The sequence below is a fragment of the Pinus tabuliformis genome, chromosome 4_2 (assembly GCF_031772625.1).
Source record: "Pinus tabuliformis cultivar Carrire ecotype Pingquan chromosome 4_2, CPIR1, whole genome shotgun sequence".
NCBI lineage: Eukaryota > Viridiplantae > Streptophyta > Pinopsida > Pinales > Pinaceae > Pinus > Pinus tabuliformis.
Genome location: NC_142304.1, coordinates 799,888,678 through 799,960,766, shown reverse-complemented (window position 1 = coordinate 799,960,766; position 72,089 = coordinate 799,888,678).

Below are 72,089 nucleotides of genomic sequence, written 5' to 3'. Positions count from 1 at the left end.
CCTTTTCATATTTGTACAGATGCTTCAAATACTGCAATGGGAGCGGTCTTGGGACAAAGGGAGGATAACTTTCCCTATGCTATTTATTTTGTTAGCAAAAATCTTTCTCCTGCTGAATTAAATTATACAGTGACTGAAAAAGAGCTGTTAGCAGTTGTGCGTGCTATAGGAAAGTTTAGGCATTATATCACCGGTTATGAGACATTTGTCCATACTGATCATTTTACTATTAGATTTTTAATGAATAAACCTATTACTAATGACAGGATAACAAGATGGTTGTTACTTTTACAAGAATTCAATATAACTGTAATTGATAGGTCTGGAAGGGATAACTTGGCAACAAACTCCTTATCTCGTTTGAACATTGCGTAGGGAAGCATGCCAACACCAGTGCCTGATGAATTTCTAGTTGAAGCATTGTTTTCCATTTCTACTGTTACTCCTTGGTTCACTGATGTCACCAATTATCTGGTATATAGTGCGGCGTAGTGCTAATTTCTCTTGGATCGAAGGGGATCTATTTTATACTGGGCTAGACTTGATTATGAGGCGGTGTGTGTGGGAAGATGAAATGTATGATGTGCTGAGAGCCTGTCACAACGAGCCTTGTGGTGGCAATTCTTCCGATAAAAGGATTGCATACAAAGTTCCCCGTACTGGATACTATTGGCCTACACTTTTTAAAGACGCCAAGAATTTTGTTTTGAGTTGTGACCCTTGCCAACGGATGGGGAGACCAGTTGCCTCTGATGAAATGCCTCTTCAACAACAAATCACCATTGAACCTTTTGAGAAGTCGGCATTGGACTTTGCAGGGCCCATCTCCCCAATGTAAAAAAAGAAAAAGTACATCTTTGTATGCACTGACTACGTCACCAAGTGGGTGGAGGCTAAAGCATTGTATGCTGCCACTGAAAAGGTAGTAGTAGAGTTTTTGTTCGAGGACATCTTTACGAGATTTGGTGTGCCTCGTGAAATTGTCACTAACCAGGGTACACAATTTACATCAAACCTGGTCAAGGCACTCACGAAGCAGTATCAAATTAAGTATCAAAAATTGACTCCTTACCACCCCCAGGCTAACGGGCAAGTGGAGTCCACGAACAAAGTTTTGGAATCCATCCTCACAAAAACTATTCAATTGCATCATATGGATTGGGTGAATAAGTTACTGGAGGCACTATGGGCTTATCGGATCACTTGGAGAAATGTGACAGGACACACACCTTATGAGTTAGTCTATGGTAAACAAGTGCTCTTGCCCATTGAGTTCCAAGTAAAAACATTCAGGATTTCCACCCAGATGGGCATGAATCTAAATGAAGCTCAAGAGTAGAGGCTGACGCAATTGAATGAACTTGACGAAATCCGACAAGATGCCTACCATAGAATCGTGTTGGTGTAGAGCCAAAGAGCTCGATGGCACGACAAATTGATCATGAAGAAATTCTTTCATCCAGGTGACTGAGCCTTATTATATGATAGTAAGTTTAATCATTTTAAAGGTAAGTTTTCTATTAGATGGTTAGGACCATATGGAGTAAATGAAATTTTTGATAACGGTTCAGTTTGTATTTGTACTATCGATGATGATAAGATTTCTTTTGTAGTAAATGGTCATTGGCTTAAAGTTTACCACAAACCACTTTCACATGATCAGTTTTTGCGGGAAGTACGAAAGGATCCAGGGTTGGATCTGGTTCATGCAAATGACTAGCCCCTTGCTGGTTCAATTGATTAATTTCTTTATATATATATATATATAAACCAGTGGGCTGTTATTTCTCATATTTACAGGTGTTTCTCCCCACAACCCACGTAGAATAAAGGAGGAATTCACCAGGAGAAAGTTTATTCCTTTATCCAGGCCTGTTGGATTACTTATGGAAAAGGAACATTTGGAGTCTTCTTTGGAGGCCTTTAGAATCTCTAAACATGAAGTTCCTGAGCATTGACTAGTCTAGGCTCGCAAAATGATATGGACCGGTATTAGTCTAGGGATTCCTTGAGTATAGAGTTGTTCTTTTCCGGGCTCAAGGAAATGTTTACGGAAAGGAAACTCCCTGGAGTCTACTATGGGAAATTCAGACTCTCTAAACATGAATGCCTCGAGCACAAACTACTTTAGGCTCGATAAAATGGTAAAGTAGTGGTAGTTTAGGGATCCTTTGGGCATTGAATTATTCTTTTACGGGCCCAAGGGAATAATTACGGAAAAGAAGCCCCCCTTGGAGCTCTCCTTCCGGACGTTTCCAACTACTTAAATAAGTAATGCCCCAGGAAATATTCATCTTAGGCTTGGTAAAAAACCATGAGATGATAGACATGGTTCTAGTGCTATCCCACAACAGATTTGATGCCAATTTGTCAAAAGAATTGCAAATCTATGTTCTATTTCCTATGTTTAACTAGTTTTGTTCTCAAGTACTTAATCCTGGGCTAGAGTTTTTCTAAGAATCAGTTTGTTTCAAGATTCCAAAATATTTGTAATGATATGAATGTTCAAGTGCTAATCTTGACAACAGCACCATCAGTCTCTTAAAAACATATCAGTCTCTAAAAAATATGTAAACTCTGCTGCTAAAAGCACGAAGAAGTCTTCTCAGATGTTAGGCCTCTCAGCTCATTGCAAAATCACTGTTGTTTGCACAATGAGGAAATATGTTTCAACCAATGGACCTGAAATTCACAATATCTTCTATACCCAAGATCACTATAGTGACACAGTTATTGCACTTAACTTACCTAATTTGGTCTCAGATAGTTCTAATGCTCACCAAATGTAATTGTATTTTACCTAATTTCCTAAAAATCTGGTCTCTATTCCTATTTCCACCCCCACTTCCTAACATATTCCTGGATTTGATTAAACCACTTCCCATTTCGACTTCCTCATGATTATGACTCGTATCCTTTCCTCACGTATGTTCATAATTCAGGCATGATTTCCCTTGATGGGCATGACATACACCGATCCATGGGCTAGATGTAGGGTATTATTCCTTAGAGTATGCATAGGTGTTAGTATGATGTGACGAGCAATATTTGGTTGAGGTTGACGCTAAGTCTATTCCATATTAGCGGTCTTTTGTTCACATGTATGATGCCGTAATGATGAACAATTGTCACCTCTCGCTCCAGAAGGCGGCCAGAGTATTATTGCTCTCGATGACCATGACTCCGGCATGAAATACACATTCCTTTCTAAGTGCATTACCTTAAGTTCCATTCCCAAATTTTTAGTTGCTGCATCGTTTCTATTTATTCACAATCACTGCATACAAATTTTTCTCACCACAGAGGTGTCTCGTAATTTCAATTGGGTGCTAATTGTGGAGTGACATTTGCTATAAGAGAGTCGGTTCGTTGGTGCAATTGGTCACTTGTCTGTGCCAACGAATTCCACAGGTGCACTCATAATTTAACCATGGGGGCGGATAAGCACGAGCCAACACTTGGCCAGTTTTCGCGGACCCTTGAGTATCAGTCTTGTAAGGTTGTCATCGAAGAGAAAGGATGGACAATTTTTCTCCAAAAGTTTCAGGGGTACAACGATGCAGTTGCTTTGGCCTTTGCCCAAACATTTGACAGGAAGAGAGCCAAAGTTGGAAACTTGCAACTCAAGATCACATAGCAGTCTCTCAGCGAAGCAATAGGGCTACCTTCAAGTGGGGAGCATTTCTTCAAGGGCAACCAATTACACATTCCCAATTGTGCAGCGTTTCTAAAACCGACTTATCAATCACTAAGTTGGGCCAAAGGAGTCTTGCGTACCTACATTTAGGATCAATGACATCCCTTGTTAACTATGATCCAACATTTCTTAACCTGCGAAGGAAGGTATGACATCATTTTTCTATATCATATCAGGCTCTTGATGCATTTTACAGAGGACTGCTCCATAAATATTCCCCATTTCTTGAAATTAAGCCTCCACAAGATGGCCAGGGGAGTGCAATCTGAGGGTAAGAAACCAAAGACTTCCCTCTACCACCATAGCTTGATTAAAATTTTGATTGTGGCTAAACTGAGTAAGAGAAAGAAGTCTTGGGAAGACTTTCTCATAGAAAACTTTCCAGGAGAAGAGACACAGGTCAAGTGGAGATAGAGGCCTATTGGTAGAACCTTGAAGTCTAGGAGGGAAACCCCTACACCTACCTCACAAAGTACCCCTACTTCCCCCACTTCTCTTGCCCATTTTGTGTCATGTCCTCCCAAGAATTCAAAAATTCTCGATCCCTCTTCTAGCTAAGCAGCTCAGCCTTCAAAAATACAGTTAGAAAAGAAGTAAAAGGAGAAAAGGGGAAGGGAGACCTTAACCTCCATAGATGAGCCAGCTGAAATTCCCTCAACAGGTCAACAAAGTCATCAACCCAAGAACAAGGTTAGGAGAACCTTGTTTATTGCTTACAAAACTTTGACTTCTACTATAGAAACCTCCATACAAGGTAGAAGAAGGACTCGAAGCATGAACAAACCTCCTCACACCCCATTTGCATTTCGAGCTGCCAGTCCTCAACAAGTGTTTGTAACTTCATCTCCAGAGTTCATTGGTCAATCTCCATTATCTCTACCTCAGTCTACTTCACCTCCATTGCAGTCCCAAATTCTCGATGACATTGTCCAAGATTTACATAATTCCACTTAGCCTTCAACCACTTAAAAACAACAATTCTCTTCACCTAAACAAAGTGCAAGCCAGATTCTTGGAGGAAGTCCTTCCCAACAATCCACAACTCCAGAAGCTCTAGAAAGGACACCTGTTTTTGAAGAAGAAGAGAGCCTAAGAATTAAGTTCATCAGACTCCAGAAAAGGATTGGTAAACTCAAAGATGAGGCTCATAAATTTAAGGTACTATTTCACTATGTTAGAGGAGTGAATAATCAACTGCATGATAGTAAATTGAGACTCTTCGTTCAAAATGATGCTTTGAAGAGAAATAATAGACAAATTTTGATATGGAAAGCAGCTAGGACTCGTCCTGCAAAAAGGATCAATGCTCAAAAGTTAGCCAGGCAGTTCACCAAATGTTCAGTGCCAGTGAAAAGAGGACTTGAAGTCTTGGTCAAGGCAGTTGGCCTTTGACCAGACACTTAGGTGATTCAATCTCTTTTTGGTTTGAGATGCATGAGGACATGCATCACCTCAAGCGTGGGGGAGATGTTGGACTCCGTTTTTGTCTTTGATCATATACTTTTCATACTACTTTTTGCCCTATTTTAACCTATAGTTGAACTCTTTTCATGTCATTTTGACCTCCTTGTGCCTGGACTATACCAAATTCCCATCCAAGGTAAAAGCATTACAAATGGTGTTGTTTTAGCTATTTTGATGATCAATATTAGGTAGTTGAATGTGTGCTTGTTTGTTTACTAATCATTATGTGTGATAGATGTGAAGATTTCTCTCATGGGGACCCAAGACTTCTGCATCAAAAGAGAATTTTGCACTCAAAGAAGGAACTGTACTTAAGGCAACAATCTAGAATTGCACTCTAGGAAATTACACTTGAAGATTTGCACTTAAGGATGAGCAAGATGGTCAACGTGACCTCATCGAATTAAATGAGGAAGATCGATGCTTATTATGCATAGCCAGCCTTCAACCTCCAAAACATAATTCTGTCTTATCATTTAGATCTTGTATAGCAAACTGTGGGTTGCTAAGCCTTGATTAGAATGGAAATTAGATTGACATCTCCATGATTTGTTTTTTACTAATTGTAATATGTAAAATGGATTATAAATCCTATAGAAAACAATGTGGAGAAGAGATACATGCATACATACTCAAGAATCTAAACTTTTTTGTTTTATTATTGTTCTACTGAGATTTATCAGTGGAAATGATCTTTGCCTTGGTTTTGCATTGAAGAATAAGTTGTGATTGAAGAGCTTGTAAATGGTTGATATAGTTATCTGATCCTATTCATCTTAATGTAAGTTTCATACCCAGTAGTGGCAAGGGCCCAGCACCACTGGGAAATTTAATCCTGTAGCTAGTAGTTGATTTGTTGCTTTAAGTTTTAATTCATTTCTCTGAATTGTTTTGAAAAGAATTTAAATCTAGTTTTCAGCATTTGATTGATTGTGTTAATTTGTTTCCAGAGCATCTGAATCAGTTTTGTTTATATGACAGTGTTATGGCATTTTGGCATATCTTGATTTGGTCTCTGAATGAGCTAGTTTTCATAAGGTTGGATTTGGTTATATGGCAAATGAGTAGATTAATTAGAATTTACAGTTGATTGGATTGAGCATTCACTACAGGTTGATCTCAGTAAAAACACATTCCTTTGATTTCCCTTTTCACTTACCAAGAAATAGGCACTCTTTATTTTCAAAACGAATTAATGGTGAATGTAATGACCTCTGTTCACTTTGTCTTCGATCCAGCATGTTGATAGCCTCGGTTCTCTGCTTCTGATCTAAAACAAATTTCATAACCTCTGCGTGATTGTTCCATCCCTTGTTTTATTACCCTGTCGCAACCTTGTTGGCATAATCCACCATTGTGAGTGGGCCGATTCCGTGAGTGGTTGACATCTCCACAGGAGTTCTGTTACACAGCAACGTTGCCCAATCATGGGCATAACCCAAGTCACAAGCTTGTACGCATGCCTTTCTAAGTGAATTACGCATGATCATATAAATTCCTCCATAAAAGCTTGATTACACATACTTATCTGAGCTTGAAGGACACTGAATGAATGTGTGTGTAAGGTTTATGCAACAAGAGAATTATAATTCATAGTGTAGAGTATCGATTCTTCCCAATCTTTTGAAGTCTAATTCAATGGGACATAATCCCAATCTTTTGAAGTCCATCAATCTTGCAATTTGTGGAATGTTGAAAAGGATCAAGGTCTACATTCCTTATGGAGAAGCAATCTATATCGATGTGAGGAGAATTCTATTTGAAGACTTGTAGCAGCTCATTCTTGAAAGCCTCTATAGTGAAGAGAAAACATCTAGCATTTTGGGACCAACTTGAAGTCCTCATCTAACTCAAGTAAGTATTGATATTACTCTTTATGTTTTAGTCATCTAACAATATGACTTCAATGTGTAAGAAAAAGCAACAAGATCAATGGAACATCAATCTTTCAAAAAGACAAAGGTATGTAATCTTGAGGTATTTATAGCATGTTCATTTGTTAAAAGTCTAGTATGAAATGTTTTAGAGTTTAGGGTTTGAAAGTTTTCATTGTGATGAAGTTTGTTAATACCTAGTGATTGTAAATCCTAGATAGAACATATGGAAACCCTTATCCTAATTCTCTTGTTTCTAACTCATGATATCTAGGGTTTGTAGGTATATGCCAATCCTTTACAAAAATAGAATTGAATGATGTCTAGATTTTTACATAATGCCCCTAGAGCTAGTTAGGGTTTTTACTCAAAATCCATTGGAATTCATTCTCTAAGAAGTAATAGAAACCCTAAATAATCATTACACTATTGTACTTGTATATTTTGGTTGTGCTTGACAATGAATATTGTAGGTATATATTGAAGGAAGCAAAGATAAGGTAGACATTCTAATCTTAGGAATGGTGGCTTGGTAAATCGAGTTAGATCCTTAGGTACAAGTTGACTTATATGGAAATGGACCATGAAGACACTGTCATGATAAGGAAACCCTACAAGGTTTGTAAAAGGAGAAACTCAAGGTATGTTTAAAGACCAAATGATTTTAACTAGTCTTCTTCATATAAAAAGGTACGATCATTTTGAAATTTGATTTATATTACTAATTTTCTCATGTCTAGGGCTTTGAATCATTAAGATTCTTATTTAGGGTGATTAATCCTTAGATTAAATCAACCCTTTTCATACTCTCTATCTTTTGTTCATTTTGGTAAAACCCTAACCCTTTAGGATTCAATATAAAACCCTACCCTTTTAATGTTATGATGAAACACAATGGTTGAAGTATTGATAGTTGTGATTCAGTATGAAGATGAAACATATATATGCCTTTGTATATAGTGACATAAATGACTTGTATTATGATTATGTGAATGAGTTGATGAAGCTTTGGATTGATATTTCTTGATAGATGACAAACTTGTTGGTATGATAATAAATGAGGTCAAGACTTGATATGAACTCTACCTGTCACTCGGTTGAAAGAACTGCTAATGTGACATTGATGACTTTGATAATAGTTTTGATCTGAATTCTAAACTTTGATGAGATGAATTTGTTGATACAACATTAATTTACATAAGGATGATTATGTTGGCTTAGTAAGGCATTATGCTTGTAGAGAGAGTTGCATGAAGCAAGCTACCCAATCCTGCTATGTCCATAATTGACAGTGATATGATGAAGTCAGGATTATGAGTACCAAGGTATGGCTTTGATTTTGATTATGGTGTTGGTTTTACATATTGATGGTATACTCTTGACAGGGGACATGGCTTCTAAATCTCAAAATGATGTACCATGGCATGATGAATCGATTTATGGAATTTGAGAAATAATTCTATATTGCAAAGCTGTTGAAAAATGTTTTTGAATAATGGAAATGAAAATCCTTGGCTTCTCCGATTTGAATTTCAAGATGTTGTTGAACTTGACATGGCATCTGATAGTTGATTGAAGCAATGATGTTCCAGTTTGAACGTATATTGAGCTGCTTCATTCACATAGAGATTCCATCGAACATCCTTTGAAATGTTTGCAAGAGGATTTCTATTTTTGAGGCTGATATATTTCTCCTATGATATGTGATTGCAATTGATATATTGTTGTTAATAGAGATTATTGTTGATGAGCACATAAGAGTGCTGGATTAATGTGAGATATGCCCTGATATTATTGACAAGTCCATAGTTTTACTCTCAACCGAGATTGAGCATGAAGTTTCTAGCATGACTAACTGCGAGGCAGGATGTAGAAGCTCCTTAGAGTTCCATCTAATCAGGATCTGAATATGACATGGATACATTGTGATGACATAGAATCTATATATATATATAGTTGGGACTGAGATACTACCATATTTTGAGACAATGCAATTGTTCGAGACAAGCTTAGGCTTGTGATTGACGCCTCCTTGAGAGGGAGAATGATTGTGGTATTCTTTTGTGATTTATATGATTATTTATGGTCTAACATGATATTTGATTTGATGCCATGTATGAATAGGAAACAACTACTATTTAGACAAGCATATACCATATTTGAGTATGATGAGAGCAGTGATGATCAAGGACAATGAACCAACTCTTCCTCCCTGTTTGAGCTTCCAGGGTGAGGAATTGAGATAGAGGGCTCCTGGGGTTGAGGGAAATCTGGACATTAAGGTATGAACCCTATCTATTACCCATAGGGATGGAGATGTTGCTAGCCTATCTTCATAGGGTCAGAGAATGTTGCTCCCCTGTCTAGTCTTGTTACCCATAGGGATGGAGATGTTGCTAGCCTATCTTCATAGGGCCGGAGAATGTTGCTCCACTGTCTGGTCTTTGTAGAGTATACCCTAGTTGGCATCATACCCACAAGCAGGGCTTGTCAGGAATATTGGTCCTCGTTTGACCAATGAGTTGAAAATGTACTTTGGGTGTACCACGCAAGTCGATTACGATGCATGATTTCTACCACATGAGTATTTAGGGTCATCGATGGGAAGATCAATAGGCAATATGATGGGTTGAGATAACCAGATGCGGTTCCAGGTTGAGATTGAGATCCTTGGTGTAATCCCAGGGTCACAATGTGCTACCCTGTGTGTTTTGATATCCTATTGCTCGATATGGGTTTGTCAATGTATATCTCCCCCATGAGATTCCGAGTTGATATTTTCTCCTCGATGTGGTTACAGGTTGAGATGTGATCCTTGATGATATGCTCTCTAATGATGAAATTCTGGGTAGTAGCTTGATGGATAGAGGGTGGTAGCTTAATCTCACCTCCAGTAACAAATGCTTCTTCTTCTAGATTCTAGAATGTTCAGCATATGAGCAAAAACAATCAAGAGATAAACATGAATAAGCAAGGGATAGATCGAGATGTACATTAATGATTTATGATAATGAGAAACTTGATATGGTCACGGCATGAAAATTACATGACAAAGATGATCAGTGATGATACATGTTGACACTTAAAGATACCAGAAAGGCTTATTGATCGATGGACAAATATTGGCAGGTGGAATTCTCCCTAGTTGAGAGGTAGTGTTAAAATTATGCAACTACGTTCAAATTCCAGTTTGGATAGCTCATATGATGAAGATAATAATTGCAATAGATTCCTCTTTTTTAGAGGACCAAAATCAACCTAAATATCACCTTATTTGAACAAGTAGAAGTTGGTTTTTGAATTTATTTATTTACTCATGTACAATTGGCAAGTCGGCCTCATCATCAAGTAGACCCTCATGAAAGCCTATAAATAGAAGAGACCTCAAGCTCATTTGGACACAACCTTGAATCACTCTCTTCTCTCGTCTATTGTTTGGTTTGCACAGGTCTGAGGAAGGTAAGCTGGTGGAAAGAATCCAAAACTACAGGGTCGAAGCTCGCACGTGTCTAGGGTTTCTGAGTTACATATGCTCACACATAACTAAAGATTTTCGTTCGTGGAAGCTAGCAAAATATGATCATGAGAGCTTCGGGAAGTCTTAGATGCTTGCTCTCAGTGTCTAAGGGAGCGTTCGAGAGGCTAAGGATTATGTAGTTCTGGTTGTTCCCTAGACGCTCACATCCATTTCTCTAGAGAGCATCCAAATTAGTCTCGAACGATTGTAAATGGTGTTTAAGGGAGAATATGGGAGGCTAGGGTTTCTATAGTGCAGTTGGAAGCTGTATGCTCGCACACAGTTCACCTGGGATCTTCCAGATCAGTCCCAAATGCACTTATCCATTTTTCCAGAGAGCGTCCAGATCAACCTTAAGTGCTCACACACAATATCTTTGCATGCTTTTGGGACTGAAATATGAGTTATCCGTATGAAACAATGTTCAACATAGTGACACTTGCATGGGGTAGTTTAAGTGGTAGTGGCCATGGAAATGAAGTCTCACCGAACAAGAAGTCTTGGGTTGAAATATTGTGCTACCCTCCCCCCGTAGCGGGGTGGATAATGGACATGTAAAAAACATGAAAATCAGAGAGTCCTACCAAGCTTACAACAAAAACAAATTGTTCAACATAGTGACAATAGTATCCAACAGTTAACTACAGTTGGTGACAGTGCATTACAATCCTCAAAATCATGATCTTTGAGTATAAGTATGTTTAAGACCATGCTATGGATGTTCTAGTTGATTTGTTGCATTGATGAAGATATGGATCATTATACTCCCTTTTGCTGTATCATTTGATGACATTATAAGAAGAAGAAGATTTTCCAAGTGTTTTCCCCGTAGTGGGTTTGGCCTTGATCTCTGACCAATCCTGGTGTCTCTATGTTTGCATTCTTTTCTTCTATTGTTCCTTTATGTTCTGCCGCATAAATGATGTTGATATTTTTCTTTCTATATAGTTGGATATGACGATGAATAATAATGTAAATATGAATAATGTTATAATGTTACGTGGTGAAATTAATGCGTTAATGAAGAAATGCAATTATCAAAGCAAAGAACAATGTAGCCCTATGAAAAATTAACATGGTATCAGAGCTGGGCTGAAGAAAATCCATGAAGATCACCCTGATGAAGACACTATTGATGGAAGCATGAAGAAGATAGTAATTCTAGGGTTTGAAGAAAACCATAGGCAAATTTATTATCAGGTTTTGATAGATGCTATGATGTTAGGGTTGGAAAGAAAACACTATTTTATGGAAAAAACATGAGATATAGCATGGTCAATGTGAGGAGGCTCAAGAACTTGAGAAAGATTTGATGAAGACCTAGATGGGATAATCCTTAGTAAGCCTGGTTGGTTGATTAAAGGTAACATTGGTATGCAGATTATGGATGGTGATGGCTGGTTCAAGAGGGAGAGGATCACCTTCCATTGAAGATAAGTATTTATTGACTTATGATGCCTCTTAATTTTTTTTAGACTTATGGATTTGATTATTATGTTTATTGTTTATACTCCCTGCATATGTATTTGAATATATAGATGTTTCTAACCTCCTTGATGAGATGTGACGTGTGGATCCTTCTTGAGGATCATTTGAAATGTAGGAAGGATGGCTAGAAATGGAAAGGTTAAGAGGCACTATATGAAAGGATGGAAAAGTGCTTGAAGCTGCCCATGTCTAATTAAAATGTGCACATGTATTTGAGTACCATAAGGTATGCATGGTATGTTGTATTGCAACTGTAACATTGATGGCTAGGTAAACCCTAAGGTATGATGACAATGTCTCTTTCTTTAATGGACCATGCATGCATATGAAAGTGACTTGGATCTATGTTTCGCATGATGAAATGATGCATATGGTGTTGAACATTTTGATCTTCTTGAATTCTATAAATCTATCTAACGTTGATACATTGATATACTTGATGTTTGGCTAACATCTATTTGTTGGATATTTTGATCCTATAAATAGGGCTAGCACCTTGACACTAGTAGATGATACTCTTGATACTTAATGATGGATTTCACATAGAAGTTTAACTCATTAATTATTATACATGATGATGAGCCCCAGAAATGGGTAATTATATGGGCTCATTTAGCCTCCTAATTCGACTTAATCCACCATTCTCATTAGTTTATTGCATGTTTTTGATTATATTTATGCTAATAGAGTGAATTGGGTTAGTCATTATGCCAAAAAGTCTAATGTGAGTTTTATGCAGATTTTTGGTGAATTTTGAGAAAAAATCAAAGGTTTAATGAGCACTTGGCAGCCAAATTCGTGGAAGAACAAGGGAGAGGATTTGTAGGAGGGTGTCCCCTTCATTTATGAGCCCTTAACTCGAATTCTCCGCCAGCAGCTCGGAGTTCAAGGGCCACCACATCAATGATCACAAGGGCAGCCGAGCAGGGCTAGTGAAGCTACTGTTAACTGCAAGTTTTGGCAGCCAAGTTCCTAAAGTTTAGGAGGACTATTGGGGTCCTCAATTTGTATAAATAAGAAGGATTAGGGCCTTAGTTTTGTTAGTCAGATGTTAGTCAGATTTTAGTCAGATTGTAGTTAGATTTTAGTCAGTAGGTTAGTCATTTTGTTAGTCTATTTTCGCACTTTAGTGCATCTCTGTATTAGCACATTTTTGAGCTTTTTCTTGTAGATAGTTTTTAGGATGTAACTATTATTTTTTGATCAATAAATATGAATCCAGCTTTGCACCAGCTCTAATCTTTCTTAGGAGGCTGTAGCTCTTGGGGTTGGGCCCAATCCAAGTGCCAGTACCTCCTTTGTGTACTTTTATGTGTTTTTGCTGCATTCATAGAATAATTTCTGTTATTTAGGTTAAAATCTTGCTTTGTTACTTAGGTTGTTTTTGATGATTAAGATAGATTTTCATACTTCAGGTTGATTTGATAGTTTGGTAAAGGAAAATATCTGCAAAAAGGCCATCAATCAATCCTTGATCCCATCTCTCCCTCCTTGGGACCATGAGCTGGGACCAAGGCATACATGCTGCCACAAAAACACTGTTTTTGCTTTTCCATGCAATTGCTAATGTTAGATTTTTAGTTGGAAAAGTTGATACCAGTTGTACTTGCATGTTTAGATCTGTTCTTGCTTAGTTTCCATAGTTATCTTGCATGATTCCTTGTCTATAAACTTCTGTTCATCATGTTTCTGGTTTTTAGGTCAGATTATGTCAAAATAGCTAGATCTTTGGTTTTCCTAGTCTTTGTTCGATCAGTTTTGGAAAATAGTGTGCAGAACACTTGTAATATCTCCATGCCTAGCCTTCCTCCATCATACAACCTGCTCCAACCCCTAATCCAAGATTCTTTCCCTTCATTTGCCACACTTTTTCAATTTGTCATAATTCCTACATTCTTGTGCAACATCGCTTCTTCCATCCTTGAACGAATCCAACCACCTCAATCACTCCTTATCATCATTTACCAGGTCCTAGACCCATTTTCATCCTCATCCATCCTCCATTTCCACTTTTCCACCGTTTTTCCACCATCAACCCTCCAAAATCCTCTTTCGGATCTTCCTGTAAAACATCTTGTAGAACCCTTGCAAACTTCCTATAGAAATTCACGTGAGCGGTTTTTTGAGATTTGATCAATGTGAAACTCTCTAGAAGGGTGTTAGGGACCCATTTGGCCCTCTTCTCATCTTCCCAACCTCCTGCAAGTACCCACTCCATTTCCTTTCGCCAATCAACCTCTGCACAGTAAACAATAGTCAAAGCACATGCATAATAATTCTGCGAAATTACTCAAAAATGCAAAAATATGTTTTTTTCATATTTTTCTTCAGAAGTAGCTTAGTCACATGCATTTTACCTTTCCAATAGTCAATGGCATCCAGTTCCACTGCTTTCATCTCTTTTCTTGCACTAGTAGGGCTAGTCGGTAAAACTAGGGTTTGCGTTTTTTCAGCTTCCAGCTTCTTTCTGCAAGTAGACTAGCCTCCTTTGAGTTAGCTTTCATACATCACAATTAAAAGCTTCTTCTAAGAGCTAATAGAAGTTGGCTTAAGCTCCTAGTGGACTTGTGCTAGCTGGTGACAGCCTGCGGCAAGAGCTAGTACTTGTGCATACATCACCGTCGCTTCCAAGTTTGTTACTAATAACCAAGTTGATAAAAGTAAAGAAGGGAGTCCCAGGAGTTGTAGCATCATTGCTGCAATACTGGAGCCCACCATCTTTTTGGCGCCGTTGCCAGGGAAGTGTTAGAGTATTTGTGATTGCTGCTTTTCTTCTATTTTCTACTGCAACCTTCTGCTAAGTAGTTTATTTCAGCAAGAGTAGAGTAGTTGTTTCATTTCCATTCTGCAATTTCATTTCCGCAAAAGTAGATTAGACATTTCCTACTTTCCTAGACTAGAATTTCAATTCTGCAAGCGTAGATTAGCATTTCAATTCCACAATTTCAATTCTGCAAGCGTAGATTAGCATTTCAATTCCGCAATTTCAATTCTGCAAGCGTAGATTAACATTTCAATTCTGCAATTTCATTTCAGCAACATAGATTAGTCATTTCCTGCTTTCATTTCAATTCTGCAATTTTTGATTTCAGCAAGGTTTATTTTAGTTAGTTGCAATTTGTTGTTCAATCAATTTCAGTTTTGCAGGTACAAGCAGAAAAAAACAAAAATCAACCAAAAATATTTCCTTTCATGCCTCATAGGAGTAGAGATAATTCAGAAAAATGTTTGCACAACACCCCCACTACTTCACACAACCAACCTTCTCTCTTCTTCGGTGGCTGCAATCAAGAAACACCCTTAGGTAACAGCTAGACATATTTGAAGAACCTATAGGGGAAGAAGAAGAAGAAAACATTCCTTTGGAGCCCATGGCTGAAAACAGAAATGTTGGGAGCAGTACCTTTTCTTCCAACTCATCCCTTTATGTTGGAAAAGGTGAATGTGAAAATATGCTGGAAGATTTCAAGAGCGAGATGAGGTAGTTTCTTGCCATGCAAATGGATACCTTGCGGATCCAAAGGAAGCAGGAGGAAGCTGAGAGGGCTTTGGCCATATTTTGTCCCAGGTGCACTAGAAAGCATCCTAGAAACGAATGTCCATTGCACTCCATAGAAGTGTGTTTTGTCTGTGAAAGTGACTGTCGTACGGACTAGTGCCCTTCCTTGCCCGGAATTAAAGCTGCATATCAAAGGGCCAAAGGAGCCACTGAACCACTCTATTTTATAAACCAAAGGAGGCCACATGGACCCAGAACTTACCAGGAGGGAATACAAGGGACACCCCAAAGCTATTACAACCCCTATCAAGCCACTTCCATTCCTTCTTGGGGTCCCCTTGCTCATCCTTCTTGGTTCACACCTCCTCCTTGGTCCTTTACATCTCCATATTATGCCCAATTAGTTGCTCATCCATTTCACCCCTACGCTCAACCACAACCTCAGTGGAATGCACCTCATCAGGGGTGGAGGCCCCAGTACAACACTCCTCCCGCTCCTTTTCCTCTACCACCTGCTCAACCGCAACCATCGCCTCCTGCTCCACCAAGGCAGCCCCAAATTCCTGCCCAATTGAACCCGAACCCAAATAACAGACAAGCTCAGCAATTATATTGTGGGAAACCACCTGCCCAACCACAACCCCATCCACATCCATCTCAAATATACACCCCCACTCAACTACCCGTACCACCATTTCCAAAACGCACATTGGAGTAGCTCAACCCAATTACAATGCTGAGGCACAACATTTCCAAACAACTCCTTTTGAGCTCAATGATATTCACCATAGCTTAGGAAGAGTATTGCAAGAAAGATATTATATTGATATCATTGAAGGACCACATCTAGCAGAAGAAGATGTAGAAGAGAAGAGCAAAGAACCATGGGCTGCACTTGATAAAGAGAACACAACAGAATCAGAGATCGAGAGAGCTCCCTCATGGTTACCATCAAATCCTCCATGTATTCAAGAGAAAAATCAACAAAAAGAGGAAGATGAGAAGGTCATGGTAGAAGGTGACATGAAGAATGATCCAGATCAGCAAAAGGACCAAGGATATCAGAGCTATATTGAGATATGGTTCCAGACGGTCACTAAGTTGCAGCAGTAATCTCTTCCTCAACTATGTTTGATCTCTTCAAAGTCAAATCATTTGGTCTCTGAAATCCGAATACCTATCAAAGCATGCATTTCAAGCCTCCACATCATTTTGTCTCTAATCTCGATGTGCACATGGCTCCATTGGAAGTATTCTTATACTTGAAAATTATTTTGTTTTTCAAGTAGGGTAGGGTAGGAAAAAAGAAAAAAGAAAAAATGAAAATAAGAGGAAAATAAAAATCTAAGGTGAAAACCTCCTCGGAGGCGCCTCAGATTGGCTCATTGATTGAAAACCTCCATGAGGCAGTCAATGGGTTGGAAAGAAGAGAAAAGAAAACGAGAATAAGATCCCTGGGTGAAAACCTCTCATGGAGGCGCTTAGGGCAGGCAGTTAGGGTGAAAACTTCCTTGAGGCGCCCTAGTTGTTTTCCAAAAAAAAAGAGAAAAAATAAAAAATGAATTTCCAGTTGTATTGCAGGTTTGCAGAACTTCAGGAAGCAACAACAGGTGCCAAGAATGCTCCGAAACCAATAACGGCACCTATCCTACCATCCCTCACCCTTCTCCATCATTTTTGACATTCTTTCCACCTCATTGTGCTTCTTTTCTGGAAACTGTGTTTTCTACAGGAGGATCCTGTAGAAATTACAGAAAGCTAGAAATGGAATTCAAAATCAGTTTGAGGAACATTCTTGTGTAGCATCGCTCCTTCCATCCTTGAAGGAATCCAACCACCTTAATCACTCCTTAGCCTCATTTACCAGGTCCTAGACCCCTTTTCATCCTCATCCATCCTCCACTTCCACTTTCCCACCGTTTTTCCACCATCAACCCTCCAAAATCCTCTTTCGGATCTTCCTGTAGAACACCCTGTAGAACATCCTGTAGAACCCCTGTAGACTTCCTGTAGAATTTCACGTGAGCGGTTTTTTGAGATCTGATCACTGTGAAACTCTCTGGAAGGGTGTTAGGGACCCCTTAGGCCCTCTTCTCACCTTCCTAACCTCCTGCTAGCGCCCACTCCATTTCCTTTTGCCAATCAACCTCTGCACAATAAAAAATAGTCAAAGCACATGCATAATAATTCTGCGAAATTACTCAAAAATGAAAAAACATGTTTTTTTCATATTTCTCTTCGGAAGTAGCTTAGTCACATGAATTTTACCTTTCCAATAGTCAATGGCATCTAGTTCCACCGTTTTCATCTCTTTTCTTGCACCAGTAGGGCTAGTCGGTAAAAATAGGGTTTGCTAGGGTTTGTGTTTCTTTTTAGCTTTCAGCTTCTTTCTGCAAGTAGACTAGCATCCTTTGAGTTAGCTTTCATCCATCACAGTTAAAAGCTTCTTCTAAGAGCTCATAGAAGTTGGCTAAGATCCTAGCGGACTTGTGCCAGCTGATCAAGTGACAGCCTGCGGCAAGAGCTAGTACTTGTGCATACAACACCGTCGCTTCCAAGTTTGTTACGAACAACTAGGTTGATAAAAGTAAAGAGTCTCAGGAGTTGCAGCATCATTGCTACAATACTGGGGCCCACCACATGATACTATTGATAATTCTTGTGATAAGCATGATAATGGAAAGAGAGATTGTCACTCTTGTTGTTTGGGTAAAAGTTTTATTATATGACCTAACTCGATCTTATTGATCATGATAAGCATGGTAATATTGATGTTAGAGGTATAACTATGAGATTGAATTCTAGATCTCTTACTACCTGTGGTCATGTCTTGATGGCATATAATAAGACTGAATTCCCTAACTTGATGGATTGTCCTGATCAAAAGCGTTATTGTGCTCATATGATGTCACATCTATCTGCTGCCCTAATCTTTCTAGTCTAACCCTTGATGAAGGATTGATGACATGATGTTGATGAATATGATAGATATATGGTTATGATCTAAAAAATCTACTGTGGCATGACTCTAGTAGAGACAGGTTGGTGACATGAATGAAGAAGAATGAAGTAGATTCGCAGTCAGAGGGAGAATCTCTTCTCAATATTCTTACTCATATTACTATTTACATTTTGTACCATTCAATTATGATTGATGTGCATCTGAACTGCAACAAGGGACAAATTTGAAGCCCGTAAAAAAATTAGGGTTTCTAAGGTAGTTCAGACAATATTGGTCCCCATATGCTCGCATAAAGCGGTCAAGGGAGCGTCCGGACAGTCCCAGACATAGGCACAATAACTGGAAGAGAGCGTCTAGGGGTTTGGGGCAGTTCTGGGTAAGTTTTACCCCCAAAAGTTAGCATATAGTCTTCCTGGGAGCATCTGGGTCAGTTACGGATGCCCTCACACAATGGCTTAGAAAGCATCCAAGATGCTAAAGAAGTCCCCATGATAACCTGAAGGGAGCGTCTAGGGGTTTGACTATAGTTGACCGTCATCTGAATTTTTCTCAAGGTGTTTGAAATTTGAATCTAGGTGTCTATGACATATTCTGCCACTGTAAACTGATTTCTGAAGCTATTGGGTTAAATTGCTGATCACAATGAAGTATTGTGCATGAAATCAAATGTTCACCGAGAAGATGTCTGTATTACAAATGTGTTGCAGATAACTGTAAGAGCTAAAAGCAGGAAAATCTTGAATGTTTTCCATGAAGACTAAACTTGTGTTTGCAAGTGACCGAGACATACATATAGATATGTCATTATGTTTGAGGTTTTTTCTACAAGGGTTTGGTATGATTTGGTTGATTGATATAGATGAGTTGTGTTTGGATCTTTGACATGATGCTTGAAAATGACTTAGAACTCTGAATTGATATTGATATATGTTTTGGACTATAGATCTCTCTACAATAGTAAATTTTGTTTTGTCCTAATGTCTATTGATTTGGTTTGACGATTGTTGATTTTCCTTGATACGAATGCTATGTGGGAATAGTGACCTTCAATGACTTATGTGGGTATTAGGAAAAATGGTTTCTTATTGGCCTCCATGTTCCTAGCACAATGGTTGAAGTATTGATAGTTGTGATTCAATATGAAGATGAAACTTACGTATGCCTTTGTATCCAATGACATAAATGACTTGTATTATGATTATGAGAATGAGTTAATGAAGCTTTGGGTTGATATTGCTTGATAGATGACAAACTTGTTGGTATGTAATAAATGGTGTCAAGACTTGATATGAGCTCTGCCTGTCTCCAAGTTTAAAGAATTGATACTGTGATATTGATGACTTTGATAATAGTTTTGATCTGACTTCTAAACTCGAATGAGCTAACTTTGTCAATACAACATTAATTTACGTAAGGCTGATTATGTTGGATTTGTAAGGCATTATGCTTGCAGAGAGAATCGCATGAAGCAAGCTCCCCGATCGAGATATGTCCATAATTGATAGTTATATGATGAATTCAGGATGATGAGTTCCAAGGTATGGCTTTGGTTTTGATTATGGTTTTGGTTTTACATACTGATGGTATACTCTTGACAAGTGATGAGCCTCTGATGAACTAAGTAAGAGGGAGATGGCTTTTGAAGCTCGAAATGATGTATCATGGCATGATGAATCCATTTTTGGAATTTGAGAAAGAAATTCTATATTACAAGGTTGTTGATTTTTTCTTTTGGAATAATGGAAATGCAAATTCTTGGATACTCCGATTTGAAGTTCAAGATGTTGTTGAACTTGACATGGCATTCGATAGTTGATTGAAGCATATATATATATATATATATATATATATACACACACACACACACACACACACACACTTGATGTGCATAGAACCTGAATAAATTTATGATTGAGCCGCTACATTCACATAGAGTTGCCATCGAACATAGTTTGAAATGTTTGCATGAGATGTTCAATTCTTAAGGCTGAGATATTTATCCTATATGTGACTGCATGGATGTCTTGTTGTTAATAGAGATTATTTTTGATGAGCACATAAGAGTGATGGATTAATGTGAGATATGCCATGATAATATTGACAGGTCCATAGTTTTATACTCAACTGAGATTGAGAATGAAGTTGCTAGCATGGCTCGCTACCAGGCAAGATGTAGAAGCTCCTTAGATATCCATATGATTAGGATCTGCATATGACGTGGATACATTGCGATGAAAAAGAATCTCATATATATAGTTTTGACTAAGATACTTCCATATATTGAGACAATGCAACTGTTCGGTACAAGCTTAGGCTTGTGATTGACACCTCCTTGAGAGGGAGGATGATTGTGGTATCCTTTTGTGATTTATATGATTATTTATGATCTAACATGATATTTTATTTGATGTCCCGTATGAATAGGAAACAACTGCTATTGAGACAAACATATACTAGATTGGAGTATGATGAGAGCAATGCTAATTGAGGACAATGAGCCAACTCTTCCTCCCTGTATGATCTCCTAGGGTGAGGTATTGAGATAGAGGGCTCCTGGGGTTGAGGGAACTCTATACAATAGGGTATGATCCCTATTTGTTACCCATAGAGTTGGAGATTATCCTCCCCTATATTCATAGGGTTAGAGAATGCTGATCCCCTGTTTGGTCTTTGTAGAGTATACCCTAGTTGGCATCATACCCACAAGCAGGTCATGTCGGGAATACCACTCCTTGTTTGGCCAACAAGTTGAGAGTGTACTTGGGGTGTACAACCCAAGTCGATTATGATGCAAGTGTTCTGCCACATGACTCTTCAGGGTCATCGACGGGAAGATCGGTAGGCAATAGGATGGGTTGAGATAACGCTGCAGTTCTAGGTTGAGATTGAGCTCCCTGATGTGATCCCAAGGTTGAGATGTGCTCCACTGTGTGTTTGGATAAAATATTTTTCGATATGGGATTGTTGATTATAGCTCCCCCATGATATTCTGGGTAGAGATGTGCTCCCCGATGTGGTTACAGGTTGAGATGTGCTCCTTGATGATATGCTCTCCGATGATGATTGACGACAAAATTATAGGTAGTAGGCTGATGGATAGAGAGTGGTAGCTTAAGCTCCCCCCGGTAACAAATTCTTCTTCTTCTATATTCGAGAATGTTCAGGATACTAACAGAAACAATCAAGATATAAGAAGGAATAAGCAAGGGATAGATCGAGATGTAAATTAATGATTTGTGATAATGAGACACTTAAGATGGTCATGGCATGACAATTACATGACAATGATGATATGTGATGACACTTGAAGATACCAGAATGGCATATTGATCGATGGACAAATATTGGTAGGTTGAATTCTCCCTAGTTGAGAGGGAGTGTTAAAATTATGAAACTGTGGTGAAATTCCACTTTGTTAAGCTCATATGATGAAGATAATAATTTTAATAGATTTCTCTTTTCGAGAGGACCGAAATCGACCTAAAGATCACCTTATTTGGATAAGAAGAAGTTAGTTTTTGAACTTATTTATTTACTCATATACAATTGGATAGGTCGACCTTAATATCAACTGGACCCTCATGAAAGCCTATAAATAGAAGATACCTCAAGCTCATTTGGACACAACCTTAAACCAATCTCTTCTCTTGTCTATTTTTTGTTTTGCACAGGTCTGACGGAGGAAATCTCACGCAAAGAGTCTGAAACTATAGGGTTGAAGCTCACATGTGTCTAGGGTTTCTGAGTCACAAACGCTTGCACGTAAATAAAAATTTTCATCGCTAGATGTTGGAACAACATGTTCCTAAGAGCGTCTGAGAATTCTTTGACGCTTTCTCTTAGTGTTTAAGGGAATGTCTGGGAGGCTAGGACTTCCGCAATTCTGTTTGGTCCCCAGAAGCTCGCATGTAGTTCTCTAGAGAACGTCCAGATCAATCTCAGATGCGCAGATATGGTGTATAAGGGAACATCTGTGAGGCTAGGGTTTTCAAAGTGCAGTTGGACCCCAAAGTACCGCGCACAGTTCACCTTGGAGCATCCAAATCAATCCCAAATGCACTCATCCAATTCTGCAGAGAGCATTGAAATCAACCTTAGACGTTCGCACACAGTATCTATACATGCATTTGGGACCAAAAGATGCATTATCGGTATGCAACAGTGTTCAACACAGTGACAACAATATCCAACAGTTAACTACAGTTAGTGACAATGCATTACAATCCTCAGAATCAGGATCTTTGAGTATAAGTATGTTTAAGGTCATGTTATGGATGTTCTAGTTGTTTTGTTTCATTGATGAATATATGGATCATTATACTCTCTTTTGCTGAATCATTTGATGACGATCTAAGAAGAAGAATTTCCAAGAGTTTTCTCCATAGTGGGTTTTGCCTTGGTCTTCGAGCAATCATGGTGTCTCTATGTGTGCATGATTTTCTTTTATTGTTCCTTTATGTTTCACTCCATAAATGATGTTGATATTTTTCTTTCTATATAGTTGCATATGATGATGAATAATAATGTAAATCTGAATAATGTTATAATGTTATGGGGTGAACTTAATGTGTTAATGAATAAATGCAATTATCAAAGCAAAGAATAATGTATCCCTATGAAAAATTAACAAAAGTGACACAAATGAGCTTATGTTGTATGGTGGGATGATAGGTCCAATGTAGAACGCAAAAAAGCATTCGTCTTTATCTATCGCAAATGAATAAGGTGGCCTGGGAGTAGGGTTGGTTAGCAATAAGTGAAGAAGAGAAGAATGAGGCTAATCTTCAAGGTGCAAGTGAGATGGCTCCCAGGCTAGAGTAGATGGTCATGGATTCGAAATAAAATGTGGGGGTCTATAACATGAGGTGATCCATGAGTGGGGAGGCTCTATTGACTGGCATGGATGTTTACCCCAACGAGATATGTTTAACTATGCCAGGTTTGTTTGAAATATTGAACTTAATGGTAGGTGAAATATTTTCCATGTCCCCTTGAATGCATCTGGTTCTAGGATGGGATTATTAAACCAATATACCTGTCCTAGAGGCACAAAATATTTTGATTCTATGGCGCAAATATCAAGGCTAGGTGCGTCAGTAGGTACAAATGATTTTTCAGGTATAAATTATGAGTGATGGTGCATGACATCCCATGGAAATTTGAGTTCTATCATGGATTCTAGAATATCTTCGCCTGAGTGAAAAATATTATCTAGTATTGAATTGGGTTATGCAGGGACTTGAGGTTGGTGTTCAGGCCTAGTTGTGCTGGTCAACAAGAAAGAATATGATTCAATGGTTGATGCCGCAGAACTTAGTGAAGTTGGAAATGTGCAGATAGGATGGGTCTGCACCGTCGGTGATGGTACCACTGGTGTGGTGGGTTTGGCAGTATCGACACAAAAAATGATTAGAAAACAACACGAATCATGGTTACTACAAACGAGGAAATGAATCGTATGTGATGCTACTTGTTATTAGCATTAGGTTGTGGTATAATTTCCATAATGGTGGGTTGATAATGAGTGGGAGGAAGTTGTTGAAACCTAGGTGGTGTCTAATGGGAATTTTTTTCCTCCTCGTAATGAGGTTGATGCTGAATCAGAAGCTGTCTAAATGTTTGCAACATATGGCATGTCTCAGAGTTATGATAATCACTGGTGCAAACACTGCACACATAACTATATCTAACACTATAAATGGTGTGGGTGTCAATATCATCCATAGCGTGAGATGATGATGCTTGGTTGGTTTCATGAGGTGGGGAAATCGTGGATTCCGACAACCTCTGGATCTTAGTATCAACATGAGGTGTGTTCCAAATGTGAGGTTGTCTCAATTTTTCTCTTGTTGCTCGAAAACGTGGAAGGTACTGATAGTTCCAAGTATGGTGTGCTTGAGAGAAAATGTGACACTCATGGTGCGAATGTCTAACGTGGTTAAGTCGCAAAGTATGGACCAACAATGAAAGATGGTTGTAATCTTGCCCAATTCTCGACATTGATTTTCCAAGTGGTTTGGTCTATTGCATAGGGTGCATGTGTGGGTTGATTTTGATGAAGTGGCTTGAGGCCGTTTTGTCTTCCTTCTAGATCTAGACCGATGGTGGTGGTGGTTGACATGTTGATGGGTTCCTGACTTTGGCTAGTTGGGGTTTTGTCTTCGAATGACCTAGATCCATCATGCTCCACTGATGTGTTTTTATTCAGGGATTAGGTATTTGGCTTGACTAGATCGAAGTTCTCAGCGATGAACCCCCGCATGAATCCCAAAAGTTCATGGAATTGGTAAAGGTGTGGGAAACATTGAGTATGATGGTTTCTTAAACAAATTTGGCAGCTATGACGCCTGCATCTGCGCCTTTTGCTTAGGTTGGGTTGTAGGTTAGGGTAATACCTCCTAAATACCGTAACTTGAGACATTGGTTTATGAAATGGTCAGATTCATCTGATAAAGCACATGTGGAGGTATGTTTGGGTGTGACTCATTCTGGTTGTCTCTGCGCATGGTGGGAGGTTAAGGGACTAGAAGAGGGATATGAGCAAGAAGCTTCTTCCCTTGTGAGCATTCAAAATCTTCATGATCGAAGTTGTTACAAATAGAGCATTCTATTTCGTTTTCAAGAAGCGAAAAGCTATTGTAGGTCCTCTTCATGATCCCTATCACATTCCTTTGATTTCGTGCTTCCCTAGTCATGATGGTTTTGTAGGCAACACATTGAGTAGCTTTGTGTCCAAAGTTGTGACATGAAAAACATTTTCCATTAAAGAAGTTTATGTGACTATCGAATCTACTGACCTGGTGATTATAGTTTCCATTAACATTCATTCTTGATGCAAATTGAGTATGATTTACCTAAGGTTGGTTGTAACTTCTGTTCATCCTTGAAGTAGATTGAACTCGATTTACTTGGTGAACTGTTTTATGCCTTTGCTGACGATTGTCAAATTTTTCACTGCTCTTTGCTGCATCAAGATAGCTTTTAGTGGAGGTTGACAGCTTCTGTGCTTGAGATGCTTCTTCAGTATATCCAAGACTTGTCTTTATAAGAGGAGAATGCTGCACTTTGATATTTTCATCTAAAGTTTCTGTTCCTTTAGCAAATCTGAGATTGAGAGCTCTTGTTTTCTCAATATCTTTCCTTAGAACCACAATTTCACATTCTAATTTTTCATTGTGTTTTTATCTTTCAGCAAGTTGGAATGTCAGAGTATTTATAGTCATATTCTTTTCTTCTAAACAGATTTTGAGTTTAGAGATTTCTTCATAAAGATTATCTTCATTTAAAGCATCCAAGAAATCATCATCTTCAAAAGCCATCATAAGTCTATAGTCATTATTATCTTCATCACTATTTGATAAACCATCACTATCTTCATGCGTATAGTAGCTCTTCTTACTTACACTTTGTTTCCTATTCCATTTTGCTGATTCCTTACCTTTATCAAGCTTATCTTTATGAGGACATTTGGCAGCATAGTGATCGACTCTTCCACAAGCAAAACATTTGAAAGGTAGTTTACCTCTGAATCTTCCAGAACCCCGTTGAAGGTTGTTGACAAAGTTTTCTTCTTCCTCTTCTTTTGAAACATGTCCTAATTCATTGAGTTCTTCCCTTCCTGAAGCTTTGAATGCACCTTCTCTCATGTCTGATGGACCTCCTTTTCTCATTTCGAAAGAAGTTAAGATTCTGTGCAGCAGTGTCATAGTGATATTCTGAGATCCTGCTTTTATTTCATGGCAAAAACTTTTGGTTCAAACTTAGTAGACAAGGATCTTAAAACCTTTTCAACTAAAGTAACTTCTTTTATCTCTTCACCCAAGTTCTTCGTGTAATTAACAATCTCATCTATACATAAGAAGTAATTAGCTATACTTTCATCATTGTGCATTTTGAAAGTTTCATATTGAATTATGAGAGATTGTAGTTTTGCACGTTTTACCTGATTGTCTCCTTCATAGCTTAGGATGATCTTGTCCCATATTTCTTCGGTGGTCTTGAGCTGCATAATTTTGGAAAATTCTGATTGTGATAGACTCCCCAATAATGTATTGACAACCTTGGCATTGGTTTCATATTGCTTTTTACCTGCCGTATGTTACGAAACCAGCTCAAGAAAAGATAGAAAAGATAGATTAACACCTTAGAATTCAGCCTCTTCGAGGGGGCAACCTCCTTTACATTACATAAATGAACAATTCTTGGATGATATAAATGAAAAGACCTCCTTTCTATATATAGGAGTCTAAGGGGTCATAACATAATCAAAGCCGACATAACAATAATAATGTAAGGGCACAATAATAACAATAGTGGGCTTCTATGGGGCACAATAGTAACAATATGGGTACTACATGGGTACATCAATATAATAAGTAGGTTGTACTAATAACAATAAGGGGTTACACTAGTAGTATAGGGGCCTAACATGCCCCTTTCCTTCAAAAAGTGTTGTCCTCAACGCTTCAGTAGTTCTTGATGCTTCAGTATAAAATTCTTGTCCTCCCATGTGGAATCTTCAGTGGGTAAGTTCTTCCGCTTGATGAGATACTCTGAAATTGATCGATTTCGTAGTTGTCGGGTTTTTGTTTCTGTGACTGCTCCAGGTTCCAATATGATTTTTCCTTCCTCTTCAATTTCTGGCAATATTGTTTGAATTGGGATCTTTTGCAACTTTTGAATAAGTGGCCATACTTCTTCGTCCTTCTTCCATTCATCCCTTGCTTCATTTATCCAATCTGGTTGGATAATAGAAATAGCACAAAACAATGCTTCCACATCCTCATCCTTTCTTGAGAGTGCATCTGCAACAAAATTTTTCTTCCATTTTCTATAGATGATGTCAAATTCATAACCCAACATATTTGTGACACATTTTTTCTGTTCTTCCAAAGATAATAGTTGCTCTAAAAAGTATTTAGGACTATCATGATCCATTTTTACCTTGAAGATTCTTCCCATTCAGTAAGGTCTCAATTTCTTAAGTGCATGTAGTATTGCCAACATTTCCTTCTCATAAATAGCTTGCTTGAAATGTAGCAGTAAAAATACCCAATCACCTACATCAAAACATTTTTCACTACGATGTTGATCTACCTGTTGTTTCATTTGATTTTGCACCGAAGTGGTGTTATCCTTTAAAAGTTGGAGAACTTGTTGTTGATGTTCGATGTGATCTTTCACTGCTTGAACCTTTTTCTTCTTGATATGTCCTTCTATCTCTAGAGTTTGAGGAGTGGTAATTTCTTCCAATATTTTACAAGATATGGTTGGATTCATTTCTTGATGCTTGATGTGATCTTTCACTTCTTGAACATTTTTCTTCTTGATATGTCCTTCTATCTTGATAGTTTGAGGAGTGGTAATTTCGACCAATGAATTACAAGATACGGTTGGATTCATTTCTTCTTTCTCGATGTGGTCTTTCACTTCTTGCACCTTTTTCTTCTTGATATGTCCTTCTATCTTGAGAGTTTGAGGAGTGGTAATTCTTGCCAATGCTTTACAAGATACGGTCTGATTCATTTCTTCTTTCTCTGGGGTGGGGTCCTGGCATATATCCTCTTCTTTCGATGTTTCTTGACCCTTTTCTTCCTCCTCTTCATATTCTATATAAAATAATTTCTTCTCAGCACACTTAGGACCTTTATTGAATTTGCTATCACAATTGTAACAAAGCCCTTTTTCTCTTTTTTCTTCCAATTGTTGTGGTGTAACCCTTGTTGGTTGTGGAAGGCTAGGAGAAACAACACTTCCATCTTTATAGTTGTGAAGGGTATGCTTCCTGGTTTCCATAATTTTTCTTTCCACTATGTCACAAAGCCCTTTTACTCTTTCCAATTGTTGTGGTGTTGCTCTTTGTATCCTCATAATGTGCTATCATTTCCTCCGTGAAAATTGACCATGTAACAAGTTGTTTACGAGAACAAAGCCCTTCATACCATAAAAATTGATCCGATTCTAAATATGAAGATGCAATACATACCTTTTGTAATAGTGGTACACCATGTAGATCAAAATATTGCTCCATCTGAAGTATCCAATTTATCGGATCCTTGCCATCAAACTTCCTCATCTTGCTTTTTCTTGATTTTAGGAGCTCGATATTGAAACGACTGTAACTCTGTACTTTCGGATTTTTAAGTTCTGAAATTGTGACCTAGAGTAGCCCTCTGTGTCCTCTTTCCAATGCCACCAGTCTAATCCACATTGGATTCTCGAAGAAAGAGTTATGCACAATCTCCCAAGATGACCTGATTATAGACCTTTCCAGAAGAGCGAACTTGTATGAAGTGCCACGTGTCACTGTTTCAACCTTTGGCACTAAAAAATATATAGAAGAAACTATATTCCGTCCTCTTTCTGTACCTTCTTACAAAATTTCAGTCCGATGCTCAGAGAGAAAGTTATGATGATTTTCCCTAGATCACATGTTTGGAATGTAATTCAGGAGTCTGCAAAAAGACCAACTTCCTCAGATCATATCTCCGCAAATATAGCGCGAAAAGCTCTGAAATTTGGACCCGAGATTCAGCGCGATTTCTTCTAAAATGGGTTTTTTTTAAGCTTCTGAAACGTCGCAGAAAAAAAAGTTATAGCGAAAATGCCACGATGACCTGTTTGGAGCTGCGAAACCCTAGAATCAAAAGCTATGATACCAAATGTTATGAAACCAGCTCAAGAAAAGATAGAAAAGATAGATCAACGCCTTATAATTCAACCTCTTCAAGGGGACAACCTCCTTTACATTACATAAATGAACAATTATTGGATGATACAAATGAAAAGACCTCCATTCTATATATAGGAGTGTAAGGGGTCATAACATAATCAGAGCCGACATAAAAATAATAATGTAAGGGCACAATAATAACAATAGTGGGCTTCTATGGGGCAAAATAGTAACAATATGGGTACTACATGGGTGCATCAATATAATAAGTGGGTTGTACTAATAACAATAAGGGGTTACACTAGTAGTATAGGGGCCTACCACCGTATATGTAGAAATTGCTTATGGAAATGTATATCCTCCTTCTACGATTTCCCAGACATCTATTCCAAGAGATTGAAGATAGGCTGTGGTTCTTACCTTCCAATAGACGAAGTTTCTCCCATCAAAGATTGGTGGTCTAATGGATCCCTCTCTTTCTTAGTTACTCATGATGACATATCTTCCTTCAAGCTATCAAGCTTCTTCTGAAGGACTTGGCTCTGATACCAATTGTTGGAAATAATACTGAGAGGGTGGGCGGGGGGGGGGGGGGGGGCAGGATGGGGTGAGTCAGTATTAACAAGTCAATAATATTTCATTTCCATATTTAGATTCATATACGCTACTTCAGTTAATGAAACTTGTGTGTATACGCAACTGTATGTAAGGCAACTAGCGTATACCCTGTAAACTTATAATTTAGTTAATTCTTCATATGTTGATCCTTAATCTGTGCATCAGAAACATATAAACAATAACCAGGACCAGTAAAAATAGAATAGACAATCACACACATGAACACAAGATATAAGGTGGAAACCCAATGTGGGTGAAAACCACTTGCTGCAATTGTCTCTATCTTTCTTTTAGTAAGAACTTATTTTTACAATTTTGCACTGGTGCAGTCTTATACCAGTACACAGGCTTCTACCTGCAAAAGGCCACAACCTTCTCTCGTTCTCCAGCTTCTCCTGGAAGGGAGCTACAACCCCCTAGCTCTTGTACTAGCTGATGTGATTACTAGTACATAGGTGCTGGCCTACAAAAGGCTACAACCTTTTCTTTTCTTCCAGGGACCACATTTTATAAATTTTCAGACTGGATCCATCAATAACATCAATCAAACATTAAATATATCTGCATCAACCAATTTCCTTTACACCAACCAATCTCCTTTGCACCAACCAAAACTGAATCAAACAATCACTTCTCGGAATACTGTGACCAGAATACTGTAACAATAACCAAAACCCAAGCCAGAACCCAAAACACTGCAACAATAAACAGAAGTAGCTAAAGCATATTTTATGAGGTGTATGCTACTTCAATGTGTCGAACCTACGTGCATACGCAGTTGTATCAAGGCAAACCTGCGTATACACTTTTTTGAAATGCCGAACCAATGTGTATACGTGCCTTTGCTATAATGAACCTGTGTACAGATTTGTAAATGATGATTTAACCTTTACAATTATTCAGACATCATTTTTACCCAGATCATCATATTTATAGATTACGACATGGGCCAATTACTCAGATAAAAGATCAAAACAACAAAAACATACTTCTCTTCAAGCCTTAAGATCTTGACCCATTAATAGAACTTATCCTTCATCAAGCGCTCAGGTTCATCCTTGATTCAGATCCACCTGTGCACCATAACCCAATAACCTATATTCTAGATCTTGCTCTACATTAGTATTCAATCCATGAGTGCCTTTGCCTAATGATCTTCTCTTCCTTTTATAGTCTTAGGCCTTACTCAATACCATGGTCCAAAACCACTTAGAATCAATACCTTGGATCAAATACCTGGGGTCAACACTTCGGACAAGATACCTTGGACCAATACCATGGATCATAATACCATGGACCAAATACCATGAATCAAACCAAGTTTTCCAACATGTATGCGCCTTTCCTTCCGTGAAAGTGCGTGTGTACGCTATACATGCCTTTTGGTCTGCATACCCACGTGTACATGTGGCTTGGTCAATGGGGAACCTGCGTATACTTCTCTTTCTTCATTCTGTTGTTGGGAAAAGTATCCAATACGGAATGACCCTATCCCACTCTAAGGGTGATAGTACCTCAGCAACAACTGAATGCAAAGCTATTCAAGATTACTTCTTTATGAGATGAGAGAGAGAAGAGAAAGGGGATCCACTAACCGTTATCTTCCGCTAATGGTTGATCCAATCTTCCCTCTTCGCTACTTGCTCCAAGCTCCTTGCTCTTTCACTGGCCCAGCTACACAAAGATCCTGTAAAAGCACAAGAAAAGGAAACTACAAGAAGCATACATCCATAATCGATTCAGGGATTAGCATAAATCAAATATACAAGCATCAATTCACCATTGAGACACATGCATATAGAAGAACCTCAAATACTTTATTAATGGAAGAAGTAAAGTTCTGAGAGTGTTACAACCATAATAGGCCCAATCCAGCAACACCTCCCAGCAGAAAGAAATCTCCTCTTCACCTCCTTCAAGCAAATCACCCAATAGTTCTATACTCAAACCAACAACACTTCCTTACTTACACAAAATTCCAGCCTCCTTAGACCTCATGAGAGAGCTCTATATATAGGAGTTTTGGAGAAAGGATGAGTCAGCTTGAGGCTGGCATGAAGCTGACTAGTGTCCTCTCCCACTTTAGTTATTCTTCAGTTCTTGAGTCCACTTGGAGATTCTTGCTTCCACTTGGAGATCAAGACCCTCTTACTCATCACAAGGCGAATTCCTTGACCCAAGTGTCAGTTTGGAAGCTTCCTGGGCAATTGACACCTTGCAGAATGACTGTGCCACTTGGCCAATCTCGCCCAGCGCAGGTAGCCTTCATTGATTTTGACATTCAGCGCAGGTACAGAGTGGAGCAGTTGACATTCAGCGCAGATTCTCAGTGGAGCAGCTGACATGATCCAGAAATAGCTTGTTTTTGAGTGTTTTTAGGTGGAGAACTGATTTTTAGTGCTGTGGTTTGCTGACCTTGTTCCTCTAGGGGTAAGAACAACATGTTTAGGGACTTTGGATCCCTCAGATTATTGACATTTCATGCTTCATGCTGTTAGGCACAAAAATGTCTATAACAGTTTCCCCCTAAAGTATGAGGTCGTTCATCGGGTGAAATGCTTTATCAGGAGGATCCGAAGTTCATTCAATCGCTGAGAGGTGCCCTGTAATAAAATACAATACAATACATTATTTTTCATTCTGCTTTCATGATCTAGCTGAGGCGGGCATTCCCATGCTCAGCTTTATAAATTCATTTTGGTACATATAACAGACGACCGTCTGATGATAGACTGATAATTCTCTGCTGAAATTATCATACTTTGAGTAGGATGATCATCTGCTGCAATGATGTACATATCAAATGCCTTTATATTTCCTGAATATATATCGCAGCCTGGATGGATGAAACTAGATCCGGGGTCTTCAAACTCGTTCGATCTTCACTCTAAGTACAAGTCGATCCATGTGAGAAATGTGCTGAAGTCGAACATGGAAAGACATCGCTTGATTACCGGTCAATAATGTAAACCGTTAACAAGCGCGAGAGGAATCACCGATAATGATGATGACCCTCAAGGTACTACAGTACAATTCACGTGGTGTGAATATAGGACTTGGCGTCGAACACCACGCAAAATCTTCTGGTCGAAGGTCATTGATGTATACCTGTCGCCGGAAGTAAGAAACTTGCCATTGAGGCATGCAAGCTTCAAAGTACTGGGGGGTGTTCCTAGATCAACTTCTTGGATAATGAGCTGAAGTCGACAAGAAGCGATCTGTCAAAGGAGGGCCTTAATGAATCCCACATCAGTGACACGGAACGGAGCTAATGATTTTAGTGGAGGTGAAAACAATCTGTGAGATATGATTCAGGGTGGCGATCATGGGTGGATGAAGGATAATGTATGGCAGTGGATGGGACACGGTTGACTCTTTCTGAACAACATCTCTTGAACATATAACGACACTGATGTGATGGATCGGTAGCATTACCCCAAATACAGATGGTTTGGCGAGGACCATGGTGATGAGACCGGTGAATGAAACAACCCAACCCGATGTGATACAGAGGACAAAGTGTCATGTTCAAGAGCGACTTGCTACCATTAAAGCTTTGAGGTTCTCCCAATTTTCCCCCAGTCATTTCTGACCAATACCTCTTTATTTTTGTCAAGCTTGAGGAGGATAACATATGCTTGTTCTATAACTTGCCCTTCGGGCAAGCCCATCGCTATGTTTTAACAAGCCTAGCGATAGGGAAACTCGTTCTCGTCTAAAGACAAGTTTGTCGCTATTTAATCATTTTAACGAGTCTAGCGACAAAGACAACTCGGTCCTTTTCATTTTTAGAGAGTCTGAAAAGGTACAGAAAGTTAACTCCAAAATTCCTTTTTCGTCATCTAATCCCTTAAGTCCGAAAAAGTATAAAACAATACAGAAGGGATGAGTTTTCGATAACTTTAACGAGCCGAATAAAACAAGCGCTCGACCTTTTTGTGTAATAATCCCTCATGTCCAAAAAGATTAAAATCTAGAGGAGGGATAGCTCTTCCGGTCATTTTAACGAGCTGGAAGGCCAAAACTCGGCAAACTTTTCATATTTTACGAGTCAATTGAAAAGAGCTCAAAGAAGACTCGCCTTTTGAGGAACGAGTGATAAACAGGGATAGCAGCAGATTCCAGGTACAAGATGGAATTTTCCAATCACGGCAGTGTTACAAGGATGGCTAAGTGAAATCACTCTTCGCAGCTGTTCCTCAAAATGGATAAACAATCATATGGGGGTGAACGATCGGCCAAATGGAATGGAGGTGGCAAGTGCAAACACGACCAAGGCTTTTTATGGCTAATAAATTTACGATCACAATGGTTATTTACCGGAATAGGTTCATTTTTTAATGAGCTTGAACTCTGGTGGAAACCCTTGCTCACGCTTTTCTATTTTTTAACGAGCATAAATTCCACGGTAAAACTGCTCGAACTTGCGTTTATTTTTTAACGAGCATGAACTTTATGCTAAAACTGCTCGATATACCAGTCATAAAAATAAGAATGTCTCCCGAAAGATCCCATTTTTTATAGAGCTTGCGCCTTACCAAAGCTATGCTCCTTCTCATCCTTTCTTTATGCAAGTTTGGAAACGGCTAATCCTATGAGTTTAAAGGGTTAGACCTACAGGTTTAAAGGGAGGACCTAAAAATTTAAAAAATAAATAGTCGTCCCTTGCTTGCATTCCAAAAGGTTGCATGCCCCCAGGTATAAAACAGAGTTTCAAGGTTACCTCTACTTACCCTCCGCCAAAACATTTGTTTTAATCGAGAGAGGCTTACCTCTTTCAGGTTACCCAAAGATTGTCTCGTTAATCTTTCAAACAAAACACTTCCCCGGCAATGCCTACCGAAATAGACAAGGGTGAATGCCTGTTGTCAAACACGTAACTTTGACAAAAGAATCCTATTCTAGAACAACCCCTCTTCCAACCACGGACGGGGTACAGACTAGTCATATTCTCCCGCGGAAACTCTATCTTATACCCAAGGTTTTCTCTGCCCGAAGCAGACCAGGATGCATGCCCCCTGGGTTCCAGCCCCATCTTTCCGAATCACTCGCACTCATCGGGAAGGAGGACTGGGGGTGGAGACATTTCTTGAGTGAATAGACCATTGAGGGTTGGTATTTGACTATTTGCGATGCGTGATCCTGGAAATGAAAGTTGGTCTACGAGCTTGACCACCCTTCCTTCATGTGGAAAACACTTTACTCTAAAGAGTGAGGAGACTATAGCTCCCATGCAATATATATAGTCCCGTCCAAGGAGTAGGTTATAATCCAAGGGTCCTTGAACGACCATCACGTTCATTTGAACGGTCTTCCCTTTCAATGTAACAGGCACATTGGGGAGGATCCCTAATGGTCGACTGGTTCCTTTATCAAAGCCCGAGAGATTTCTTATCTCAGGCAAAAGCGCCGGGGAACCCAGTGCTTTCCAAGCAACAGAGGAAAGGATACTCACAGATGCCTCTTCATCAATGATAGTCCCAGCCATCACCATTCTATAAATTTGGGCTATGATTCTGAATGGTATACTGGCTGGCAACCGGGGTCTGCCTAGTTGGTTCCAATCAAAGGACACAACCAGGTTGCTTGGTGGTGGGACCGAATACACGGTCGGATACGATCCTGACGATGTTCCTTCCTGCGATAAAGCAATGGGCGCATTGCCCTGATGCTCATCAGAATCTGTGTTGATGAAAAGAATCTGGATGGTGTCATCCTTATTCTCTTCCGTGAGGGTGTCATTTGAAGATGAATCTTCAGTGACGGTGTCATTTGAGGATGAAACCTCTGAAGGAAGAACCGGGTCAACTGCCGTATCGACCTTTAGACTTTCGTCTGGTCTGGATTCAGTAGGTTCATTTTCAATGACTGACGCTTCAGCTGACCACTTGAGCAGGCCAGCTGTGTTTTCAACCAACGAAGGACTTGGCACGAGTTTTTTGTATCCAGGAGGAAGTCTCAACGGTGAAACCGGACGATCTTCCAAAACTCTCTTCGCTTCGTCTAAGAAGGGACAACGGTGGATGGCGTGATCGCCTTCACACAGTCTACAGGGGGATCTTGCTCCCCCTTTTGTCTTGAACCTTCACTTTCGCTGGTTGACGGTAAGCACTCAACCTGGCTATCAGAGGTCGATGCTCCCGAATTGTGGAACCGAGGGGACCAGTCCCTTAGTATCCGGGGAATACAGGGAGAATCTCTATGGAAGTGGTCTCCTCTACATATGACACATGGCGATTTAGGCCCGGTCTGTGCTGTGTGTGGGTTTTTGTTAGATGTCTTTTGCTTGCCCCCAGTCGCCTTAGGCTCCTTCTTCTTCTTCTCTTTCTTCTTCTTTTCCTTCTTCTCCATGGGAGCTTGGCTTTTGCCAGCCCCACTTTTCGAAGATGAAGGATTGGAGGAAGAATTATAGGAAGTAGAAGGCCGGTGGGTAGCTCTAGACTCATCTAACTGTTGACTCGACTGTTCAGGAACCATGGTGTTCTGAACTACATTAGTTGAGAATAGCCAAATAGGCAGGCCAATTGTCAGTCCTGGAAGCGACAATGTGGCCATGTGGGGCGCACCAACTTCTCCCCAAGAGGAGAAAGGACTAGGATTTCCATCATGTGGAATTCCTTGGTTGGGGCGTTCCATGTTCTCAACCTAAAGATCAACGCAGGAATAGGAGGTGATTATGTTCCGTTTAAAATAAATTTTATAACGACGCTTAGACACAACTTGCTTTTTCACTTTTTAAGAGTCGAGAAAAAGCTAAAGATGACTCTAGTCTCCTTCGATGTTTTAACGAGCCCGAAGTGACAAATGCTCGGATGGACTTTCTCAGTTATAGAGTTTGAAAAAGGCCAAAAGAAACTGCTCTGGAGTTCTAGGTAGAGGGTGTGCCAAACCTTTCGCAAAACCACAGAATACGTTTTACGGTACGAGTGGTCGATCTTCGTGAATGCTGTGTTCACTGCATTGCGATCAGTAGGGCGGCCGACACAGTTTCCTATGGATAAAGGCTTTGATCCTATAGGGGTCTCCCAATATATACGCGACGGTACGTGGGAGCACAAGTCCGTATTGATACTTATCGCTTCACCGTGGAGGAATCACCCAACCACTCAACGCTAAGATATCACGTTTAACGACGCCGAAACACGTCTCTAGCTTAGACCTCTATGTGTTTGCGTTATGTTTCAATGCATTGTTATGTAAATTCAATTTATTTTAAGGTTGATCTTGTTTAGCAGTTTGCCTTTATGGATCACCACGAGATGTATAGTAACACTCCTGAATGTAGTCTAAGATGATAAGCAAGCTTTTCAATCTTTCAACTTTGAAAACCTTAACTACTGAGGGAAAAGAAAGATAACACCTTTTCACACAGATCATAGAGCACACACTAATGCATTTTTTTCCTAAATCAACATGCAAACTGTCATAATGCACATGCACAATGCAAGTATTTCTTTTCTCTTTCTTAATGTTGGTGAAATACAAAAAGAAAGCTGTTGTATAACTTTGGATCCAATTTCAAGCGAAAGCAAACAAGCTTGTCCAAAATCAAAAGACACCTTAAGATTTACTTGTTTTTGACACTAGAAATATATAAATTCAAACCATATGACGAAAGCGAAAGCTCAATCAGCCATGAACAGCAAACAAACTAACTCTTAAGATCAAAACGAAACTTAATCACAGGTCTAGATCTAAGAGGTCACAGCAAGACTAGTTCACTTTTCGTTATGGGAAACTGTAAATGCACAAGAAATACACAAAGAACAAACACAGTTTCTTTATAAAACCGAGGCGGAATAGTGATAAGGAAAGTTGGTTTCAGATAGGCACAGTGACTGGTAACAAACAGCAAAAACAAGAGTGAAAACAGGGCAAGAAACAGCAGGAAACCCCAGTAGCACAAGGCAAGACTGGTCCAACGCAGGTGGGACACTGTTTGTTTGACCTTCAGCGCAGGTAGCCCCTTCGGGAACTGCGCTGAAATGCAGACAGCCTTTGTACAGCCTGCACTGAGAACGAAACTTTCGTTTCTCTTGGTTTCCGGGTCACAGTTTGCTCAAAAATTCACAGTTTTTGCTCAAATCAGAAGCTATCAGTCAAGGACACACTAAGGGATGAAAAGGAGGATAAAAAGCTATCACTAAGAGCTTATTAGATTCCTTGTGGATCAGCTCTTCAAATCATAAACTTGCCTAGAAACTGAGCTAGAGTAGCTGCCCTCTACTTTGTATTTGAAAGATCCAAATACAGTTCGATTCGGTACTCCCTTTGTTTATGAAATGAATAGCAAAAACACAAAAAACCAACAAGATATGATCCCCAGTGGAGTCGCCAATTTGTTGTTGGGAAAAGTATCCAATACGGAATGACCCTATCCCACTCTAAGGGTGATAGTACCTCAGCAACAACTGAATGCAAAGCTATTCAAGATTACTTCTTTATGAGATGAGAGAGAGAAGAGAAAGGGGATCCACTAACCGTTATCTTCCGCTAATGGTTGATCCAATCTTCCCTCTTCGCTACTTGCCCCAAGCTCCTTGCTCTTTCACTGGCCCAGCTACACAAAGATCCTGTAAAAGCACAAGAAAAGGAAACTACAAGAAGCATACATCCATAATCGATTCAGGGATTAACATAAATCAAATATACAAGCATCAATTCACCATTGAGACACAGGCATATAGAAGAACCTCAAATACTTTATTAATGGAAGAAGTAAAGTTCTGAGAGTGTTACAACCATAATAGGCCCAATCCAGCAACACCTCCCAGCAGAAAGAAATCTCCTCTTCACCTCCTTCAAGCAAATCACCCAATAGTTCTATACTCAAACCAATAGCACTTCCTTACTTACACAAAAATTCCAGCCTCCTTAGACCTCATGAGAGAGCTCTATATATAGGAGTTTTGGAGAAAGGATGAGTCAGCTTGAGGCTGGCATGAAGCTGACTAGTGTCCTCTCCCACTTTAGTTATTCTTCAGTTCTTGAGTCCACTTGGAGATTCTTGCTTCCACTTGGAGATCAAGACCCTCTTACTCGTCACAAGGCGAATTCCTTGACCCAAGTGTCAGTTTGGAAGCTTCCTGGGCAATTGACACCTTGCAGAATGACTGTGCCACTTGGCCAATCTCGCCCAGCGCAGGTAGCCTTCATTGATTTTGACATTCAGCGCAGGTACAGAGTGGAGCAGTTGACATTCAGCGCAGATGCTCAGTGGAGCAGCTGACATGATCCAGAAATAGCTTGTTTTTGAGTGTTTTCAGGTGGAGAACTGATTTTCAGTGCTGTGGTTTGCTGACGTTGTTCCTCTAGGGGTAAGAACAACATGTTTAGGGACTTTGGATCCCTCAGATTATTGACATTTCATGCTTCATGCTGTTAGGCACAAAAATTTCTATAACACATTCTGTGAACCTGAACTGTGATCTATCATATGAGTGAGTTGCCATCAAGGACAACACCTGTGTCAGAACGCCAAATCTGTGTCATAATTCCAACAACAACAACCTTTTAATCCTCCCTTGAAGTCTTGATATTGCATTATGGTGTTGAGGGTAATGATAAAAATCCAAGAGGAAAGGGTTGGAGTCATGAGGGAGTAGAGTAGACATTGGAAAAATAGAAAACAATAGCTTTTTTGTTTTTTCTCTTTTTTTTTTAGAGGTAGGACATAGTGGAAATTTTGAGCAAGTTTTGGTGAAATGGAATGTATAGGTGGTGGATGGGTGATGAGTGAATCAGTGGAGGACCTCTTCCAACCTTCCTTAAATAACACATGACCTTTTGACCTCTTTCCTCAATCATATCTGTGCCCTGTAGCAATTTTGGTCCCTCCTGTAGCATTTCAGGACAACCTCTTGTAGCAGAGTTGTTTTATCCATATAGCTCAAATGGTAGACTAGATTGACTTGATTTTTTCTGAGAATGTATCCATCATCCTTATTCACCTCCCCATAAAAAATATCGGAAAATGGATGCACAAATCTCACAAAAAATAAAAAATGACCGTAGGTGATGGAGGCATATTTCTTGAAAAGTGCGCACTAGATGTTGGTGAAATTGCTTGATCATGTTACCATAATGCATATGCATCTCTCCATGAAACAAATCATAAAATGGATGCATGGTTTTCATGATATGATAAGAAAAATGCTTCTCTATGTATTTTAGCCTCCTGTAGCAAAACAGAGCCCTCCTGTATCATTTTAGGACAACGAGGAAAATGAATGGGAAAATCTTGGGAATGATGGGTGGATGGTGGAAATAGATGATGGTGATGGATTGGCATGGCCTTGGTCCTATAGCATTTGGGAAAAGGAGGAGAAAGCCCAAGTTTGACTTCCTTTGACTAGATTTTCGATCAATTTTTTCCTTTTGGTGTTAATGTGTTGTTGTTGCTTGCAAAGGTAGGAGAGAACCTACTTTCATCAGAGAGAGACACATGGAGAAAATAATTTTTTATTTTCATTTTTTTCTTTTAAGCCTACTAGTTGCCTCAATGAGGTTTTCAATTAGTAGGTTTGCCTAGGCGCCCCAAAGGAGGTTTTCACCTAGGATTTTTTATTTTTCTCTTTTTTCCAACCCATTGACTGCCTCATGGAGGTTTTAAATCAATGAGCCAATCTCAGGCACCTCAAATGAGTTTTTCACTTGAGATTTTATTTTTTCCTCTTATTTTTTATTTTTCTATCCTACTCTACTTGAAAAAATAAAATCTATTTCAAGTATATGAATACTTCCAATGGAGATATGTGTACATCAAGGTGACAGATAAATTGATGTGTAGGCTTGAAATATATGCTTTGACATGTACCTAAATTTTAGAGACCAAATGCTTCTACTTTTACAATATCAAGCATAGTTGAAGAAGAGAGTGATGCTCCACCTTGTTTATTTTCTGGAACGAAACCTCAATATAGCTTTTATGCCCTTGGTTCGCTTGCTCATCTGGATCATTTTTCATGTATTTTTTTACCATGACATTCAAATATTCCTATTTTTGCAGATTATTCTCTTGAACACATAGAGGATATAATGGTGAACATGTTGTAACTCCCTTAATCTCTAATTCTGATGTCTTCTCTTCATCAAGTGCAACCCATGATTCTTTGGTCTTCTCATTTGAATCTTCTTTTTCTAAATATTGTCCTTCAATGACATCAAGAGAATCTCTTTTTTTGTAATACTCTTCATGAGCTAATATGAATACTATTAGATCAAGAAGAGATATTTGGAAGTGTTGTACCTCAGCATTGTAATTGGGCATAACTACTTCCTTGTTTGGGTTTGGGAATGGTGGTACAAGTAGTTGAGTGGGAGTGTATCTTTGAGATGGTTGTGGTTGTGGTTGTGGTGGTGGTAGAGGTGGATGGTAGGATAACATGGAGTTGGGTATTGAGGATATTGAGGAAAATATTGAAGATATTGTGGATTTCTCCCATTAGGTCTTTTCTAACCTTGTTGCCAAGATTGGTTTTTGGGTTGAGATGGCCAATGTTTCCAAGGAAAGGGTGTGTTCCAATTACTTTGAGATGGATATGCATAACCTTGAAATTATGAATTAGGTTCTTAAATCATACTAGGTTGACTAGGTTGACATGGTCCTCTTGGAGCTACCTTCAACCTTGGTAATGATGGAAACTATTTAATAGCATGTGATTCTACATGGACAACACAAATATTAACATGTTCTTTTTCTTCATCTTGCATTCTTAACATTTCTACTTGTCCTCTTAGATTTCTAAGAATTTCTGTTTTAAAGTCATCAAACAAATTTCCAAGTTTAGCTTGACTTACTGATATTGATGCTGATTTACATACTCTTGCCCTTCCTCTTTATATGTATTTGCATGTTTCACAAATTCTTTCAAATGATAATTGATATACATCACCTGTACTCATGAGATCAAGGAGATCAATCCACTCATCCCTAATTGTTCTAAGTGAGAGGGTTTTTAGCGTGTCATATCCTAAATGATGTAAATTTTCCCTCTTAACATTATACATGAACCTCTCTATTAGATCCTCAAGGCTCTCATCTTCTTTTTGATTCATTATAAATATTTATTCTTTAAGATCACGATCTTTATATTTTTTTAGAAATATATTTTGTATATCATTCCATGATCTTATTGAATTAGTCCCTAAACTCATGAACCATTTAAGAGCTTTATCCTTCAATGTTGCCGGAAACAATCTCAATTTTTGAGTGTTTAATAAGTAACCATAAGATCTACAAACAATTTCAAATTCAAAGAGAAAGGTTTCTAGATCCTCTGACCTCATACCATGGAAGTTGGGAAGGAAAGATGGAGGGATGTTCTTCATATGCACACTAACATCAATATCTTGAATGGGAAATCCAAGAGGATCTTCTTCATTGTCATCATCTCCATCCATTTCTTCTACCTTCTCTGTCACCTCTTCTTCTTCTACCTGCAAAAGTGGATGGTGATGTGGCTCTTACTACACCACATGATTAAAGCAGGAGGGGGGGGGTTTGGTGTTGGAGAATTTTTTTTGAATAAAAATGCTAATGTAATACAATTTTCTGTTTTTGAAATGAAATATGCCTAATGCAAATATATATATATATATATATATATATATATATAGATAGATATAGATATATATATATATATATATATATATATATATATATATATATATATATATATATATATATATATATATATGCAGAAAGTAAAATAAATGAATCAACTAAGGAAGAAAACAATGCATACTCTGAAACCTTCCCCAACAATGACGCCAAAAAGTGATGGGCCCCAGTATTGCAACAAGAATACTAAAACTCCCAAGACTACCAACTTTAATTATCAACCCGGGGTTTGTACAAACTTAAGAGGTATCGACACTGTATGTGCAACATATATTGTGTCCTACTTTTGTTGATCTATTGTAATGGAGTGAATGTCATGAAATCAAAGCCTAAACTAATGAAAAAATGGAATTGTTACTCTACTTGCAAGAAATGGAAATGCTACTTGCTCAACTTGTAAATGGTAACCAATAATTTCATGAAAGGACAAAGGTTAATCTACTCATAGAAAGAAATTTATTCTATCTTGCATAATTCATCAAACTACCAATCATAATTGCATGCACCTTCTACCTAGTTCACACTTGCTTGTAAACCAGTAACCTACTTTCATCATACTTGTGATAAAGAAACTAAGTCTACTCTGTTTTTGCAGTGAATAAAAGGAAGGGTTGGAATGTCTTAGGAGCTTCCCTTGATCATAATATCATAGTTGGGGGTCATTATTCATCTAGACTAAGTCATAGTTGCAGTGAGGATCAAAACTGATGAAGGAAAGTGGTGTTACATGTTTGCTACAGGAAGGGACACAATTCTACAAGAGAAAACAAAATTTCTATGGGAGAAGTTAACTCACCAAATGACCAAGTGAATCAAATGAAAATCAGATGAGACAATTTTTGTTATTGAGTAGGATGTATTAGGTCTCCATTCCAAGTGGAATCACTTCAAAATAACCTTGTTAACACGTGCTAAAACATAGACCTATCAAGTTCCTAACCTAATCAAGTGAAAATGCAATGGGGTAAATTTTGTTACTAAGTTGAATTTTCTTATGAAATAATCCAAGTTGAATCAACTCAAATGATGCTCATTAACACGTTCTAAAAAATAACATAAAATTACTAATATTTGATACAAGGGACTTCTAGAAAGTTTATATTTGTGAATAAGTAAACTAATCCAAGTAGCTCAATGATGACTATGACCTTCCAAAACTATTCCAAGGATGAAATCATGTTTGTGACTCTATAAATAACCTGAAAAAGAACTCAATTCAACCATTTAACCAAATCCCACAACAAAAAACCATCAATACTAAATGAAAAAATAGGGAAAACAAGAACAAGAGATGCATGTGAATAAGAAGTGAAAATAAAAAAAGTAAATTATATAAAAGGGATTTGACTCTCCTAGCGTGGCCAAGCCCAAATAAAATCAGAGTCCTATGAAGGATACCAAACTTTAGAAGCTAAAAATGACACCAAAATTCATTATTTGAATCAATCCAATTACATCCCTGCTAAATTTGAAAGTGGAATTGCAAAAATACAAGTTCTCTCCCCAAGAAGACTAAATAATACATGAATCTAGAGGAAAATTCAAATTGGAACTTATACAAAATTATGAGGAAGCATTCTCCTTGAAAGGAGAAAGATTTCCCCTCCAAAATTCCTCAAATAATGGATCTGGTTGCGAACACTAGGAATTTGCATTAAATGACAGGGAACACATTCCAAGATTTTATCAATCATTGGAGCTCCAGAATTTGTGCATTAATTTCATAATATCTTGTTGATTTATTATCCAATATTTATCCTCCTGTAGTAGGGAGCAAGTCCCTAGATTATCTCCTCCTCCAAATATTCATAATCTGCCCAATATTCTTAAAAAATAAATACTATTAGGCACAAATATGCAATTATCCATAAATCTTCCTAATGAACATATTAAAGTTAAAAATATTGTTGGACACCTAATCCTCAATGGGTTAGTGTGGAAGCCGAATAGACTAAGCAGTCCAAGAGACCTTGGGATCTGAAACCCAAGAGTCACATATTGTACTATAAATGTATATCTCATGTTAATAAAAAATGTATTGCATGTTTTATCTTTCATATCTCTCTTGCTGTCCATGTGTGTTTAACATGGTATCAGAGCCATGATGTGTGGCCTGTGTAGTTTTCTTCCTCAGGGTTTATCCTTTAGTTAAAAAATGAGATGTTGTTATTCCCTGAGCAACCGGTCTGAGCTGCCTTGAATAGTGCTGGCCTAGTCTTCATTACCTGTAACGCTCCATTAATTCTGCCTGCCTGTTCTTCTGAATACAATAATCGCTCTCTGACTGTCATAAACGTTTAAAAAAAGGAGCGTCATTACACCTGCGCCTCTACTGCCTAACAATTCACCTGATTATTCTCACCTGCGTTACTGAATGTGTTTGAATAGCCATTAAACTTGAACGCCTCTGTCATTCTGCCACACCTGCGCTGCCCTGAATTCACTCAGAATCCAAAACTGTTCCAGCGCCTCTGGGATCTGTCCATTAATGCCTCTGTCCACTGAGCTTTCGATGCCAAAGATCTGTTGTGGCGGTTGAAGGGAAAGCGATTGCTGTTTGAGGGGACTCGAAAAGATGGTACCGTGATAGAGCCATTGTAACCTAGAAGCCATTGTTATCACTGTATTTCTTGTATTGACAGTGAGTGCGACATACTGTAGTGTAAAGAATCGCTCTAAAGATTTAAAAATTGCTGTTGAAAAATACTTCCGGCGCAGTGGGGGAACAGTGAACGTTGGAAGTTGATATTTGATTTGCTATCTACTAACCCCTGCATTGTTTGAATCAAGCATTTTTCTAGTTCTTCGAACCGTGGCATATTGTCCACCTCTCAAAATTGCTTGCCATCATTAAGATTAGGTGATTCCATTCCGTGGACGTTTGGGCAGCATTTAACACAAAGCGCTCGAATTGTTTATGTATATGCGGTGATATATGTTATAGTAGTAGCGTTTAACACAAGTGCTCAATTTTTATGTGATATATATATGCTGTGATATATGATACGGTGATAGCGTTCAACACAGTGCTGGCAGAACTTGACTGGACAAATGATCGTGCAATTGCCTATTCAGAAGCATTGAGAAAGGTAAACATTGATGCTTTAGTCTAGAGTACGAGGATGCAGTACACGAATTTGCAACACTTGATATTTTCATAAAATTCTTGTGTTTACAACTGTAAAGGAGGGTCCGTCTATCCATTTTCTGGAAGCAATTGGGTTGTACGAATCTTGTTGATCATATTTGCTGGTATGCCAGTGAACGAAAATTCATATAATATGTTCACCAGTGCCATTCTGCCCAGTAGATGACTAGCGTTAAAAAAAAAAAGGTCCTGCGCACGTTTATCATAAAATAGCTTCAAACTGACGACTAATTTATCGCAACAATGGCAACAGCACAGAGATAGAGATATATTTTGTCACGGAAGCCATACGAGAAGAGGTGTATGGCGTTAGAACTCGGTGCATTTCGTAACGGAAGTCAAGGGAAGACTCGTATGACGTTTGGACAAATAATTAATTTGTCGCTCGCCTGTTTTTTCAACGTAACGTTCCAACCGTTTCCAGAACAAGATGAATGCCGCCGTGTCTGGAATCTAGCGCCAACGAACCCCAATTAGAAGAATTGAAAGCATATATGTTGATTTGGTTTCCGTTCGTTGAAGAAGGTTACATCATAGTTCCTTATTCCTACTCTAATGCCATTACTCTACATTTTTACTAGTGAATTCGCTAATTTAAGAAGCATAAAATATCTGGAGGACCAACAATAGCACTCAAGCAAGGTTCAAACCCTATTGTCGACTCCATAATCTAGACTTGAAAACCTGAGCACGTGCATCCCTTGGTACATTGAGAATTTAGAGGGTCGAAAGCACTCAAAGGTGCGTTGGTGATGGGCAGAGACAAGGTTTGATACAAACCTACTTAAGCTAATTTTGATGCAGTAAATATTCATTGTTGGCCATTTAGAAAACATTGCTTGTATCTTTATTTGATCAGTCATGGGGACTGTTTATATTCTTTAAAGTTGCAGCAATTTGGCATTATTTAAGAGTTCAGTGGAAATTGTTTCAAGCCAAGACTATTCTTTGTAGATCGAATTGGTGTATATTCTTAAAAAGTTGTTCATATCAGAGATTGTTATTGAACTAGATTGAAGTTGTTGCCAGGACAAGTTCCCTTGGATTCAAGGCTAGTACAGGAAAATATCTTTTTGAGACCTAAATTGATTATAGCTTTGTTGGAAGTTAAATTCTCACATGAATTGAAGAAAATTCATTTTTGATTGAGGAGTCTATTTTCTGGATATCACTATTCTTTTTTGAATCTATTGCAAGCTGATTGATTTGAAGTTGTTGCCATAAGTTTATATAAAAGAGCAATTGGTGTCCATCTTTTCCTCATTGTTTTACTATTTTTTGAGGTTAAAAATGGCTCCAATTGGTGCAATATTAGAGTTAGTGGACAATCTAATACTCTCTACTATGGATAATACAGTCAAAATCAGTAAGGATTTTCTCTCAGAAATTCAGACATGTCTACAAAATTCACAAGAAAAGATTGATTTTTTGTAGCTTGAATCACAGCTACAGCAAGAAGAGCTACATCAAAATAGACACCATTCTGAACCTATTTTTGTTCAGAACATTGAGACAACCACCCATCGGCAACATGTTAATAATGTTACAGTTCATTCAAATAAAGCAGCAGTTGTATATGCAGATGCAGAAACTCAGTCTGCACTTCCCAAGCCCATCATCAGACCTTGGGAACAACTTGTCCACAACAAGCACAGAACTGGTCTTGGATATGACAAGGACTTGTCCTTTCATATTCCAGACTACTTAAAGCCCATTCAGTTTCAGAGTGCTGGATTCATTCATGACAGTTCACCTGCTCCTTATGACAGTTCAGTTTCAGCTGTTCCAGACTCTGCCCCTCTTCCAAAGCAACAACAACAACAACAGATTGTGAAATGCCAACACTGTGACCGAGTTGGCCATTTGAAAGATCACTGTTTTGATCTTCATCCATGTAAGCACTGTGATAAAACCAATCATTCTTCACACAGATGCTTCAGAAACAAACGTCCTGCAAGAACAAAGATTCATCTTGGATGGATCGCTTCTTGGCAATGGGCATCAATAGCCAAGAAGATATTCCAAACACATGTCAGAACTTGTTCCAGAGTATTGAACAATCTTGCAGTTGAGTTTTCTCCATCTTCTTACCTTGTATCTGATAGGGGGGAAATGATGGTCATCTACAAGCTTCAAAGCCACATCAAGCGAGCCTGAGCCACAACCTGCCACACCAGTTTCAGAGTTGTAGCCTTGCCCGTGAACATGCCTTCAGTTGGCAATCTGGGACACTTCCTCTAGCAGAAGACTTCAGCTTCTTGCCAGTTTTGGAAGAATTCCAGGAACAAAATTGAGAACACTTCCTCTAGCAGAAGACTCCAGCTTCTTGCTAGTTTTGGAAGAGTTCCAGGAATTTCATTAAGCATTCCAGAGTTGTTGGTCATCCTTAAACCATCACAGGTTGAGACTTCCCTTTTCAGGTTGAAGTTTTACCTTTTATGCGGGGTGAGAACTCCCTTTTATGGTTGAAGGTTTCCCTCTTTAAAACAATAGGATCACTTCCTCTAGCAGAAAACTTCAGTTTCTTGCCAGTTTTGGAAGAGTTCCGGGAACTGCACTAAGCGTTCCAGTGTTGGTGGTCATCCTTAAACCACCGCCCTTTATACCAACATTTCAGAGAGCACATTCAGCCTAGTGCTGCCATGCATATTTGCACATTTTGTATTACAGCTCTCTTCTTAGACTCATACATAACCCTTCGGATTAAGGGGGGGAATGTTGGACACCTAATCCTCAATGGGTTAGTGTGGAAGCCGAATAGACTAAGCAGTCCAAGAGACCTTGGGATCTGAAACCCAAGAGTCACATATTGTACTATAAATGTATATCTCATGTTAATAAAAAATGTATTGCATGTTTTATCTTTCATATCTCTCTTGCTGTCCATGTGTGTTTAACAAATATGTCATCTAATGCAAAAAGAGAGGTTTAATGTGCTGAAGGGTGGTCAGATGGGCCTTAATTTATGTCTAATTTGGAGGCCCTTTAACTTCATCCAAGTCAAAGACAATTAAATGAGAATTGACATGATCGATTTCTCATAATGATGAAACTAAGGCTTTCCATTGGGTTGGGAATGTTTGCAAAACTTCCAATGCTGACATAAATGAAGAAGTTTGGGCTAAGTTATCGACTATGCTATAATTGTGACCATCCTTTGAGTTCTGTCCAACTAACCATACAAGACCTTTAACCATCCTTTGGATGGGATCTATGACATATCGAGGGATCATCAAAGGTGTTGTAGGTGCTACAGTAGTCGAGGTGGAAGGGTTGGTTTTTGGTAGAGTTTCGTACTCTCGGTTGTGCGTCTGCAGGAGAACACCTTCCCTTGTCATGTAATTGTCATAGTTTGAGGTAGTTTCGGAAAATTCCTCCACAAGGGTTATGGTGTTGTTGGGAGTGTTCCTGCTAGGTATTTACCACTCCTTGATGGGGGAAGGGATGTTGCATCACTGCAGGTTGTTGGTTTCCCCCCTTTCCCCCCTGTCTTTCATCCTTTTTAAACTAGGGAGTTGAGGACATCGATGGGTGTAATTACCATATTCACCACAAATGGCACAAACATGATTAGTTCACAGACTTGTATTCTTGTTTTGCCTTTGTGGGTTGTTATTGGTCGGTCCTTGGTTTTGGTTCCAGTTGGGGTTTCCCCTAGCAGGTGCCCGCAAAGGTTGTTGTTGATTGTTTCCCCCTTGTCCAGGCTCTCCCTTTGGATTTCTCTTTGGTTTTTTCTTAGAAATGTTAGGTGGGTTAGATGTGTTCCACTGTTTAACCAATTGTTGCAATTGAGCAAGAGAAGGCTGCACTAGATTAACCCTCTCATTAGCTTGTGCTGGTGGGTTATTCTATTGAGGTACGGGGAAAGAGAAATATTGGTTCCCTTGTCCTTGACTGGCATATGAGTTATGGGAAGGAGGAATTGCTTCCACGTTACTATGGTGGTATGGGCCACCTTGTGTGGGAGGGTATTGGCCACCCTGCACAGGCTGATATTGGTTAACTTGCATAGAAGGATTCTGCACATGCATAGATTGTCCATGGTAATATCCTGTGTGGTGTGGTCGTGTTATGTCACCAAATGGTTGGCCACTTTATTTGTATCCAGGGTATTGGAAGGTGTTGCTGGGTTGATTTTGGACTATGGTCCTAATCAATCCATCGACAACATTATATGCGTTTGTGTCTCTTGTTTAAAAGTTTGCAAGCATGGGGTGTTTGGAATGACATGGTAGAGGTATCCAGAATGGGTGTATATAAGCTCTAATTGTTGATATTTTATAATGGCCTCTTACTCTTTTTGCAGGGATGAATTCACCACATCTTTTGATATTTTCGACGTGAGAGATTTGAAAAATAGGTCGAGGAGGATTTTGCCTTCAAAATGTGCTTTACACAAGCTACGATGTTTTTTCCACTCATGGATGTGATCCGATACGTGTATAGCAAGTGTTTGTTTGAAGTGGGTGAGGAGTTCCAGGCCCGAGTCCCGACGGATCGATAGTTGGAAGAATGTTAGGAATGCTATGGCTAGGGAACTAAAGCTCCCATGTGACATAGAAGGTTGGTCAATATACCATTTTTCTACGGGCCCTGTAAGGGTGCATTGAAACTTTCATAATCGAATAGTATCGTCTGTGATACTATTGGATGAACACCATAGTTGAAAGGTCATGGCATGATTTCGTGGGTCTTCCCCCTGCTTCCCTTTGCATTTTGGAATGTTTGAAGGGAGCTTGGTGGGCATGGGTGGCTAGTTCTGGTCATGTGCAATCTGATTATTGGTTAGCTTGCTTAAATCAGGAAGGTTTAAAGAAGCTAAAAATGAGACTTGAAAATTTTCTGCCATCGCGAAACAATTTTGGACAACTATATGTATGGGGGTTCCTTGATGAGGATGGTTACCCTAGTAAGCACCACGTGGAATCCTAGGAGGGGAGTTGTGGGGGATCCCTTGAGGGGTAGTGAATGAGGTACTTTGGCGAGGAGGAGTTCTAAGAAACGTTGCACCGATAAAGGAAAATTCTATAATGATAGTTATATGGTGTCTTCTGTGCCTAAACGACGAGAGACCTGGAACTCCTCCTAGTAAGGGAGGGAGGTTTTGAAATCTTCTAGATTGACGGGGATCCATGGGGTCCCCTGTGGTGTCGAGTAGAGTGTTAGATACTTTGTGTGATTGAGGGAAGGAGATAATTCTCAAAGAAAATATATCACATACATAAAACAAAGCGAAAACAAAACAATTACTTTCCCTTTAAGTTTAGACTATGTGATCAATCAAACAAAAAAAATGTGTCTCAAATATGTAACATGACCATGGCAAATTATGGGATTCCCACAACCAATGGTCCTAACCTAAATTATAAATTATTTTGTGGCCCCCATGGTAAATTTAATTGGTTCAAGTTATGGTTTATTTTAAGGGTCTTGCTTTTCTTAGGGTGTGAGATGTAAGCCAAAACAGGCTAAGTACAAAAAACACTAGAAACTCGATGCCTTCTTATACGAAGCTTATATAAGCTTAGTGTGTGATGTGTAATTGTGTGCAAGTGAGCAAGTGAATATGCAAAGTCTGGTAAGATGTGGATATTTAATGATATGTTATAATATCCTCCTAATTACACTAGATTTCAAATATTCCTTGCATGAAAAAGAAATTATGTGCAGATAATGGGCCGCTTAAACTTTCTCCTATTACACTATGTGTGCCTAAAGGGAGATGGGAAATGCAAGTGCTTTAATAAAGCTTGCATATGATAGCCTAGGTTTGCCTAAAAGACACAAGGGAATTAGATATTACTTACTTTTTGCAATGACACTCAATGGCCCTAGTCCCAAAACTAATGAAATGAAAAATTGCTTTGTTTAGTAACAAGATTTGTGGATGATGGGGCACTTACTCATTTACTAATTAAGCTATGTGATTTGCAAAAAAATATCTAGAAAAATAGATTGAAAAATAGATGTGGAATTTGGCCACTCACTTTTCCCCCTAATTAATCTATGTGAGAATTGCAAATAAAAATAAAGATAATCTAATTACCCTACTAATTGTGATTAGTAGAGAAATTAAGTAATCTAAAATGACTTGAAAAAATTGTAGAGGTGAAGGCAATTCACTAAAGGCTGCTAATCACTTGAAAAAAGTGAAATTACAAGGATTTTTTTTGTTTTGTTTTGGAAACTGTGTGGGTTTTCCATGCGCATACGAAGTTGCGCATATGTCTAAGAAAAGTCTCTGAAGTATGCATCTGTCTATCAGAAAGCCACACAGTCGAAAGAAAAAACTATAAACAAGCAAGTTTCCCAGTCGCCAATAGGTCCAAAAGGTCTTGCAAAAATTCTAGAGAGATGATGCACACCTTGTGAGGTGATAATGCAGAGAGAAGGTCCCGCAAACACAACCGTTTAGAGTAAAGAAAATACAATAATGGAGTCTCCATTCTTGTTGTAGTGTTTTTGTAGCAATGGGGTAGAAAAAGACACCTTATTAGCAATTGGTTTTTCCCTGCAAAGATATACAAGCAGTTTGGTTGTTGTCAGTGGACAAGCATGAAGAAAAAAAACATTGCAAATGGTGAAAACAATGCATATACAAACATAAAATAAAACAAAGAGATAAACACACAAATAATGCTTAATGAAGCAAAATAGTCAACATAATTATGGAAAATGGCTCCCTTTATTGACTGTTGGTGGTAGAAGATGAATACAAATAGTAGAATACTAAAAGAGAATTCTTTGAACTATGGTGCTAAAAAATCGTCAACAAGGAGGTTCATTTCTTCACTCCCTTTGCAAGTTTCTCCTCTCTATCCAAGAAGTATCAAGGCTCTCTTAATGGTGAAATCCTCTCCACACTAAAGTGATGGATTATGAAGAAGTAATTCTTCCAACACAATAGTGCTCTACTTCTCTTGCTTCAACAATGAAATGACGAGTTTCTCTGATAGCAATTTGGCTAGCATAACATTGTCACCTTTTTGGTTCTCCCATGGCCTGTTTATATAGAATTTTTTGAATCTCTCTTCCCTCTCTTGGTTCATGAATGAAAATGACTTATGAGTAGGACAAGGGGATTCCTTTGAGGGCTGTATATCTTTAGGGCTACTCAAATTTGATTGTGCTTGACTGAAATCCTGCTAGGGAATCATCTTCCAAGTGTGGGAAGTGGTTTCGAATTCGCTGAGTCGGCCATTTATTCGAACGTGTGACTTTCAAAGGAAATGTCACGTGGCGCACGACTGTCTAAGGGAAATTCATACAATCATCAATTTTTAATTCAATATACATTGGACCTTAGGAGAAATTAAATTTTTTGAACTTCGTAATGTCTTTAGTTGATAAATATTCACTTGTGCATTCTATTGTATGACTTTGGGCGTCTTTTGGATTTTCTAAATATGTGTACAATTTTTTAGTGTTAACAACTGGCATTGAAAAGGAACTCTTGGCAGTGGTATATTCTTTGAACTACTTTAGGCATTATATCACTAGTTATGCAAATTTTTTTCACACTGATCATGCAACCATTAAGTATTTAATGAATAAACCTGATGTCAATGCTAGGATAATTAGGTAGTTGTTATTATTACAACAATTTGATTTGACTATTATTGATATATTAGGGAAAGAGAATATGGTTTATATTTCTTGTCAAGACTAACCCTGCCTACAAGAAAGGAAAAAATGATGGATGATCAACTTCTAGATGAACATCTATTTTCCATCTCGGTGCTTTCTCCTTAGTTTGCTGATATAGGCAACTAATTAGTTTCTAGGAGGTTCCCTCCTAATATGTCCTCCAAGGAGAAGAGATTGATTGTCAGGAAAAGTGCCCCATTCACTTGGATTGGGGGAAATCTTTTTAGATTGGGACCAGATAATATCTTGAGGAGATGTGTGATGGAAGAGGAGTTCTTTGACATCCTCTCAGCGTGCCATGATTGACCTTGTGGGGGTCACTTTGTTGTTAAGAGGACAACCTTGAAAGTTCTACAATCAGGTTATTATTGGCCCAATTTACATTAGGATGCAAGAAGGTACAACACTAGGTGTGATTAGTGCCAAAGGATGGGTAAACCAACACCCAAGGATGAAATTCCCTTACAACCTCAAGTGACTTTAAATCCATTTGATAAGTGGGACATGGATTTCATTGGAACTATTAATTCCCTATAAGGACTAAGAGATATGTAATTGTGTGCACTGGTTACTTGACTAAATAGGCTGAAACAAAGGCAGTAAAGGAAACAACTGTGAGAAAAATGTTGTTACATTTTTGAGGGAGAACATCCTCTACAAGTTTGGATTTCCAAGGGAGTTAGTCATCAATCAAGGAGAACAATTTACATCAAATATGATTGAGGATCTCATGAAGTAACACCACATCAAGCACAAGACATCCACTTCCTATCACCCTCAAGCAAATGGGCATGTGGAAGTCATGAATAGAGAAATGGAGAACATTCTTACCAAGGTTGTTAGCAACTACATAAAGGATTGGGAAGACAAACTTGTGAAAGTGACTTGGGCCTATAACACGACTTGGAAGACCTCCACTAGATTTACCCCATTTGAACTAGTTTATGGGAAAAAGGCCTTGCTATATATTGAATTTGAATATAACACCTTAAGGATGGTAGCCCAGTTAGACTTGGATCTCACTATAACACAACAGGAGAGGCTACTCCAACTCAATGGTCTAGATGAATTTAGGCTACAAGCTCTCCTACACACTGAGGTAATCCAACTACAAATGAAGATTTGGCATGACAAACACATCAAAGAGAAGACTTTTCGAGAAGGAGATTAGCCCCTGCTGTATGATTCCAGGTTCAAGGGTTTCAAGGGAAAGCTAATGAAAAAATGGTTGGGTCCCTATATAGTAAAAAAATGTCATGAGAATGGGTCTGTAAATATTAGAAAAATTGATGAGGAAGGGATCCCCTTGTCAATCGTTATAGGTTAAAGATGTATAAAAGACCTCTGTCCAAGGAAGAATTTTTCAGTTCAATCAACTGAGAATTGAATGTGATTGGGAGCCTCACAACGCTCAGTCCACAAAACTTATAAAAGAAGAAAAAAGAAGAAAAAATAAGAGGGTCTAGATGGAAACCTTCATGAGGCATCTAAGGCCAACTGCAGGGTTGAAAACCTCTTCGAGGCAGCCCATGAGAAGAAAAAAAAGAGAGAAAAAACAAAAAGAAAATAAAAGATGAAAAGATCCCCATGTGAAAACCTTCTTTGAGGCACCTATAGGACATGAATGCAGGTTGAAAATCTCTGCAGAGGCAACCTGCATGTCTCAAAATAAAAATAAAAAAAGAAAGTGAGAAAACAAGAAAATAAAAACACAAGGAAGGAGTTCTTACACTACTTGTGCTAATATCTCTCTTTTGCAAGACTCCAGAGATTCAACAAAACCATGACTACAGGGCATACCTCCATTTTCCCAGCCCATTGCGTTTTCACGCCCTTCACTCCCCTCCCTACCTCTCTCCATAATCCAACCAACAATAGAATAAAAAATTTCCTCCTTGCTGTAATGTTACAGGAGTAGCCTGTAATGCTACAGGAAGAGCATGTAATACTACAATAGGAGCCTGAAATGCTACATGAGGAAGATATGATTGGAGAAAGAGGCCAAGAGGTCATGTCTTCTTTGGGAAGTGTGGAGAGAGGTCCACCAACATCAATTTCATCACCCATCCACTCCATCTAGCCAAAATCTAGTTTCAACTCCCACTCTACCATACATATAAAAACACACAGAAAAGATATGATTTCATTTTTCCACCACTGACACCACTTCCTCATGATCCTAATCCTATCCTCACGCCTTTTATGACTTTTACTCAAGTTCCATATGCAATATAGTGATCCGAATCAGATCCATAAATGACTGTCATAAAACTGTGATTAAAAACAGGTCAAACAAATCCTTGAAGAATCCAAAACAACAATCGAAAACACCTTGAACCAGTGGCCATGGCAGCTGGCGCGGAACGAAGAGGACCTCGGTTAAAGCGCGTTGACTGAGGCCCATGGAGACTGCGCAAGAGGTCAAAATAAGCCCCTGGGAGCCCCGGATCGGGAAAATGAGTTGATTTTTTGATGTGCGTTAGCGCTAACGTGCATCGCTGGGAAAACAAGGTTGAAATGGAAAGCCTAAAACACTCGGTCACGTTGGAGCCAGAGAACCGTGGGCGAAGAAACGTAAAGCGCCATCGTACGAAGGTGGGACCCACAACCTAGAAACCGGCGATTTGATCGGGGCGCCCTTGAATGGTAAGCGGTTTTGGAGAAAACAGAGCGAGCACCCTCAGTGATCGACGCGTGGCAGTGGAGGAGAGAGAAAAACCACCGCGATCGCACGTTATCGGTCGAGCAAGTTGATCACGCTCGACGTGCGAATGACGTTGGATCTGGAGGAACCTAGATCGGACGGCTGAGATCGCGCCCGATGGACAGAGCGGAATTGACAGGGGATTAAGCCGCGATTTAAGAGGATTTGGAATCCGTTGACCACCATGATGGAGAAAGGCAACGAATCGACGAGCGGGCTGGCACAGTTCCGAAGGAGACACGTGGCTACTTCCTGAGTGTTATGCTGACGTCGAACAGGGAATCCCAAGCACGCGGGCGACAGGCGAATCGACGCAGGGAGGAGAGGAAACGAACAGGCACGGAGGCCGAATGGCTAAAGTCACGAATAGAGACAACGAACGGGGATTATCCGAACAAGGAACATAAGAGAAAAAAAAAGACAGTGAACAGTGAACCCTGAACACAAAGAGCAGTAAAGCCAAGCAGAGGTGACAGAGGGTTGAGCTGACCACAGGCAGCATCGAGCACCAGAGAGCTTGAGGAATCAAGCCTTCCCATAGAGGAATCTATCTGGATTGAGCATCACAGTTGGCTCTTTCCACTGTAGACCAAGGGTCACAGAGCTGGTAGGAAGAACAAGAGTCTGTGTACTCTGAGTGGCTTGGGGAATCCAAGAACCACCCTGCCAAGCAAACCTGCTTCAGGAGAACTCATATTGAGTCCCTGTAATGTAATTTTTCTGCTTGAAGACACAATAAAACAAGGCCACCACTGAAGCTGGACCGGAGATGTAGCCCTGGAGATTAGGGTGAACTCCTTATTAAAACTGTTTGTGTCTTTGTGTTGCTTACTGTATTTCTCTGCTGTCTCTCCATTTGAAATGTCTGTGTATTGGCAATCTAATCGATCCGTTGCTTAATTAACACAGAACACACACCAACACATGAGTCTGTAATACCTGTTGTTGAATAAATCTTAACTGATGGCACTCATAGGGTGAATATCAGATCAAGTGGTATCAGAGCTCTAGGTTGTAAGGTTAGACAAGCTTGTGTTGGTTTAGTTGTGAATGCTCACTAGATCAAAGCTCAAATTAGGAGAAGGAGAGTTGGTGGAAACTAATCCTGAAATTGGGAGAGTCTGTTCTCGAAAGAAAATGTCAGAAGAAGGTTCTGTAGGGTGAGACCCTCAATTCTTAGAAAGTTTCTTAGCTATAAAGTCCATGGTAGAAGAAATGTATAGGGACTTTAGAAAGCATAGGGGTGAAGATTCATCAGGCTCTAAGCAAGATAAAGAAGAAGATGAATCTCATTCCCATGACCACTCCAAAGGAAAGGGGAAAGAAGAAAGCTTCCCTACACCTCCTAGTAGCCCTGTGCATAATAAGAAGGCATATTTGATTAAGTTAGATGTTAAATTCGACTTGCTTATATATGATGGAGAGTTGAATGCTGAAAAGCTGGACAAATGGATAAGACAAATTGATGTGTATTGCAGAGTACAAAATATAGACTCAGACAAGAGCAAGATTTAGCTAGCAAGCCTATGCCTAGGCGGCACTGCCTTGGTTTGGTGGGAAGGCAGAACCCAAGCTGATATGAGGAAGCATGGTAAGACCATCTCTGTCTGGAGTGAATTTGTTACTGCAATCAAAAAACAGTTCTATCCATTGGCCTACATTCAACAAGCCATGATGAGTTGGCAAACTCTTCGGCAGTTGAAAGGGAAAAGTGTACAAGGGTATACTCAAGAGTTCAGAAAGAGAGCATTGACGTTGGGTATTTCATTAGACTCACTAGAAACTCTTTTGAAGTACATTGGTGGTCTACATAGCTACATGAGGCATACCATCCTCATGTTTAATCCCACTAGTATAGATGAGGTTTCTGTACAAGCTACTCATCTAGAGGTTAGAGGAAAGAATGGAAATCCAGAAGTTGGGGGACCATCCCAACCCACTGTAAGCAAGAGCAAGGAGAAAAGAAAGCAGAAGTGGAAAGCAAGGAAGGCAAACACTGCACAAAAAGGCAAAGCTTCATGCACTCACTGTAAAAAGGAGGGCCATGATGATGAGCACTGTTGGATTCTGCATCCAGAGTTGAGACCTAAAAAGTCTAAGGGAAAGAAGAAGAAAGCTACTGCAGCTATTCAGAAAGATTTGGGGTCAGACTCGGGAGATGAAACAATCATTGCAGCCACAACCATAAAAGGTAAGAATTCTGAAGCATCTACTAGTAATTTTGCTCAATCTGTTATTGATGAAGAATATGAGAGAAAAAGACGTGAGTTTTTTCATATTCAAGTTGTTTCCAAAAATCAAAAGATTGATACTTTGTTTGATAGTGGCTCACAAGTAAATTTGATTTCTGAAGCAGTTGCAAAGAAATTGGGATTAACAACTACACCTCATAATAAACCATACCCATTAGGATGGTTGAATGATAAAGCACAACTATAAGTGACTAGAGAGTGCAAACTAAAGTTTTCTTTTGGGTCAGCATTTGTAGATGAGGTTGAGTTAGATGTAATTCCTTTAGATATATGTGGAATTGTTTTAGGAAGTCCTTACTTGTATGATAGAAAAGTTATTTTATATAGAGCTGAGAACAAGTATCTACTTGTTAAAGATGGAGTCGAATATTTTGTAAGAGCTCATAAGCTCAAGAATAATTATACTCTTGTAAACTCAGGACAGATGAAAAGAATGATAAATTCATGCAAACAGTTCTTACTAATGGTTGTAAAGGAAAGGAAATATGATAAAACCAATGTATTTGAGGGATGTAATTCTGATCAGCAGGCTGATATAGAAAAGATTGTTTCAGAGTATGATGTCTTGTTTCAAGAACCTCAAGGTCTGCCACCCAAAAAGGGAATAGTACATGATATTATTTTGCAGCAAGATGTTCCTTTGCCTAACATTGGGATGTACAGGTTATTTTCTTTATAGAATGCTGAAATCAAGAAGCAGGTGCGGGAGTTGCTTGAAAAAGGGTTCATCAGGCCTAGCACATCACCATGTGGGTCACCAATCATTTTGGTGAGAAAGAAAGATGGCTCATGGAGAATGTGCATTGATTACCAAGCACTAAATAAGATAACAATCAAGAATCGTTATCCCCTTCCTCGCATAGATGATCTACTAGATCAATTGAAGGAAGTTGTTTATTTCACCAAGCTGGATTCACATAGTGGATACCATCACGTCAGAGTTGCAGAGCAAGATGCATGGAAGACTGCTTTAAAAACAAATCAGGGACTGTATGAATTGCTGGTTATGCCTTTTGGCTTGACCAATGCCCTTGCTCCTTTCATGAGATTAATGAATGATCTACGTAGACCTTTTTTTGTTGATTTTGTTATTGTGTATCTGGATGACATTCTAATTTTTAGTAAAACGTGGGAAGAACATTTAAAGCATGTTAAACAAACATTAGATGTTCTGAAAAGAGAAAAACTTTATGTTAAACTCTCCAAATGTGAATTTGGCAAAACCTCTCTAAATTATTTTGGACATATAGTAGGGGGAGGTGAATTGAAAATAGATCCCTCTAAAGTGGCAGTCATCGTAAACTGGCCTAAACCCAAATCTGCTACAGAAGTGAGAAGCTTCTTAGGAGTAGCACAATACTGGAGGAAGTTCATTTCAAATTTTTCCTCAATTGCAGCTCCCTTACATGCTTTGACAGGATTGAACAAGGTGTTTCAGTGGGGAGGTAAACAGTAGAAAGCCTTCGACACCTTGAAAGAAAAAATTAGTACAACACCTGTACTAGCACTGCCAGATCTACAAAGACCATTTGAGATCCAAACTGATGTAGTGACTATGCCATGGGAGCAGTGTTGACACAGCACGGTAAACCCATATGTTATCATTTTGAGACTTTTAATCCTGCAGTGGTTAACTATCCTACCTATGATAAAGAATTGTAGGCATTAGTCCAGAGTGTGAAAAAGTGGAAACATTACTTAATGGGCAAGGAAACAGTAATACATACTGATCATCAACCACTTCAATATCTACACTCCCAAACTAAGTTGCAACAATCAAGACACTACAGATGGATGGGTTTTCTACAACAGTTTCATTTAGTCATCAAATATAAAAAGGGCATACATAACAAGGTTGCAGACATGTTATCTAGACCCATTATAAATGCATCTAACATACTTAAGCATAATTCTGTGCTACATGAAAGCTACATAGAACAATATGCTCAAGACATGGACTTTAAAGATGTATATGCAACTTTGAGTCAAGGCAAAAGAGTATAAGAATTGGACTATCATTTGAAGGACCGACTCTTATATCATTGTGGGAAACTCTGTATTCCACAAACTGAGAGAGCAAAGATAATTAGGGAAGCACACACTTCTCTGATATCAGGTCACTTTGGGGTAAGTAAAATAGTTGCACAGCTACGAAGGTTCTGCTATTGGCCGAAAATGAATGAGACAGTTTCTAGGTATGTAAAGGGATGTGTTATGTGTGCTAAAAGCAAGCCCAGTAACAGAAACTAGGCTTATACACTCCATTACCAGTTCCTTCTCACCCTTGGGACAACATTTCCATGGATTTTGTTGGAGGACTGCCTAAATCTAGGAAAGGTCATGACTATCTATATGTTGTTGTGGATAGGTTCAGCAAAATGTGTATTTTGATACCCTGTAGTAAACAGATTACAACTGAACAGACTGCAAAACTATTCTTTGAACATGTATGGGTTCATTTTGGATTACCCACTTCTATTATATCTGATCGAGACACCCGATTTGTGGGGAAGTTTTGGTCAAGTATGTGGGAACTAATGGACACCAAATTAAAGAAAAGCACAACTTTTCATCCACAAACAGATGGCCAAACAGAAGTAGTTAACAGGACAGTGATCCAGTTACTGAGAGGATATTGCAGCAGACACCCTAAGCTTTGGGATGAGCACTTGTGCTATGTGCAACATGCTTACAATAGGGCCAAACACTCTTCTACCCAGAGATCTCCTTTTGAGACATGCTTTGGTTTCATACCAAGGTCTCCTTTGGATTTTGTCTTTGGTAAAGATACCATGGTTGATGGACATAGTGATGTGGACAAAGCAACTAGGTTCATTGAACAGATCCAGGAGATCCACCAGGTAGTACAGGAACAACTAGAAAAGAGCCAGGCCAAGTACAAGGCTAGGCATGATAAGCATCAGATGGAGCATAGTTTTCAAGTTGGAGACCAAGTCTGGCTGTATATCAGCAAGGACAGGATGCAAGGTGAAGGTAAGAAGTTAAAACCTATCAGGTATGGACCCTTCAGGATACTTGAGAAGATTGGTGAAAATGCTTTTCACCTTGATCTGCCAGCTTACATGCACTTCTACTCAGTCGTAAATGCAGATTGTTTGAGATTATTTGAACCATTAATGATTGAGGACCCTGAAGAGCAGAGTCAATTGCCTTCTGTTGATGACCTACTACCTGTTATCTCAATGAGTTGCAGGAAGATACAGTGTTGGACAGGAAGGTAAGGATGACGCGCAGTGGATAGGTGGAATACCTCAGAATTGGGCTTAAAGGTTCGAAGCCGAGCAGTGCGAAATGGATTGAGATTGGACAAGTGAGACAACATTTTCCTCACTTAGCCGATGCTTGAAGAAAACCAACTTTTGTTGGTCCAAAATATTTTCAGTTGGGAGGCCGTGATCCGAATCAGATCTATAAACGACTGTCATAAAACTGTGATTAAAAACAGGTCGAACAAATCCTTGAAGAATCCAAAACAGCAATCGAAAACACCCTGAACCAATGGCCATGGCAGCTGGCGTGGAACGAAGAGGACCTCGGTCAAAGCACACTGACTGAGGCCCATGGATACTGTGCAGGAGGTCAAAATAAGCCCTTGGGAGCCCCGGATCGGGAAAAGGAGTTTATTTTTGATGCGCATTAGCACTTAGCGCTAAGTGCATCGCTGGGAAAACAGGGTTGAAATGGAAAGCCTATAACACTCGGTCACGTTGGAGCCAGAGAACCGTGGGCGAAGAAACGTAAAGCGCCATTGTATGAAGGTGGGACCCACAACCTGAAAACCGACAGTTTGATCGGGGCACCCTTGAACAGTAAGCGGTTTTGGAGAAAACAGAGCGAGCACCCTCAACGATCGATGCGTGGCAGCGGAGGAGAGAGAAAAACCGCCGCGATCGCGTGTTATCGGTCGAGAAAGTCAACTGCGCTCGACGTGTGAATGATGTTGGATCTGGAGGAGCCCAGATCGGACAACTGAGATCGCGCCCGATGGACAGAGCGGAATTGACAGGGGATTAGGGCGCGATTTAAGAGGATTTGGAATCCGTTGACCTCCACGATGGAGAAAGGCAACGAATCGATGAGCGGGATTGCACAGTTTTGATGGAGACACGTGGCTACTTCCTAAGCATTATGCTGACGCAAACAAGGAATCCTAAGCACGCGGGCGACAGGAAAATCGACGCAGGGAGGAGAGGAAATGAATAGAGGCCGAATGGCTAAAGCCACGAACAGAGACAACGAACGAGGATTATCTAAACAAGGAACAGAAGAGAAAAAAAGACAGTGAACAGTGAACCCTGAGGGGAAGACTGAACACAAAGAGCAGTAAAGCCAAGCAGAGGTGATAGAGGGCCGAGCTGACCACAGGTAGCATCGAGCACCAGAGAGCTTGAGGAATCAAGCCTTCCCATAGAGGAATTTGTCTGGATTGAGCATCACAGTTGGCTCTTTCCACTGTAGACCAAGGGTCACAGAGCTGGTAGGAAGAACAGGAGTCTGTGTACTCTGAGTGGCTTGGGGAATCCAAGAACCACCCTGCCAAGCGAAATCTGCTTCAGGAGAACTCATATTGAGTCCCTGTAATGTACTTTTTCTGCTTGAAGACACAATAAAACAAGGCCACCACTGAAGCTGGACTGAAGATGTAGCCCTGGAGATTAGGGTGAACTCCTTATTAAAACTGTTTGTGTCTTTGTGTTGCTTACTGTATTTCTCTGCTGTCTCTCCATTTGAAATGTCTATGTATTAGCAATCTGATCGATCCATTGCTTAATTAACACAGAACACACACCAGCACATGAGTCTGTAATACCTGTTTTTGAATAAATCTTAACTAATGGCACTCATAGGGTGAATATCAGATCATATAAGGTTTCAAAGAGGAATGAAATGATTGATATAGGAAGAGGATTCTTCCTGTAGCAGCCTGTACAGTCACACCAAAAATACAAGAATCAACTTTTCCATCCACAGAGTAAGATATCTAGCCACCTTAAGCATCATAGGTCCATTTCTGAAGTAAGAATGGGCACACCATCTGCTAATCGATCCACTCCACCAACAACAGATTGGACATCGAGAAGAAATTTTCACACACAACAATGTTATCAATCAAAGAACTATTAAGTTATGAGGATCTGTGCAAAAGAAACAAAGGAAACCTTTAGGATAATCATATTATGAAGGCCAGCTCTAGCATGCAAGCTTCTCCAACCCATCGACATCACAGGTAGGCTCAGGTATGACAACCCTCATCTATTCGCTATGCATATGATGATAAAATGTGTAATGGTCGAGAAAGGAATTTTTTATGGGCTAGAGGTGGTGAGAAAACTTGGCCATCATAAATTAGCAAACAAAATTTCATTTCAGTTACACATGCATGTGGAAAAGTAAAATAAAGTGAGGTGGTGATTACGAGGAGTGAGGTGATAATCACGAGGAGCAGGGTGGTGATTGCAAGGAGTGGGGACAATGGTTAAAAAAGGGAATTTCGTGCAAGAGCCATGTCATCAAAGCACTCCGAGAATTTACATAAAGGAATATTAAGTACAAGGCTCAAATCCATTTGTATATTCATTCATTTAAATAAATAACTAGAGAAGGATGAGCTAATGCTATCAGAGACTACTTAGGGTGCCACCGAGTTGCTTGAAACAATGCTTGCAGGTGTTACAGGAGGAGCTACAGGAGGTTCTGAATAGATATAGGAGGCTCTAGAATGCTACTCGAGGCCCGAAAGGAATCTACATGAGAGAATTGAAGGAAGAAAGGATGTCAAAATTACCCAAAGTTTCCCTCAAATCCTCATGCACATGACAAAGTTGCATTAAAAGAAGTAAGTGATCCTTTCCCTCTCTAATTTCCTTAACTCGACATGGAAAAGTCTGCTTGAAATAAGTGCCCTGTAGTAAATAATTATATAGTATTTCCCTTTTGGAAATTGTGATATGCAAGAGCAAGATAGGGCCAAAAGAAATTTTGTTTTTTTTAAGAAATTATTGGCACCATTCTTCCCCTCTGATAAAAAGGGAAATTTGACACTCTCTAGAACCGAGACTGCTCTAAGGCTAGAATTTGAAATACACCTAAGTATTGTTGAGAAGGAGCAATAGGAGAAATGTTGGGGGGGGGGGTTAACAAAAGAGAGCTTACAAACACAAAGATAATTCATCAACATCCTCTCGTGGAAAATATCTTTTAGGGACATCAGTCATCGGGTTTCTTTGAATTGTGAAGGGTTATGATGATAATATAACCCAAGAATTTTCCATGGCACTAAATCCTCGGGGGGAGATAGTGCCACCATTGTTGTTAGACGCCTTTCCATCTCTCTAAATGATGAAATCATAAGTAAAGTGACTACATTACCCTTAGGAATTCAATGGAGCAAGGAGGACAAATTAGTGAGTGTCATAGCCAGGAAGAACTTCTTCATTCTGAAAGAAAAGCCTGTAGAAGACAAAAATGGAGTGAGAAGGGAGATCCTACCTTGCCCTGGGATGAAGTGGCTTGCCACATTCTCAAATACATATCCTGTGAGGGGAGGTTGAGCATTGTATATTACTACCATTTTATCTTACTCCATGAGTTAAGATTCAAAGTATAATTTCCTATCCCACAAAGACTCGGTATTCCCCACTTCTTACTACAATCTATCAATGAGATGCGCCATAAATTGAGGGAAGGGAAGCACCAACACATTACTCACCATGGCCTCATCAAGAAGATTGTTATGGATGCCCTCAACCACTTAAGGTACACTGTACTCTACACTGATTTTGTAGATATGGATAAGGAAACTTTCATTGAAACACAAAATATAACCTCCACATAGCAAGAGGGAACACTAGCCTCTAGTATTGGGGGTAAAGAAGGAAAAGAGGAAATGGAAACCAAGGAAGAAGAGGAGTCAATAGAAATAGATGAAAAAAAAGTAGAAAATGAGGAAGGAGAAGGAGAGACACAAGGAACATAGAAAGGGAGCCCTGAGGGGACTTGAAAGCCTCAAGGGATTGAAAAACAAGGACATCAAACTAGTCTCTCTCCAGGAAATATTTAGCAAGAAGTGGCTACAACATTGGTGACATTGAGCACATCTATCAAGCCTCAAAGGAGGCAACCAAGGCAAGGTCCCCTATACTTCAAAACAAGGAAAATCACTAGGATAAGGTAAGGGAAGCCTCATCCTCCTACAAATGTCCCTATCACCATAGAGGAGTCAGCAAGAAAGAAAGAAGTGGGACCTATTGAGGGGAAGATTAAAGAAATTAATTCCCCTAAGTTCAAAACAAAGCAACTTGTGCTCCTTGTGGGAAGGCCTACCACCAGGGAAGTCACCTTTAAGAGACTCAAGTACAACCTATCATGTTACAAGTAGAGAAATTGGGGTTGCTATAGGAGAAATAGGGGCTACTACAGGAGCAACACAAGGTGCTACATGAAGGAGAAGCCACCTTAAAAGAAGAAGAAAAAGGCCTCAAAGATCTCTAAGAGCCTAATCCACAACCCAACCTAGAATCTTCCTACAAATTCATTGGGGGAGGTAGGATTATACCTGAGAATTCACCATCCAACTCTTTTTTGAGTTAGAAAAGGAGAGAGACATAACACAAATGGATGTAGATTGCAAAATAAAAAAGTGCAGAGTATGTGGGTCTCATGGAGGATAAATTTAACGAGATGGGAAAATAATTGAATGATCTGAAATTAAGAGAGTTAATCATGAGGGAACAACTATAGGGAGAAAACACCAGGTTAAGAGAGCAGCTGCAAGAAAAAGAGACACAACTTGTCACCATTGCAAGTTTTTCCATAGAAGCTATACAAAGTAGGCATCCATCCAAGTCCTATGCTATTTTCCTCAAGGAGAAGTGGTCGTAGTTTCAAATTAATACATTGGCATAGTATGGATCATCGCCTTTCCAAGACTACAGGAAATTCATCGACTTTTTCAAAATGGAAGGTATTGGGGATAGAGCCAAGCTAGTTGAGTTTTACATGCATAATGTAATCCTCACAGACATGAATTTCTAAGACCCCAACTGAAGGTTGGGAGACATGTAATTGATGTAATTAGACTCTTGGCTGACCCATGAGGAGACAAGCATTGAAGAAGTAAAAAGGGTGATGAAAAAATAAGAAAATTTTACCATTGATCTGCATCTCAGTTAGTCTTTAAGGGCTAAAACCCTTGGTTTTGGGCCCAACCCAGAGGATTTAGTCCCTCTCTTGTATTGCCTTCTTGTTCTTGTTTCAAAACATTGAAATCCTTCTCTAGTTTCATTAGATATTATATCATAAAAACTTATAATTACAGGCTTTCCTATCTCCTCACTTGTGGGAAGAGTGATTGGAAAGATCTATAATAACAACTCAAAAAGATTTGTTTATGATTTCTTGGAAATGGATAGATGTTAGTTTTCCTACTTATTCTTTGCAATTTAGGAGTTAGTGTCATTAGCTTGAGTGATTAGAGTAGTGTTGTGGGATAGAATAGATCTTAATCAAATTCAACTCATCTTTTCCATGATAATTTGTCTCACTGCATTATTGGTCAGTTGATGCATGTATCTGGCTAGCTGCAGGGACTGTGTTGATCTGCGAGGGTGGGAAAACCTTTCCACATCCACCTAGACCTTTCCATATTCCTCTTAGGTACCTCACCTTGCTTCCAAATTTTGTCTTCGAATTCACTCTGTTAAGGCAAATGAAGGACACTGTGGGCATCAACTTTGGTGCAAGGTAGACCTCCAAGCGGTACTAATATTGGTTAAGGGGCCCCCACACCCTTCATTCACCTTCTTCTATTTCCATCCACCTTCCTTTGCCTTCAAGACCCCATTTTTTTCCTTAAAATCTCTCAGATCCTCCTCCTGTAGCAAAAATGGGCCTCCTCCAGCAATACAAGACCTCTTGTAGCAACCATGTAACTTTGATTTCTTCAACCAATTTTGCTCCAAACTTGGAATTTGACCTAGTTGAGTTGAATAATAGGCCCCACACTATGATTTGATGATTAGGGAAGACCTTAGTACCACTCCAACCTCATCCTTCCATCACTGCAACAATCAGATAGAAAAACAAATTTAGATTTAACATTTTTTTCTTCATAGGCATGTTAAATATGTGATTTCTCATTTTCAAGCAAGTGTGAGTAGACAAGTGATTCATGCAAGGTAGTTTATTGATTTAATTCAACTATGAAAGTAGATTAGCCTGAGTTATCCCTACAAATGGATTAGTTTTTTCCCTTATGCAATTTCAATTAGCATTTACATTTGATGATTGGAGTTTTCACCTTGGTAGTAGAATCATGTTCGTTTATGCTTTCATAAGAGGTTTTCACTATAACTAATTGGAGGAGTGGTATCTTAATACCCTAATTTGATTTCATGAATAGGAGTGACATGAGTAGAACCTAAGCTACTGCACATATAACACTATCACCTCTAAGTTTATATGAACCCTAAGTTGATAATTAAAGTTGAGAAGCCCTTAGGAGTTGCAACATCCTTGGTGCAATATCATGGTTTATCTCTGTGAATTTTAATGCCTTTTAGATTTCCTATTCCCCCCCTCTGATATGGCCATGTTGAGGGCTTCTGCTATGATTAGGAAAAACAGAGGAGTCAAAGGAAAATCGTGCCTCAAAATTCTAGTATCTCTAAGGAAAGAAAAAGCTAACCCAATGGTTAGAATTGAAAAAGAAATAGTTGGAAGACATTTAATTATCCATTGTACCCATTTAAAATGAGTATGAATGGTCATTAACCTTAAGTAGAGACCATTTTCCCTATCGCATGCCTTAGAGAGGTCCAATTTCATCAGCATTGTTGATTATTTCTTTATTTCGGTTGAATACATACCTTCTTATGCAACCCTATTTGCATCATTGATTTGCCTTCCTTGTAAATTCGAATTGCTTAGAATATATGGATTGTGCAATAAATTTGGCTTATCATATGCCTTGGAGAGGTCAGTTTCATCACCATTGATGCTAATTTATTTATTTTGATGAAATTCCTACCTTCCCATGGAACTCTAATTACATCATGAATTTGTCCTGCTTTTAAGAACACAAATGGTTTAAGAGATACAAATTGTGCTAGAAATTATTCTTCCTTTAAATTTATAATTCTAGTAATTCTCTTATACATGAAGTTGCACAAGAATATAAATATAAAGTCATCAAATAATTTAGGATTGAGTTTCTTTTAAATTAGAGAGCAAAAAAAGTGAATTGAAATCATAGTGCTCTACTTATCCTTTTGAAATATTCAATAAACTTCCTCAAGTCTTTTTAAATAAATTCATACAAATTCATTTTTTTTCAATTATCAACCCAACATGACTGGGATTTTTATTCATTTAATAACTATGTAAGGCAATTTGAAGATCCTCCTTTAATATTAACAACAATAAGTTCTCATTATCTTCATTTTTCACAAAACTTTGAAATAATAAAGCCATTTTTACATCCTTGCCTCTATTCATTATATCATGCTTTTGATTCAGGTGGATATTGGTGGCCACCCACCTATTCCACTTGGACCCCCACTATTTCTTATTTCAATTTCCTTAATTGTAGCACAATTTACTATTGTTGGTAGTTTTTCAAGTCTTGAACCCCCAGAGCCATTTGAGGCCCTAAACGATTTTTTTTTATTGGAAAACGGGTAAACTTACTACTTGCAACAAGAGTTTACAATCAAAATTTGTAGTCCTCAAATAGATATTTCTAACGAGGTATCGTATGCGTCAAACGGAGATCGTATGCCAAATTTACAACCTTGGAAGTTGATGTACTAATTTACCCCAATGGGGCCCACAAAATTTTGACGCTTCATCTTCTAGTATTACATTTTTCGATGTTTAGGGTTTTCCAATGTTTCTTAATAATAAATAGGCCTTCAAGCCTCATTGTAACGCAATTTAGAAGGATTGTAGCCACCACATATATTCTTAGTGATAACCTACCATCGCTTGAGCTAGTTTATTTTCTTTTTGCATGTAAACAATTTTCAGTACTTTGTTATTAATGAATTGAAGTTTTGTTTTCATTGCATCTTTGTGTTTTTGTTTAAATCTATATTTAATTTTGTTCCTGCATAAATCTGGATTAGTGGTGTCAGAGCAATATTCTCTTTCTCTATTTTTCTCTGCATGTCCGCAATGAAGTCAGGGCATAAGGAGTTAAGGCTTGAACTGGTTGAACCTTTGCAAGACTGACCTCTCCGACCCGAAAACCTCCCGTGGAGGAAGAAAAGAAAGACGAGGGAGCAGGAGATCCTTTCAAAATATTATTTGAAGAAGCCCTCAAGTGACAAAGGAACGAGATGATGGAAAACTTTTCCCAGATACTTCAGTGGATGCCCACAGACGACACATCTTCATCCAACAAGCACCTTGGAGGTGCCACTCCTTTTAATGTACACGTCAATTTTAACATTCCCATATTTTAAGGTTAGATAGATGCATATGACATAGATAAATGGTTAAATCTATTGGAAGGATATTTTTCAGTTCATGATTTTTCCAATAAGGAAAAGATTACTTTTGCACTCGTTAAAGATGCCCCCCATGTCAAGGACTAGTGGGAAACTTACTGGGAGCAAAGGGACGAGAAGAAACCCTCACTATTTTCATATGAACCCACTTGGAATTGTTTCCGAGATTCCATCAAGGAACATTATTTCCCTGTCAAAATCTATGAAGATAAGTACATAAAATAGACCACACTACGGTAGGGAAGGAACCAAGATGTGCTGGAGTTCACAAATATTTTTCATACCCTTTACATGAAGTTGGGATCAAGGATTTTGAGTGGCATCTAGTACTCAAGAACCACAATTGTCTACACAAATACATCCAGGATGAGATGGAGTTACTGAACATCTCCTCGCTTGACGCCTCCTATCGATATGCTATCAAGATCGATCATAAATTTAAATAGAAGAAGCGAGACTTTGGATCTGCAAATCCCAAGCTAGGGAAAGGTGATCGCAAACTGCAAAAGAAAGAACAAAGTCAAGGCGGGGTGACCCAAGAAAACCTGTCGAAACCGCAAGCAAAGAATAACACCACGAAGACAAATTAGGACACAGGAAAGTGGTGTGAGTTCCATAAGAGCCGCAATCACAACACAAGCGAGTGTTGAGCCAAGCAGTCACTGGTGGTCGAGGTGAAGGATTCTGATTTAGATGTATGTTTTAACTTTGAGTCAGAACCCGACAAGGGCAATGACAAAGGGAAGCATATTATTTATGCGGAGACTACTGCCACCATTGCCACCACCAAGATCTAGAAGGTTAAGCCTGGAGATCCAGAGGAGGGGGATAACCTCTTCCACTCCTAGATGTTGGTGAAGGTTTCACCACTATAGTTCATTATCGACATCGGGAGCCAATAGAACCTCATTTCAACAGAGGTCATGAAGTGGTTGGGACTACCAACCAAACCACACCCGCATTCGTAGCTTCACCACGGACGAGATCTCCATGTCAGTGAGCAATGTCGCTTTCCCTACAACATCAAGTCCTTCATAGATGAGGTACTGTGTGATGTTGCTCCCCTTAAATATTGTGATGTATTATTATTCCAGCCATACTTGTGGAAGCGTCATGCTGTGTATGAGTCAAGGCCTCGCACTGTTATTATTACTTTGGCCATTAAGTTATATAGAATATCAGAGGTATCCCCACCTACCACCATCTCTTTGATATCTACTACACAATGTAGTAAGATCATCTCACAGACCGAGAAATTTGTTTTCTTTTTGATTCATTCTCAAAGTAATGGGAAGATTGTGGCCACATTTGTGGCCCTCTCGAAGGTTTCCACCTTGCAATAGAAGAAGGTGGATAATGTCTTGGAAGAATACACACATATATTCTCCTCATCCAAAATGGTACCTTCGCACCCTCAGGTCAAGCATTCGATCGACCTGACTTTCAGAGAATCTCTACCTAATGGGATGATATACTGCCACTCTCTTTTGGAAAATTAAGAAATCAAGCGGCATATCCCGAAATTGCTGTAAAACAGGCACATCCTACCAAGTTCCTCACCTTGTGGGAGCCCAATTGTACTTGTAAAAAATAAGGATGGGATGTGGAGACTCTGCATTGGTTATCAGGGACTAAATAAAATCACTGTCAGGAACAAGTATCAAATCCCCTGGATTGATGACCTTCTTGACCAACTCAAAGGGGCCAAGTATTTAAGTAAGATTGATTTAAAGTCTGGTTATCACCAGGTTCCAATAGAACCCACAGATGTGTGGGAGATCACCTTCAAATATAAGAAGGGACTTTTTGAGTGGTTCGTCATGCCTTTCGGGTTGACAAATTCTCCTGAAATTTTATGTGGCTGATGGATGACATCTTGCAGCTTTATACCAACTCGTTTGTGGTTGTATATCTGGACGATCTCCTCATCTTCAACAAGAGTTGACAAGCACTTTCAACACATTCGACAAGTCCTTCAAATCGCCTGGTAGCACAAACTATGTGCCAATTTGGAGAAATGCACCTTTGGCATGGGTCAAGTCCAATATCTGGGTTACATCATTGATGAACAAGGAGTGCATGTGAATCCATTTGAGATCCAAGTCATTCGAGATTAGCTAGTCCCGACCACTCTAACTGAGCCTCACAACTTTTTGGGCCTTGCCAATTTTAATCAGAGTTCTGTTTTGGGATTCTCTCATATCACTTGGCCTTTGAGTCAAGTTTCCAAGCTGGGTGGAGAGAAAGTAAATTTTTTCTGGTCCATGTCCAACCTGAAGGAATTTGTTGAGCAGAAGCATCACCTCTGCTTTGCACCAATACTCACATTGCTAGACCTACAGTAACCATTTGAAATCAAGATGGACGCCTCTGACTATGCTATTGGTGCAATTCTCA